Source organism: Crinia signifera, chromosome 9 (genome assembly GCF_055691185.1).
Source record: "Crinia signifera chromosome 9, ASM5569118v1, whole genome shotgun sequence".
Classification (NCBI taxonomy): Eukaryota; Metazoa; Chordata; class Amphibia; order Anura; family Myobatrachidae; genus Crinia; species Crinia signifera.
In genome coordinates this window covers 143,443,161-143,515,249 of record NC_139225.1, presented here as the reverse complement: position 1 = coordinate 143,515,249, position 72,089 = coordinate 143,443,161, and the positions used below count along the sequence as shown (strand labels likewise).

Genomic DNA, 72,089 nt, shown 5'->3' with positions numbered 1-72,089 from the left:
GGAGCCACACTAGTGGCTATTTGTTTGGGGGCGTGTACGGAGTGATCGTGCCGCTTTAGCCATGCCTCCCAATGTGCAATGCCATTTTTAATGCATTGTACACGGTGGGCGGGGCTAAAACGGCGCAATTCGCGTCATTTGACCCGCGGCTCCCCCCACCGAGGGGGGTCGCGGGTGCCGGGGGGGGGGGGGATCATGGGAGCCGGGCGGCTTTGCGGGAGGGTTGCCCCTCTTTCAGGGGGGGCCGGGAGGGGGACCCGATTTCCAGGATCATTTGGCCATTCAGGGAGGGTAGGCAACCCTGTCCTGTACCTCACTGACAAACCCAGATCTGGAATCTATGCACGCAATACATGTGACATTAAAGCTAAGACATATAACATTTCTTAGTATGCGGCTGAATTAATCAATGATCATTAAGTATAATTGTGATATAGAGAGTTTGTCTCTACTGTATGTAAAGTATTATAAAGATACAGTATCCCTTCTTTAGTGAAATACAAAAGCAGATCTAGCACTTTGTGGCATACAGAGGAAGGCTTACTGTATGCCCACATGTGTTTTATGCACAGAGGAGAATTAGGGAAGCTGCAACTTTTAGCACCTCCCAATTTGAACAAAGTGTACAGGTTTTCCCTGAAAGCAGGTCACACAGATTTTAGACCTAGGCTCATGGTTAATATTGTAGGCATGTACATTCTTTTGCTTTCTACATGTGGTGAGATCAAATTCTGTTTTACTTAAAGCATTAGTATTATCAGATATCTCTCTGCAGATCGCTCCGACTGTTCCTGCATTAGAATAAATGACGGTATTCACAGGCCTTGGACTCCTATCAGCATCAAAACGCTGGAACTTGTTCATATCTGTGGAACAGTCAAAGCTGTGCACGGCTTTGTTAGTAATGTGCTTTGTCTTGAAACCAACCCAAGAACTGTCAGACATGTGGCTGATGGAGAGGACCCCGAGTACCAGGAGAAATGCTGATGCTGGAGACATACTTGCTGTTGGTGGGACCTGGGAAAACAATTGAGAAGTTATGTCACAGCTGGAACCATTTCAGATGAGATATCATAGCAGTCAGGCAGATAAGGTTGTACAAATGATGATAAATATTTCTGTATGCAACTTTAGCTGTACAATATAATACTAGTGAAAAGCCTGTCAAAATGACCGACTCCAGAGCTGGATAGCTCGCCATTTCCAACACAGTTCCCGGCAGGGTGCTTACCCTCTCAGAATGGCAGGGAGGGTCCCAGAAATTGGATCCCCCACCTGACACCCTCCCCCCCCCCCCCCCCCAGAAAGGGGGAGAAGCCTACTGGAATGCTGGTCGTCTACCGTGACGCCCCCATCGGCAGGATATGTATCGCATGATTGTAGCCCACCCCTCATTGTGCAATGCCTGAAATACTGGCATTGAATGGTGAGGGGTGTTGCCACAAGGTCACCTCCATCTTCACCTCTGCCTCCATCCCACCCCTTACCCATCCCTCCAGCAGCCCTGCCCCCATGCCTCAAGGAAATGGATGCCCTCTCACAGAAAGGGTAAACAGAAAGTAGACAACCCTGGCTCCTGACCAGTCTGGGGGTAGAGAACACTAATAGGCACCAGCAGCTGGCTGGAGGGGGCTGGACATGACCTGTGTGGGGTATGGAGGGGCAAGCACAGGACCTCACCCTACTTTCAGTGCACAGTATATAAAGCAACTGAGCCATTGGGGTCAATTCTGAGACACTATGTCGGTACCTAATCCTTCTGTGCAGATTCCATAATAAACCCAATATGCCCCCAGATTCCAATGCCATGCACCATCCATATAAGGTTCCATTAGAACCACACAACCCAACACAACACAACCTATGGCAAGATGTAGAAATTACTAAAACCCATGCAGATTTTTTTTTTATTTAATGCATTTTATTCTTTAACATAATTATGTAACTGTTTTTGGGTGAGATATATTCATATGATGTAATCATTACATTGTTCCAAGTCACTGGAATGCTGCATCTAAATCAGCCAGCTCCCATACATGCCTTTGCTACAGCTCAGCTTTTATCTTGTAAATGATGGAACAACTATGGGGATTCTTGCCCCTAGCTATGCTTCCCTTCATATGAGTTTATGGCAGGCCAAATGGATTTTAAACAATGATCCATTTTCAGCATACATTACATTCCATGAGAGATACATAGATGACATTTTAATGCTCTGAAAGTGTTGCCCTATGCAATTTGGCAAATGCAACCATGTCAGATTGGGCTTTATTTGACATCATTGCATTTGATGCGTGCAATCTTTCAGCATCTGCCAAACTAAAGAGGGCCTTCCTACACCTCTTTATACTTGTAGCCTCCCCCAGTGTCTGCATTGAAGCTGACCACTGGTATACACAGGTGCTGTATAGCAGAGCAACTGCTGTGGAATTGTAAATTTGCCAGGCACAATGGGGCGGATGTATTAAGCCTTAACAAGAGATAAATTCAAGTATGATAAGGAGAGATAAACGTCCAGCCAATCAGCTCCATACTGACTTTTTTCAAACACAGCCTGTAACATGGCAGTTGGCAGGTGATTGGCTGGATGTTTATCTCCATCCTGGCTATGAGCATTTAACCCCCTATGGCAGCAAGCATGTATCCCCCCCTGGCAATGAGCATTTAACCCCCTATGGCAGCAAACATGTATTCCCCCCACGCAATGAGCATTTAACCACCTATGGCAGCAAGCAAGCATTTCCCCCTGACAATGAACATGGAACCTCTGGCAACAAGCTTGGAACCCCATATGCAAAGAGCATGTAATCTTCCTTGGCTGCAAGCATGTAATCCCCCTGGCAACAGGGGTTCAAACAAGCATGGAACCACCAGTGGGTGGATAGGGGACTGGAGCAAGGGGAGGCCCAGCATTTCCGAGGCGTTCCCACAACAATGGTGGGTGCGTCCAGAAAAATGATGGGCGTCCCCATACGAACACAGGCGGTTGGCTGACATCACATGACATCAGCGTCTGCCCACTGTTCGGCCATCTTTGGTCCAGATTCACTTTTATCCGTGAGTGGGTGAAAAATCCTTTGATGGTTGGCAACCATCAAAGGATTTTTCGCTCGTATGGCCACAACCGAATGGATGTGTCAGTGAATATATCCATTTGTATGCAGTTGCGGGGATTCTTTTGGCGCAGGTGGGGGGGGGTTAACTGTTCGGTAAGCAGCATATTTACACTGCTTACTAGGGTTACCACCTCATCCCTTTAATTCCGGACACATATTAATCACACAGGTTCTGTGGCTGGCTGACTTCAAGACTCCATTTCAGTTAGTTTTCAACAGCCACATCAACCTGTGTAATTAATGTGTCCGGAATTAAAGGGCTGAGGTGGTAACCTACTGCTTACCAAGCCATGTTGAATCACCCTCAATGTCTGTGAGCAATTCACACCCTTGTTGCTCAAACTTGCAGAAACCAGTGTTCCTGGTATTGAGCTTGATGAAATAGCTCTAATGGTTCTGAGATATTGGAGTCTTACCGGACTGTCCTCTGCAGATCTGATACCCGGACTGTCCTTTGCAGATCTATTTCCCAGACTGTCCTCTGCAGATCTGATTCCCAGACTGTCCTCTGCAGATCTGATTCCCAGACTGTCCTCTGCAGATCTGATACCCGGACTGTCCTCTGCTGATCTGATGCCCGGACTGTCCTCTGCTGATCTGATACCCGGACTGTCCTCTGCAGATCTGATGTATGGAAAGTGGCTGTTGTGTCAGCCTGCATACGATACTACACTTATATATAATTCTCTTATTGAGGAAGTATATTTAAGCTGTTCTCATCTATATTACACTGACACCTAACTTCTCCTTTCTTTTTGTTTAGCAAACATGTTGTTGTTACAGCTTGCTGCAGTTGCATATTGTAGTAAGAAAAACATGTTTTCTAATGCTACATGGGCCTACATGGATTCAGATGTAGTTCAGGAGTGGCTACCTTGGAAGCAGCAGTGATAGTGTGGAGCCCCACTGACATGGTACCCCACTCCTGTGAACCCCACTGAGAACTTTACAGTACCCCCTTATCCCTGCCTGTCAATGGTGACCGCAGGGAGCCAGCATATGCAGGACGCTAGGACCCAGGGCATCCAGACGAAGCCCCAAGGATTTGGGATGCCTGGTCCTGTGGGGATTGTAGTAAGAAGTGAAGGAAGGAGGCGGCTGTGTTCTAGGAGTGATGCGATGAGGAGGACAAAGGCACAGAGGAAAGGAGAAGAGACGGGACCTGCGGACAGGGCAGACGACAGGGGGGGTCAAAGGGGATACTCGTACCGGGCCCCGACCAGTTGAGGGGTCGGAAAGCATGGCTGTCTAATCACTTGTCTGGCTACCTGTACTAATGAGTTTAGTGACATCACGCAACACACTAAACCACACAACACACGACGCACAATGCTGTTCCCTCCCATCTCTGCCCTCCCGTATTATGTTGCATTGTAAATATTAATTATCTATTTACTTCTAATAATAAAAAAAAAATACATTTAACCCCTTCCTGACAGAGCCAGTTTTTGCGTTCCTGACAGAGCCCTTTTTTTCAAATCTGACATGTATCACTTAAGTGGGGATAACTTTTTTTTGCTTTTACTTATCCCAGTGATTTTGAGATTGTTTTTTCGTGACACATTGTACTTCAAATTAGTGGTAAATTTGGGTCGATACAGTCTGTGTTTTTTTGTGAAAAATACCAAAATGTCGTAAAAAAATGGAAAATTTAGCAATTTGCAAAATGTTAAATTTTCTGCTTGTGAGACAAATAATCATACCACTCAAAATAGTTAATAACTAACATAGACCATATGTCTACTTTATGTTTCCATCATTATTTCAACTTCCTTTTAATTTTTTTGGACACTAGGAGGCTTACAATATGAATAGCAAATTCTCAAATTTTCAAGAAAATTTCAAACACTGATTTTTTTAGGGACCAGTTCAGTTCTGATGTGACTTTGAGGGACTTGTATGTAAGACACCCCCATAAATGATACCATTTCAAAAACTGCACCCCTCACAGTATTCAAAACAGCATTTTGGAAGTTTGTTAACCCTTTAGGTGTTTCACAGGAATTAAAACAAAGTGTAGGTGAAATTTCAAAATTTCATTTTTTTTGCAGATTTGCAATTTTAATACATTTTTCTAAGGAACACAGTACATTTTACTAGAGAAATGTGACTAAAAATTGATTCCCCCAATTCTTTTGTTTTCATAAATATCCTATATGTGGCCCTAGTGTGCACGTTGACCAAACCACAGGCTTCATAATAGAAGGAGCACCTACTTGATTTTGGAGCCTCCTTTTTATGAGATTATTTTTTAGGCACCATGTAGGTTTCTAGGCACCATAAGATGCTAAAATTTAGGAACCCCCCACAAGTGACCCCATTTTGCAAACTACACCCCTCAGGGAATTCATCTAGGGGTATAGTGTACATTTCAAACCCCCAGGGGTTTCACCAATTGTGGTACAACTGGGCAGTGAAAATGAAAAATTAAATTTTTTACACAAAAATGCAGTTCTGGCTCAAAATTTTTCATTTTCAGAAGGTATGAAGGAGAAAAAGCACCCCAAAATCTGTGCCCCAATTTCTCCCGAGTACGGCAATGCCTCACATGTGACCAAAAAATACCATTTGGGTGCATGGCAGGACTCAGAAGGGAAGGAGTGATTTTTGGATTTTGCAGCTCAGATTCTGGTGGAATGTTGGTGGGTGCTATGTCGCATTAGCAAGACCCCCCAAGCACCAATACAGTGGAACCCCCCCACAAGTGACCCCATTTTGCAAACTACACCCCTCAGGGAATTCATCTAGGGGTATAGTGTACATTTCAAACCCCCAGGGGTTTCACCAATTTTGATACAACTGGGCAGTGAAAATGAAAAATTACATTTTTTTACACAAAAATGCAGTTCTGGCTCAAAATTTTTCATTTTCAGAAGGTATGAAGGAGAAAAAGCACCCCAAAATCTGTGCCCCAATTTCTCCCGAGTACGGCAATGCCTCACATGTGACCAAAAAATACCATTTGGGTGCATGGCAGGACTCAGAAGGGAAGGAGTGATTTTTGGATTTTGCAGCTCAGATTCTGGTGGAATTTTGGTGGGTGCTATGTCGCATTAGCAAAACCCCCAAGCACCAATACAGTGGAACCCCCCACAAGTGACCCCATTTTGCAAACCACACCCCTCAGGGAATTCATCTAGGGGTATAGTGTACATTTCAAACCCCCAGGGGTTTCACCAATTTTGATACAACTGGGCTGTGCAAATGCAAAATTACATTTTTTACACAAAAATGCAGTTCTGGCTCAAAATTTTTCATTTTCACAAGGAATGAAGGAGACAAAGCACCCCAAAATCTGTGCCCCAATTTCTCCCGAGTACGGCAATGCCTCACATGTGACCAAAAAATACCATTTGGGTGCATGGCAGGACTCAGAAGGGAAGGAGTGATTTTTGGATTTTGCAGCTCAGATTCTGGTGGAATTTTGGTGGGTGCTATGTCGCATTACCAAGACCCCCCAAGCACCAATACAGTGGAACCCCCCCACAAGTGACCCCATTTTGCAAACTACACCCCTTAGGGAATTCATCTAGGGGTATAGTGTACATTTCAAACCCCCAGGGGTTTCACCAATTTTGATACAACTGGGCAGTGAAAATGAAAAATTACATTTTTTACACAAAAATGCAGTTCTGGCTCAAAATTTTTCATTTTCAGAAGGTATGAAGGAGAAAAAGCACCCCAAAATCTGTGCCCCAATTTCTCCCGAGTACGGCAATGCCTCACATGTGACCAAAAAATACCATTTGAGTGCATGGCAGGACTCAGAAGGGAAGGAGTGATTTTTGGATTTTGCAGCTCAGATTCTGGTGGAATTTTGGTGGGTGCTATGTCGCATTAGCAAGACCCCCCAAGCACCAATACAGTGGAACCCCCCCACAAGTGACCCCATTTTGCAAACTACACCCCTCAGGGAATTCATCTAGGGGTATAGTGTACATTTCAAACCCCCAGGGGTTTCACCAATTTTGATACAACTGGGCAGTGAAAATGAAAAATTACATTTTTTTACACAAAAATGCAGTTCTGGCTCAAAATTTTTCATTTTCAGAAGGTATGAAGGAGAAAAAGCACCCCAAAATCTGTGCCCCAATTTCTCCCGATACGGCAATGCCTCACATGTGACCAAAAAATACCATTTGGGTGCATGGCAGGACTCAGAAGGGAAGGAGTGATTTTTTGGATTTTGCAGCTCAGATTCTGGTGGAATTTTGGTGGGTGCTATGTCGCATTAGCAAGACCCCCCAAGCACCAATACAGTGGAACCCCCCCACAAGTGACCCCATTTTGCAAACCACAACCCTCAGGGAATTCATCTAGGGGTATAGTGTACATTTCAAACCCCCAGGGGTTTCACCAATTTTGATACAACTGGGCTGTGCAAATGCAAAATTACATTTTTTACACAAAAATGCAGTTCTGGCTCAAAATTTTTCATTTTCACAAGGAATGAAGGAGACAAAGCACCCCAAAATCTGTGCCCCAATTTCTCCCGAGTACGGCAATGCCTCACATGTGACCAAAAAATACCATTTGGGTGCATGGCAGTACTCAGAAGGGAAGGAGTGATTTTTGGATTTTGCAGCTCAGATTCTGGTGGAATTTTGGTGGGTGCTATGTCGCATTACCAAGACCCCCCAAGCACCAATACAGTGGAACCCCCCCACAAGTGACCCCATTTTGCAAACTACACCCCTCAGGGAATTCATCTAGGGGTATAGTGTACATTTCAAACCCCCAGGGTTTTCACCAATTTTGATACAACTGGGCAGTGCAAATGAAAAATTACATTTTTTTACACAAAAATGCAGTTCTGGCTCAAAATTTTTCATTTTCAAAAGGTATGAAGGAGAAAAAGCACCCCAAAATCTGTGCCCCAATTTCTCCCGAGTACGGCAATGCCTCATGTGTGACCAAAAAGTGGCAGGACTCAGAAGGGAAGGAGTGATATTTGGATTTTGCAGCACAAATTCTGGTGGAATGTTGGTGGGTGCTATGTCGCATTAGCAAGACCCCCAAAGCACCAATACAGTGGAACCCCCCCACAAGTGACCCCATTTTGCAAACTACACCCCTCAGGGAATTCATCTAGGGGTATAGTGTACATTTCAAACCCCCAGGGGTTTCACCAATTTTGATACAACTGGGCAGTGAAAATGAAAAATTACATTTTTTTTACACAAAAATGCAGTTCTGGCTCAAAATTTTTCATTTTCAGAAGGTATGAAGGAGAAAAAGCACCCCAAAATCTGTGCCCCAATTTCTCCCGAGTACGGCAATGCCTCATGTGTGACCAAAAGGTGGCAGGACTCAGAAGGGAAGGAGTGATATTTGGATTTTGCAGCACAAATTCTGGTGGAATGTTGGTGGGTGCTATGTCGCATTAGCAAGACCCCCAAAGCACCAATACAGTGGAACCCCCCCACAAGTGACCCCATTTTGCAAACTACACCCCTCAGGGAATTCATCTAGGGGTATAGTGTACATTTCAAACCCCCAGGGGTTTCACCAATTTTGATACAACTGGGCAGTGAAAATGAAAAATTACATTTTTTTACACAAAAATGCAGTTCTGGCTCAAAATTTTTCATTTTCAGAAGGTATGAAGGAGAAAAAGCACCCCAAAATCTGTGCCTCAATTTCTCCCGAGTATGGCAATGCCTCATATGTGACCAAAAAATACCAGTTGGGTGCATGGCAGGACTCAGAAGGGAAGGAGTGATTTTTGGATTTTGCAGCTCAGATTCTGGTGGAATGTTGGTGGGTGCTATGTGGCATTAGCAAGACCCCCCAAGCACGGTGAAATGATGAACCTAATAATCCATACATGTGTGGTATATTTTAAAACACTCCTTTATACATAGGCCGGGTTTGTCGGGGCAAGTTTCACAGTGGAAAATAGTTTCCTTTCTTATTCCCTTTTTATAGCAAACTTTGCACCTTTTTTGTGTCCTGCCCTTTCTTGCAGTGGAGGGGATTTCGTTCGGAAAATGCTGCCCTGGTACAATACGGGGGCCAGTACTAGAAGTACTGGGGCCCTCTGCCTGCTGGTTCCCAAATATTAGGCCCTTTATGACTTCCTCTTGAAAGTGCATAAATGTCCCCCTCTGGCCGGTAGAACGGAATAGCACGTAAGCGTTATACAGTGCCATCTGGATGATATACACGGCCAGCTTCTTGTACCAGATTTTTGTTTTCCGCAGGGCACTGTACGGCTTCAGTACCTGATCTGAAAGATCCACTCCGCCCATGTACCTATTGTAATCCAGGATACAATTAGGTTTTGAGGTGTGGCTACTGGTACCTCGTACAGGGACGGAGGTGGTACTGTCTCCGTGAATTGTTGTCAGTATAAGGACATCCCTCTTGTCCTTATATTTGACCAACAACATATTTTCGGTGCATATTCCCCTGCTTTCACTCCTTCTCATTACTTGGGCAATGTGCGTTTTTGGGAGGCCTCTTTGGTTCTTGCGCACAGTACCGCAAGCTGCTGTACCTCTTGAACCAAGGGCCTTAAACAGGGGAATGCTAGTGTAAAAGTTATCCACATAGAGGTGATAACCTTTATCCAGGAAGGGGTGCACTAAATCCCAGACAATTTTTCCACTAACACCTACGAGGGAGGGGGGGCATTCTGGCGGTTCAATTCTTGAATCCTTCCCTTCATATACCCTAAACCTGTGAGTGTACCCTGAGGGGCTTTCACACAGTTTATACATTTTTATGCCATACCTTGCCCTCTTACTGGGAAGGTACTGGCGGAATTTAACCCTTCCTTTAAAATGTATAAGGGACTCGTCTATGCAAATGAATTTATCTGGGATGTACATCTCTTCAAATTTGGCACTGAAATGATCAATGACCGGCCTGATTTTGAATAGCCGGTCAAAGGTGGGATCATCTCTGGGTGGGCACTGTGCATTATCGTTGTAATGCAAAAATTTAAGGATCGTCTCAAATTGAGCCCGGGGCATGGCCATACGGTAAAATGGGGTGCTGTACAGAACATCTGTACTCCAATATTGCCTAATTTCTGGCTTTTTTACTATGCCCATATGAAACACCAGACCCCAAAACGTCATCATCTCTACTGCATCTACAGGGGTCCACCTAGCAAATGATGACGTGGGGTTTTGAGCAATAAACTGCTGGGCATATAAATTAGTTTGGTCCACCATTAAATTTATAAAATCATCAGAGAAAAATAATTTGAAAAAGTCAATTTCTCTGAGACCTGTGGAATCAAATTGGATTCCTGGCATGGCCAAAAACTCAGGAACCTGGGGCTCAAAATTGTCTGGTGGTGGGGTCCATACGAGATCAATTATTGGGGGGGGGGGTCTCAGCTGCTCTACGGGGGCGTCTTTGAGGGGGTCCCTCATCACCAGAGGAGGAAGAGGAGCTTAAGACGAATCCTTCAAATTCCCCGCTTGCCTCACTGGCTGTGTCAGAGTCAGAGGCAAGCATGACATATGCCTCCTCCGCTGAATACATTCTTCTGGATGACTGGGATGACATTTGGGATGACATTTGGGATGCCATTTTTATTTTTGTGTTACTGGTAGTGAAATGTTTCAACACGTGTATAGTGTAGAGGGGGGGTACAAACTTTATTTCAACCCGGGGGGTATGTAGTGTGTAGTGTGTATGTAGTGCAGAAAAAAAAAATACTTTATACAAAAAAAAAAAAAATTGAAGGGGTTAAAAAAAAAAAAATTGAAGGGGTTAAAAAAAAAAAAATTGAAGGGGTTAAAAAAAAAATTGAAGGGGTTAAAAAAAAAAAAAAAAGGTCCTGCGCCAAAAATTGAGCACAGATGTTGGTCAGTAACGTCCGTCACTGAACAGCGCTCAAAGGCAACAGGAATTTGATCAAAAAAAAAAAAATAGATCAACCCTGTGCCGAAAAAGCTGATCAGTGATGTACGTCTCTGATCAGCGCACAGTGGCCACAGGACACCCACAAAATCACAGTGTGTGTAAAAAAAAAATTAAAAAAAGACCCCACAGCACCCACAAAAAAAAAAAGGTGATCAGTGATGCGACACTGATTACCAGTGAGGGGCAGCAGGTGCACAACCTTTGGTGCAACTGACAGTGCAACTGGCAGCAACTGACAGGTATATATAAAAAAAAAAAACCTCTGCACCCCCAAAAAGTTGCTGATCACCTCAGATATAGTGATCAGCACAAAAGGCGGGGGCAGCAGACACAAAATTTAGCACTCTCTATCACTCTCTGTCACTATCTCTCTCTATCTCTCTATCTCTCACTATCTATCACTCTATGACACTGCAGCAGCAGCACTGACAGTTATAGATATGAAAAATAACCCCTGCACCCCCAAAAAGTTGCTGGGGGTGCACAAAAGGGGGCAGCAGACACAAAATATAGCAGTCTCTATCACTCTCTGTCACTATCTCTCTCTATCTCTCTATCTCTCACTATCTATCACTATCTATCACTCTATGACACTGCAGCAGCAGCACTGACAGTTATATATATAAAAAAAAAAACCTGCACCCCCAAAAAGGGGGGGTAGCAGACACAAATCTCTCTATCTCTCTATCTCTCACTATCTATCACTATCTATCACTCTATGACACTGCAGCAGCAGCACTGACAGTTATATATATATAAAAAACCCCTGCACCCCCAAAAAGGGGGGTAGCAGACACAAAATATAGCACACTCTGTCACTATCTCTCTATCTCTCTCTATCTCTCTCTATCTCTCTCTCTATCTCTCTATCTCTCTATCACACTGCAGCAGCAGCAGGAAGTCACAAGAAGTCAGATCCAGGAAGCGTCCAGCACGCTACAAGCAGTGATCAGGTGATCAGGTAAGGTATTTGCAAGGATCAGGTAAGTATTAGCAAGGATCAGGTCAGTATCACGGCAGATAGGCACACGGTGACCGCTCTGCACGCTATTCCAGACCGCAATGGCGTCTGCAGCGCAGTCACCGTTAGTTTAAATGTCGCGCCTTGGCTGTGATTGGCTGTCGGTCCGACGGACCAATCACAGCCTTGGGGGCAGGTGGGGTGAGGGTGGGGTGAGGTGTCATCGTCACCGATGACCCCCTCATGCCCCCTGACGCCCGGCGGTGATTGACACCTGTGTTACCGAGCGTCTGATTCGCTGGTAACACAGGAAAACGCTGTGAATGGCTGTTCACACTGAACAGCCAATCACAGCGATCGCCGACGGGGGGGCGGCATCGCAGCCCCCCCTGGGCATGCAGGGACATGTCTGCTGTCAGGGACAGCAGACATCGTCCCTCTGTCACTGCGTCTCTAGACGCAGTGACAGTTTGAAGTCATGACGTATATATACGTCATGTGTCGGGAAGTACTTCCCGGCCATGACGTATATATACGTCAAATGTCGGGAAGGGGTTAATATGCAATGTAATAAGAGTTTGCGTTCGGTGTTGGGGTTCCCCCGAGATATCAGTGTTCCGGGCCCCAAGATTTCTGTTGCCTGCGGACAGCGTGTGCGACCCCCCCATGACCCAACAAAGGAGAAGACCGGCATAGCAGAGGCAGAGAGAGGCCGAAGGAACAGAACAGAGGCAGGCTCCGAGAGCGCAGACAGCGCGGCTGGTTCCTTCGGCCTAGAGAGGAGAGTGGTACAGCTGCAGGGAGAAGCGGCAGGACACCAATTGAAAGGAGCCACCCAGAGGGACACCTCACCAGGCGGTCACCCCATCAGACCACTACCCATGAGAGCAGGGTCACACGGCAGGAGCCAGCCACGTGACAAGTACTTCACTGTACACAGGGTGAGATTTCACTTTCTATTAGACCTCTATTCGGTCTGTGTCTGGGTTGGTTACAGTGTTCACATTAGATTTTGACTATGTAGTACAGATCTGCTCTATATGGTCTTGTCGATTTACACTACACGAGAGCATGCATTGGGATGAAATCTGCATTAAATGTAGAAAAACCATTTGATGCCCATTTGATTTCTATTCGATTTTGCTTCTATAAGCAAAATGGAATACAAAAATAGTGCATCTCTCACCGTGTGTACCCTCTATTACTGTACCATCCCCACAGGCAGCGTACATAGCAGGATTGTTAAAGGATTAACCTCTCACCCGCAGGCCCCCTGGGAGTTACAGAAGCCCATAGCTAGAGCCCCAAATCACTGTTTCAGGGTCTGATTGGCCAGCTTTAGCTAGATTTGTGACGATCACTGTTGGATATCACACAACTGCCTTTTGCATTGTTATTACTTCTGCCACCACCCATGTTATTACTTCTGCCACCACCCGTGGCTCGTCTAGATGAGTCATCCTTTTCCAGATACATCTAAGGATTACCTAGTTGTGCCTAGCTGCTGACTTGTGCAACTTTTTTCTCATCTAAGGTCACTAGGGATGAGTGGGTTCTGATTTTGAGAATCCGCACACTGAGGGACACCCCCAATCCGAGTACAAACCCAAACACTGCCCGGGGATTCCCACCAGACTCAGAGCTCAGGCTGTGCCAAAACATCATCATTCCGCCATCTTTACTCCAGCATTGGAGAGGGTAGTGGGTGGATGTGCTCTGGGGATTTGGTGGTCTGTGGGGATCTATGGTGGTTTGTGGGGGTGATGAATTGCTATAGGAGTCCAGCCCTGTGCTGCTGATGGTGTCCTGTGCTGTCTAGTGCCTCTGGTGTCCTGTGTTGATCCATTGGTGCTGATTCTGAATGATACTTCTGCAGTTAAAGTCCGGTCCAATGAAACTGCTTCAGTAATCCAGTCCGGTGATACTGCCGCAGAGGTCCAGTCCAGTGGTACTGCCGTTAAAGGCCAGTCCAATACTGCTGCATAATTTCAGTCCAGTGTTACTGCCATTAATGTCCAATGGTACTGCCGTTAAAGTCCAGTCCAGTGATACTGCTGCATAAGTTCAGTCCAGCGGTACTGCCATTAATGTCCAGTGGTACTGCCATTAAAATCCAGTCCAGTGATACTGCTGCATAAGTTCAGTCCAGTGGTAACATAGAAACATAGAATGTGATGGCATATAAGAACCACTTGGCCCATCTACTCTGCCACTTTTTAAAAAATGTTACTTCAAACCAGGGGCGGAGCTAGGGCAGAGCCGGCGGAGCACAAGCTCCGGGCGCTGAAATGTCACCGGGCACCAGAGCTGTGCACTTTGTCAGCCCCCCTTGGCAACGAGCAATGTCATTCCCCCTTGGCAATGAGCAATTTCAGTTCCCCTTGGCAACAAGCATGAAGCCCCTTGGCATCGAGCATGAAACCCCTGGCATAGAGCATGAAGGTCCCAGCAATGAGCATGTAGGTAAGTGGCACTTATATGTCAAATGTGTAATGGACATTACAGTTTGTTATACAGAAAGTAATGGGCATTGTGTGTGGCCTTATGTGTAATTGGCATTATGGCATGTGGCTTTATGTGTAATGGATATTACAAAGTTTGCTAAAATGTACAATGGGAATTACAGTGTGTGGTATAATGTTGGGCCGTGCCCATCTTTGCCGTGCAAGAGCCCCGTCTACTACAAATCGGGAAGAGGAGGGCGAGACATGCTATTGCTCCGGGGACCGTGGCACCTAGCTACACCACTGCTTCAAACCATAGTTGACCCGGGTGTGGTACAGGGGTCTGACAGTCGGGATCCCGACAGTCATTAGCCAGACGTCGGGATACCGACTGGCTGGACCCAGACAGCATGGTGAGCGCAACTAAGCCCCTTGCGGGCACGGTGGCTAGCTACGCCAGCCGGACTGTCCTCTGCAGATCTATTTCCCAGACTGTCCTCTGCAGATCTGATTCCCAGACTGTCCTCTGCAGATCTGATTCCCAGACTGTCCTCTGCAGATCTGATACCCGAACTGTCCTCTGCTGATCTGATGCCCGGACTGTCCTCTGCTGATCTGATACCCGGACTTTCCTCTGCAGATCTGATGTATGGAAAGTGGCTGTTGTGTCAGCCTGCATACGATACTACACTTATATATAATTCTCTTATTGAGGAAGTATATTTAAGCTGTTCTCATCTATATTACACTGACACCTAACTTCTCCTTTCTTTTTGTTTAGCAAACATGTTGTTGTTACAGCTTGCTGGAGTTGCATATTGTAGTAAGAAAAACATGTTTTCTAATGCTACATGGGCCTACATGGATTCAGATGTAGTTCAGGAGTGGCTACCTTCGAAGTAGCAGTGATAGTGTGGAGCCCCACTGACATGGTACCCCACTCCTGTGAACCCCACTGAGAACTTTACAGTACCCCCTTATCCCTGCCTGTCAATGGTGACCGCAGGAAGCCAGAATATGCAGGACGCTAGGACCCAGGGCATCCAGACGAAGCCCCAAGGATTTGGGATGCCTGGTCCTGTGGGGATTGTAGTAAGAAGTGAAGGAAGGAGGCGGCTGTGTTCTAGGAGTGATGCGATGAGGAGGACAAAGGCACAGAGGAAAGGAGAAGAGACGGGACCTGCGGACAGGGCAGACGACAGGGGGGGTCAAAGGGGATACTCGTACCGGGCCCCGACCAGTTGAGGGGTCGGAAAGCATGGCTGCCTAATCACTTGTCTGGCTACCTGTACTAATGAGTTTAGTGACATCACGCAACACACTAAACCACACAACAAAGGAGAAGACCGGCATAGCAGAGGCAGAGAGAGGCCGAAGGAACAGAACAGAGGCAGGCTCCGAGAGCGCAGTCAGCGCGGCTGGTTCCTTCGGCCTAGAGAGGAGAGTGGTACAGCTGCAGGGAGAAGCGGCGGAACACCAATTGAAAGGAGCCACCCAGAGGGACACCTCACCAGGCGGTCACCCCATCAGACCACTACCCATGAGAGCAGGGTCACACGGCAGGAGCCAGCCACGTGACAAGTACTTCACTGTACACAGGGTGAGATTTCACTTTCTATTAGACCTCTATTCGGTCTGTGTCTGGGTTGGTTACAGTGTTCACATTAGATTTTGACTATGTAGTACAGATCTGCTCTATATGGTCTTGTCGATTTACACTACACGAGAGCATGCATTGGGATGAAATCTGCATCAAATGTAGAAAAACCATTTGATGCCCATTTGATTTCTATTCGATTTTGCTTCTATAAGCAAAATGGAATACAAAAATAGTGCATCTCTCACCGTGTGTACCCTCTATTACTGTACCATCCCCACAGGCAGCGTACATAGCAGGATTGTTAAAGGATTAACCTCTCACCCGCAGGCCCCCTGGGAGTTACAGGAGCCCATAGCTAGAGCCAAAAATCACTGTTTCAGAATCTGATTGGCCAGCTTTAGCTGGATTTGTGACGATCACTGTTGGATATCACACAACTGCCTGTTGCATTGTTATTACTTCTGCCACCACCCATGACCGAAGGTCCGTGGCTCGTCTAGATGAGTCATCCTTTTCCAGATACATCTAAGGATTACACAGTTGTGCCTAGCTGCTGACTTGTGCAACTTTTTCTCACTAAGGTCACTAGGGATGAGTGGGTTCTGATTTTGAGAATCCGCACACTGCCGGACACCCCCAATCCGAGTACACACCCAAACACTGCCCGGGGATTCCCACCAGACTCAGAGCTCAGGCTGTGCCAAAACATCATCATTCCGCCATCTTCACTCCGGCATTGGAGAGGGTAGTGGGTGGATGTGCTCTGGGGATGTGGTGGTCTGTGGGGATCTATGGTGGTTTGTGGGGGTGATGAATTGCTATAGGAGTCCAGCCCTGTGCTGCTGATAGTGTTCTGTGCTGTCTAGTGCCTCTGGTGTCCTGTGTTGATCCATTGGTGCTGATTCTGAATGATACTGCTGCAGTTAAAGTCCGGTCCAATGAAACTGCTTCAGTAATCCAGTCCGGTGATACTGCTGCAGAGGTCCAGTCCAGTGGTACTGCCGTTAAAGTCCAGTCCAATACTGCTGCATAATTTCAGTCTAGTGTTACTGCCATTAATGTCCAATGGTACTGCCGTTAAAGTCCAGTCCAGTGATACTGCTGCATAAGTTCAGTCCAGCGGTACTGCTGTTATATCCCAGGTATCTTCTCAATAAAGGTGCACTTGCAAGTAGTAGAGTTGATGATATGTGATTTATTCACTATCTCACCGATGGCGGTACAATAGATAGTTTAACTTGGAGGATACGTAATGATAAGTATATTGATCCTCGTATAACAATATTTACATAACCACGCTCATTGCATTGAATTTATACAGACAATCTCCACAGTAAACGAATATTAATATTAAAAATAATTAATGCAATACACAGTAAACGTTTCTATTTAGTATATATCTATGCTTTTGCACTGAACAGTAAACTATGCACTAAACTTTCCTTTCTGTCTTCTCTACAATAACTCAATTAATACTTTACGGCATCATCTATCTATTCCACTTTAGATAATAAGCAGTCTTCTTTACCATTACTATAACATTGCTACTTTTGTTACAATTGCACTATAATGAGCTTACAATGTTGCTCTTACTCAGCCAGCACAGTCTATACAGTCTTACAATTGTCCTGTGATTGGTTAAGTTCGGAATGACAGTTCAGTTAGCTGTATTATATCCACCTAATGCCAGTGTGTAATATCCTCCCTGTCTTCTATTTACAGTGGCGTGATAGGAGTATCCCGGCTAATAGAGGATTTTGCTCTAGGCTTTCGCTGGACTCTCTGCTCAGGTATGTATTCCCTGCTGCTCAACGGTTCCTTCTCCCTATGGCAATAGTATGTGATCCTCTTCCCCTAAACTGCACTTAACTGCTTTTATCGTGCCTTACACTGTCAAGTATGCTTACAGGCTCTTTGTTATTCCTCCATTAATCTCTCGCGATCGGGGTTGCTTTCCTCCTCTTAGGGGACTGCTCCCTCCTGCTAAGAGGCTATTGCAAGCGTGGGGCTGAGATGGGCGGCTGAGATGGGCGGGTGAGATGGGCGGCAGTTGCTGTTCGGGGCCCCGCCTACAATGGCCGCCCCTCCTTTCCTCCTACCTTGGCGCCGCCCCGATGCTGTACTGATCCGGCGCTGCACCTCAGACTGGCGTGGGGCTGCCGGATACTTGCTGCTGCTGACCCCGGACGGTGTTCACTGCGCTAGCTTCTGGATGCGACGTCAGCTTCTATTGTCCCGGACGGCCTGGTATCCACCATTTCTCCTTCGGCGGCGACGTCTTCAGGGTCTCGACCGCACTCCCAGGACCACCCAAGACCACCCAGGACGGGAGTCACACCTCCAGGCGGACCAGTGTACAACGCCGGCACACCGATCACCGGAAGCTGCGGGAAACCCACTCACTCCACTCGACCAGGTAAGTATCGGTGCTGCGTCACCTTCTCTGTATATATCAGCACTCGCTGCTCCCGTATCCTTACTTCTTCAACTCCGGCGTTACTGGCCATTAACTGACACCTTGGGCAGCCTTATATCACTTTGCTGGCAGACTCGTGCCCTACAACTTTATTGTTTCTGTCTCTGCCACCCCATCAGTCTGTCCTCGCATCTGACATTAACCTCTCAGTGTCCGGAGGCTATTTAATGAACCTATCTTGTTAATGTCTTTGATGTGGCTGTCAGAGCATACTCTCCAGGGCTACCATGGGTACACCTATTCATCTTACAGTGTATTGCCAGCATTTACTACTGATAGTTTCAGGATATTACAACTTTTCCCGGCTAAAATGATGCCTGTCCACAGGGATCCTATGCTGGCTTGTCCCTTTTGTTAATTTTTGACCATCGGTCACGTTACATGCGATATCGCATAGGTACCACACCTCTGGTACTCCGCACTGGTCTTGCCCGTGTGGCTTCTTGTAATCCATCTTCGTCTCCATCCGACACTCCTAGTTGATCAGTTTCCGACTGTTGACCATCTTCCTGTGTTTCAAGAGTACGGTATTCCCGTGTGTGCCCACCAACACGTGGCCCACAAATAAGCATCAGCATTTCCATGGGATCCGTTATAGACGCATCCCTCCGGTGGTCTTTTTGGTCTTGCTGCAGTTAAAGTCCGGTCCAATGAAACTGCTTCAGTAATCCAGTCCGGTGATACTGCTGCAGAGGTCCAGTCCAGTGGTACTGCCGTTAAAGTCCAGTCCAATACTGCTGCATAATTTCAGTCTAGTGTTACTGCCATTAATGTCCAATGGTACTGCCGTTAAAGTCCAGTCCAGTGATACTGCTGCATAAGTTCAGTCCAGCGGTACTGCCATTAATGTCCAGTCGTACTGCCATTAAAATCCAGTCCAGTGATACTGCTGCATAAGTTCAGTCCAGTGGTAACATAGAAACATAGAATGTGATGGCAGATAAGAACCACTTGGCCCATCTAGTCTGCCACTTTTTTTAAAATGTTACTTCAAACCAGAGGCAGAGCTAGGGCGGAGCCAGCGGAGCACGAGTGCTGAAATGTCACCGGGCACCAGAGCTGTGCACTTTGTCAGCCCCCCTTGGCAACGAGCAATGTCATTCCCCCTTGGCAATGAGCAATATCAGTTCCCCTTGGCAACAAGCAATTTCAGTCCCCCTTGGCAACGAGCATGAAGCCCCTTGGCATCGAGCATGAAACCCCTGGCATAGAGCATGAAGGTCCCAGCAATGAGCATGTAGGTAAGTGGCACTTATATGTCAAATGTGTAATGGACATTACAGTTTGTTATACAGAAAGTAATGTGCATCGTGTGTGGCCTTATGTGTAATTGGCATTATGGCATGTGGCTTTATGTGTAATGGATATTACAAAGTTTGCTAAAATGTACAATGGTAATTACAGTGTGTGGTATAATGTTGGGCCGTGCCCATTTTTGCCGCACAAGAGCCCCGCCTACTACAAATCGGGAAGAGGGGGGGGGGGGCAAAACATGCTATTGCTCCGGGCACCGTGGCACCTAGCTACACCACTGCTTCAAACCATATTTGACCCGGGTGTGGTACAGGGGTCCGACAGTCGGGATCCCAACAGTCATTAGCCCGACGTCGGGATCCCGACTGGCTGGACCCAGACAGCATGGTGAGCGCAACTAAGCCCCTTGCGGGCACGGTGGCTAGCTACGCGAGCCACCTATTCTATTCTCCCTCTATGGGGGTCGTGGACCCCCACGAGGGAAAATAGCGGGTGGCCGTCGGAACCCTGCTGTCGGTGTTTTGACGGTTGGGATCCCAATGTTGGGTAAATGCCTGTGGGGACCCCATCCGGCACCCATTTGACCCTTATTTCTTTGTAAGGATATCAATATGCCTATCCCAAGCATGTTTAAATTGCTCTACTGTATTTGCTTCTACCACCTTAGACTGGAGGCTATTCCACTTATCCACTACCTTTTCTGTTAAGTAATTTTTCCTCAAACTTCCCCTGAATTTTAGTGCATGTCCTTCTGTTGCTCCTCTTCCTGTGAGGAATGTCTCCCACCTGTACCTTGTTAAAACCCTTGATATATTTCAAAGTTTCTATCATGTCCCCCCTTTCCCTTCTCTGCTCTAAACTATACATATTAAGATCTTTCAGTTTTTCCGGGTAAGTTTTGTGATGGCCATGCACCATTTTAGTTGCCCTTCTTTATACAGTCTCTAATGTATTTATATCCTTCCAGAGATATGGCCTCCAGAACTGAACACAATACTCTAGATGAGGTCGTACCAATGACCTATACAGTGGCATTATTACTTCTTTCTTTCTACTGCTGATACCTCTCCCTATGCAACCAAGCATCTGACTTGCCTTCTTCATTGCTTTGTTACATTGCCTACCTGCCTTTAAGTCCCCTGAAATAGTGACACCTAGATCCCTCTCTTCCTCAGTAGTTTCCATTATAGTGCCATTTATACTATATTAAGTCTTTGAATTTTTGAGACCCAAGTGCATGATTTTGCATTTTTTTGGCATTAAACTGTAGTTGCCATGCTCTTGACCATTCCTCTAATCTACCTAGATCATCAAACATTTGTTTTACCCCTCCTGGTGTGTCTACCCTGTTGCATACCTTTGTGTCTTCTGCAAAGGCACATTTTACCCTCAATTCCATTTGCAATATCACCAATAAAGATATTAAAAAGCACCGGTCCAAGTACAGATCCCTGGGGTACTCCACTGGTAACCCTTCCCTCCTGTGACTGCATTCAACCATCTTAGAATCCAATCCCAAGTGTCACGGCCCAGCCACGACCATGGCACTTACCTGTCCTAGTGGTGTGGCGGGGCCTAGTCCGGGTGTGTGCTGCCTGTTGGCGGGAGGACCTTTGCTGGGGGTCTGCATGGTTGTGGTCTCTGCATACTGGCGGTGGCATGGCTCATCTGTCCAGGTGGTGTGGCGGGGCCTGGTCGCTGTCCGTGCAGCCAGCAGCCGGGTAGGGGCGGTTTTCGGGCCGGCACTGCCGCATCTCCAGTGTCCCTGTGGTAGGGCTCTAGGGTGCACCTCTGGTGAAACATGGCATGAGATGCTACACTGTCCACAGGGAGCCGCCATTTTCCCGAGGCCCACCAATAGGAGAGTGGCTTTTAAGCCACCAGCCAATCAGGGAGAGTCAGGGGGGTAAAAAGCCTCTCTCCTGCAGCAAACAGATGCCAGTGGTTTGCTTGTCACTCCCCAGGGAAGATCAGCATCCTGTGCTCCTTATAATCTAGCTGGCCATCCAGCTGCTATCTCCAGTACCTGTTCCAGTACCGCTGCTTGCACCTGTGCACCTCCTGCTGGCCATCGAGCTGATACCTCCAGTACCTGTCACAGTACTGCTGGTCATCCAGCTGCTATCTCCAGTACCTGTCCCAGTACTGCTGCCAACACCTGTGCACCTCCTGCTGATCGTCCAGCTGATACCTCCAGTACCTGTCACCATACAGCTGCCGGCACCTGTGCACCTCCTGCTGGTCATCCAGCTGGTACCTCCAGTACCTGTCCCAGTACATCTGCCAGCACCTGTGCACCACCTGCTAGTCATCCAGTTGTTACTTCCAGTGCTAATACCGGTGCCAGTACCTACCCAGCTTCTACCATCAGAACATCTTCTTCAGTGTCCGGTCCAGAACTCCTGGTGAATCCTTCTGGCATCAGTTATTCGTCTTGTCTTGGTCAGTGTCTGGTCCAGATCTCCTGGTGAATCCGTCCGGCATCAATTATTCTTCTTGTCTTCTTCAGAGATCAGTCATAAACTCTGGTAATACTCCTTAATATCTCCACGGCGCACTGTAGCATTGTATATGCAAAGAACTTATATCCGCCCAGCTACTTCCCAGTCCCAAGCTGACCCAGATTCCTTAAATCCCGACCAGCGTCCAGGCCCACAAAAATACACAGAGCCTGACACCAAGCTTTCAAGTTTATTTAACAGTCTGCGATGTGGGACAGTGTCAAAAGCCTTACTAAAGTCTAGATGAGCTACATCTACAGCCGCACCTTGATCTATTACTTTAGTCACCAGGGGCGGATTGGCCCACCGGGACACTGGGCCAGTTCCCGGTGGGCCGGTCCAACACACCCCTTGGCGGGCCAACCTGAGTGCAATCCCTTGGCCGGCTGACAGGCAGGCTTGCTGTTTCTGTAAACCGGAAGCTGCTCCGGCTAGCCGGGAGCAGCACTACAGCAGCGAGCCTGCCAGCCAGAAAAGACTCCCGAGTCCCAGGCCAGCGGCTGAGGGGGTGAGTGGATCGGCGCTGCAGCGCTGTGGCCAGACAAGCAGGGACTGAGCCTGAGGCGGCTGAGCGGATCGGAGCCGCACTGCAGGCAGGCACGCAGGGGCTGGGGCAGCTGACAGGATCGGCGCCGAGGCCAAGCAAGCAGGGGCTAAGGCATCTGAGAGGAGAGGATCGGCGGCCACAGTATTGGTAAGCAGATCGGCGGCCACATAATGGCATGTTGCGCACACATGCTCCACAGTGCTGTACGAGGGCAGAATTCTTTGTTGGAGGAATGCATATACGTGTGTGTGGGGTGTGCATATACAGTATGTGTGGATATATGGTATGCGTGTGTGTGGGGTGTGCATATACAGTATGTGTGAATATATGGTATGCGTGTGTGTGTGGGGTGTGCATATACAGTATGTGTGGATATATGGTATGCGTGTGTGTGTGGGGTGTGCATATACAGTATGTGTGGATATATGGTATGCATGTGTGTGGGGTGTGCATATACAGTATGTGTGAATATATGGTATGCGTGTGTGTGTGGGGTGTGCATATACAGTACGTGTGTGTGTGGGGGGGATATATGGTATGTGTGTGTTTGGGGTGTGCATATACAGTATGTGTGGTATATGGTATGGTAGTCCCAATTTGCCATAAAATGAGGGCATTACTGATCCCTCCAGCCAAATGTTCCCTGTACCTCTCTCTGCATCTCTGTGTCCTGCCTCTTTGGGTGAAATTTACTATGATGGGAGTTCTATTTCATAAGAGATGTTGCTATGGGCAACCAATCAGAACCTACTTCTTATTTATTCAGCACCTCCTAGAAGATAAGCGATAGCATCTGATTGGTTGCCCATAGCAATATCCCTTGGGACATAGAACTCCCATCTTAGTAAATGTCCCTCTTTGTGTCTCTATCTGTACCCTCTGCCTTTATCTTTGCCCCCTGTTTGCATGTATGTTTCTCTATCTGTGTCCCCCTTCTGACTTTCTGTAACTTTATATGTACCCCCTTTCTGCCAATATTCCCTTTATACAGACCTCCTAACTTCACTCATACTGTATCTCCACCACCATTAGCTGTCACAATCAGGGACATGCACTGTTAGGCATACACTGGGTATGCAGCTGAGTAGGACACCGCATCGAGGAAGGCGCCCTGGCTCAATTACATACCCAGCGACTAGCTATCTTGTCTGCCTCCCTGGGTAGTTCCTGCCCAGACCTGGAGACCCACACAGGTACCAAGAAGTGTTAATTTATTTGGCGTTTCTTCACTGTACTCTGCAGCGCTGTAAAATGGCAAGTACAGGTGTTTATGATACTTCCTCGTTGTTGTACATGTATGCATACCCTCCAACTGTACCGATTTAGCCGGGACAGTACCATTTTTTAACGGTCTGGACCTGCTAAATCAGAATGTACCGATTGTATGGATTTTTTAAAAATTCAGACGGCTCCTCCTTCTCTCCATTATTGTCCACGGCGCAGAAGGAAAGGGTCATAATTCTGCCAAATCTGGCCCCACTCCGGCACCCTCTCCGTTCCCAGGGGTGCATTGTGGCGGGTCCCGGCAGCGCGCGTCGGCGTCATGACGTCACGCAGCCGGCGGACCTTCCCGCACTGGAGACGGAGAGATGCACTGCATAATACTGTGGGACGTGAGGGAACATTAATCTGTATATATCTAGATAGATATATATCTAGATAGATATATATCTATCTAGATAGATATATATCTAGCTAGAAATATATCTAGAAATATATCTATCTAGATAGATATAATGCCCAGACACGCCCCTTTATCGTTGGCCATGCCCCCTTTCTGAATGTGTACCGATTTCAAACATTCATATGTTGGAGGGTATGGTGTACGTGTCTCTAGGACCATCTCCTACAACATGCGCAAAAGTACTGTGAGGGCACCAAAGTATATCACACCTCTCTCCAAACGGCAATGGTGATACTGGATAAACCAGACCTGTTTATCATTTATTTCTGTTGCAGTTTTAAAATGATGTTGAGAACTGCCAATGATTGTAAATCTACCCCATAGGCAGAGGTGTAGCTAGGTAAAAAGGTGCCCAGAACAAGGGTATGTTTCAGCACCACCACCCCCCCCCCCATTATGCCACACAAACCGTAATGCCAATTACACATTATACCACACACCGGGCTGCCCATTACAAATTATGCCACACACCGGGCTGCCTATTACATATGATGCCACACACACACACACACACACATGCCGGTTGCGGGAGAGCCGACCAGCGGTGTAGCTACGTGCCACGGTGCCCGGAGCATGGGCATGTTTCACGCCCCCCCCCCCATATTTATTTATACGTGTACCTGCGTATATTAATATATATATATATATGTGTATAGGGAGGGGGGGATCGGCACTCCAGTTCAAATGTGGTCTCAATAGAAAACAACTGCCCGGGTGCCTATGGGAGGCAAAACTTGCCAATTTGCAGAGAGGGGAGAGCAGAGGCACTCCTGGGACTTAGTGAAAGAAGAAGCAGACAACAATGTCCTTGCGACGTTTCGGTCTTTAATGACCTTTTTCAAGCTCTAAAAAGGTCATTAAAGACCGAAACGTCGCAAGGACATTGTTGTCTGCTTCTTCTTTCACTAAGTCCCAGGAGTGCCTCTGCTCTCCCCTCTCTATATATATGTGTATATATATAATATATATATTATATGCAGGTGCACGTATATATATGGGGGGGGGGGGGGGGGCGTGAAGCATGTGTTTCCAATGCCAGTATTGAATGCTGGTGTGTTTTTTTATTATGAGATATATATATATATATATATATATATATATATATATATATATATATATATATATATATATATATATCTCAGAATAAAAAAAAACACCAGCATTCAATACTGGCGTTGGAAACACAATAACTGGCTCTGGTAAACGAAGGCATACACATTTAACATGACAACATGACAATTTAGTGGCACTTACTGTTAACAGAAGGGATGCAAACAGTTAAGTGTCTGCTCCCGACACATTCCTCTCTCCGTGCAGCAGCAGCAGCATGAAGAGGGAGAAACACACTTTTGACAGCCTGTGTGGACGGACTCCTCCAGAGTTTCAGGCTGTCAGTGTGAGCAGGAATTAACTGCTGGGACGGAGGGACGGGACTGTAGCTTCATGCCGGCTTTAACACAGGCAGTGCAGGCACAGCTGTGTTGATGTCCTCTCTGCACTGAGTAGCTGCGAGCGGCGGCTGTGTAATAGCATCCCTGCCCTGGCCACTGCTGCGCTTCTGTACAGGACAGTCTCCTGTGTGACGTGCCAGCAAGTGTCCTGTGCCCGGGCCGGAAATGACAATAGAGTGTGTGTGGGGATCCCGGGACCCGGCGCACAAGGAGTGTGTCCTGTGCCCCGGGAACTCAGCGCAGCAAGAAATAAAGTGTCTGGGCGGGGGAGCCGGCGAGCAGGGCTGGGGAGCCGGTGGCAGAGTGCACGTCTCCGGCGCCAGGTGACATCTCTGCGCCCGGAGCAGGTGCTCCACCGGCTCCACCCTAGCTACGCCTCTGGAGCCGACCAACTCTTCCACCAGACCACTGCAAAATCTCCCAGTGAGGATACTCAGAAAACAAACACAAATAACAACTAACAGCAGTTAAGTATCAGCACAGATTCTGCATTTATTATATTTATTATACTGGAACATAATAATCATAGAAAGCATATAGTAATTATACATAGACGCTGAGCTCACTGCATAACACGTAACTTTACATGGCAGAGTTGCTATAGGCTATTCCCTGTTATTCATATGTCTGAAGCTAGCATGGCAGAAAGCTTATGGGTGTAGCATGCAAGGCACATAACATGCTTCTCCTCAATGTAACATTCAGCATATGAATTCATTAATAATATACCCTTTTACACCAGCAAGGCTTGTGACCCCTTCTACACTGCCCTACCTACCCAGCGTAATGCCGGTCGGTTGCCGTCCCTGGAGGCAGGGTCTTAACCGGTGCTGGGAGATGAGAGCAACTCCCAGCACTGGTTTCCATTGCAGTGAACGCATCCCGGGTCTCATTGACCATTGCACAGTGAGCCGGGTTGAACCCGTGTTCAACCTTACTCGCTACCCGGGTTGAAATGCTGGATCTCATGACCCGGGTCATTTCAAATGGAAGTGTTTACTCTGCATGCAGGTTTTTGTTCCTGTTCCTGTGCAAAAACCCAGGTTATTTAGGCGGGTGTAAAAGTGGTATTAGTTTCAAAGACTCCTGTTCTCTATAGTGACGGTGTGTCTGATTAGGATACTTGTAGCTGTATATGACAATACAGATGTGTGGTTCCCCAGTCAGTGGTATTTCTATCCATTCAGTTTGCAAATGATTACAGTACTTTGTTCTTGCTGACCTTTTTCATAACAGGGTGAAACCCTGTCCAGCATGGGAGGAGGGTAGTGCCCTGATCGTATCATGGTGGGGCTAGGATGAAGTAATTTAATGTGACCCACCCAACCTCTGGGTTGCCCACTACAGCACTAAGTTGAAGTAAAAAAAGTTGAAATGGAGTCTTGAAGTCAGCCAGCCACAGAACCTGTGTAATTAATAAGTGTCAGGAATTAAAGGGATGAGGTGGTAACCCTAGGAGCCACACTAGTGGCTATTTGTTTGGGGGCGTGTACGGAGTGATCGTGCCGCTATAGCCATGCCTCCCAATGTGCAATGTCATTTTTAATGCATTGTACACGGTGGGCGGGGCTAAAACGGCGCAATTTGCGTCATTTGACCCGCGGCTCCCCCCACCAAGGGGGGTCGCGGGTGCCGGGGGGGGGGATCGTGGGAGCCGGGCGGCTTTGCGGGAGGGTTGCCCCTCTTTCCGGGGCCATTCAGGGAGGGTAAGCAACCCTGTCCTGTACCTCACTGACAAACCCAGATCTGGAATCTATGCACGCAATACATGTGACATTAAAGCTAAGACATATAACATTTCTTAGTATGCGGCTGAATTAATCAATGATCATTAAGTATAATTGTGATATAGAGAAAGAGTTTGTCTCTACTGTATGTAAAGTATTATAAAGATACAGTATCCCTTCTTTAGTGAAATACAAAAGCAGATCTAGCACTTTCTTTGTGGCATACAGAGGAAGGCTTACTGTATGCCCACATGTGTTTTATGCACAGAGGAGAATTAGGGAAGCTGCAACTTTTCGCACCTTCCAATTTGAACAAAGTGTCCAGGTTTTCCCTGAAAGCAGGTCACACAGATTTTAGACCTACGTTCATGGTAAGTATCATAGGGATAGGCATATACATTCCTTTGCTTTCTACATGTGGTGAGATCAAATTCTGTTTTACTTAAAGCATTAGTATTATCAGGTATCGCTCTGCAGATCGCTCCGACTGGTCCTGCATTAGAATAAATGACGACATTCACAGGCCTTGGCCTCCCTTGAGCATCAAAACGCTGGGAATAGTTCATATCTGTGGAACAGTCAAAGCTGTGTACGGCTTTGTTAGTAATGTGTTTTGTCTTGAAATCATCCCAATAACTGTTTGCACACTCAGACATGCGGCTGATGGAGAGGACCACCAGTACCAGGAGAAATGCTGATGCTGGAGACATACTTGCTGTTGGTGGGACCTGGGAAAAATATTGAGAAGTTATGTCACAGCTGGAACCATTTCAGATGAGATATCATAGCAGCCAGGCAGATAAGGTTGTACAAATGATGATAAATATGTCTGTATGCAACTTTAGCTGTACAATATAATACTAGAAAGAAGCCTGTCAAAATGACCGACACCAGAGCTGGATAGCTCGCCATTTCCAACACAGCTCCCAGCAGGGTTGCTTACCCTCTCAGAATGGCAGGGAGGGTCCCAGAAATCGTATCCCCCACCAGAAACCCAGAGAAAGGGGGACAAGCAATGTTCCCTCTAATTTTACGAAGGCTGTGTCCGGCAAAGGATTTTGGCTGTGCAACTTTGGAAGGAAATTACAAATTTTGTGCGTCACTTATATATAACTGGAAAATGACATTCAGCATTTGTGTTAACTTTACTTCAAAATGATATTAAACATTTAAACATTCAAAACACAGAACACAAAGTAGTTAATGGGTGAAGCACACATTAATTGAGTCCACAACTGCAAAAAAGGACCACTGTTGCTTTGTGCGCTCTGTTGTAATGTCTGTGCGCACGCTCATCAAGTTGTGTGCGCGCGCACGTGCGCACAGCTTAGAGGGAACACTGGGGACAAGCCTCCTGGAATGCTGGCTGTCTACCGTGTGGCCCCCATCGGCAGGTGTTCTGTGGGACCAAATGATATGTATCGCATGATTGTAGCCTACCCCCCATTGTGCAATGCCTGAAATACTGGTATTGAATGGTGAGGGGTGTGGCCACAAGGTCACCTCCATCTTCACCTCTGCCTCCATCCCACCCCTTACCCATCCCTCCAGCAGCCCTACCCCCATGTCTCAAGTAAATGGATGCCCTCTCCCAGAAAGGGTAAACAGAAAGTAAGCAACCCTGGCTCCTGAAAAATACAGTAAAAATAGTAGCGCTAGTAATAATAAAATATTGAAATGTAATAGTATTGAATGGTACACAAACAAATTACAACAATGTTAAAACAACATAAGCACCAGCACCTATATTAAATTAACTGCCTACAGAGAAGGATCCATTCCTATAATGCCGCCTAATAGTATCCAGAAAATAAAGTCTCCTTGTTATTGTGGAGGTATAAATAGTTACCGCAGAGGTAGTCCAAATAAGGGTTGTTCCGTTATAGGATTGCGTATCAGCAAAGTCCATCAAATGGCAGTGGGTTTCCATAAATGCAGTGTTTTATAGGTGGAAATAGCACTCCGTGACAGCTGGTCTGGGTCCAATTCGGCAAATCGTCAGGTTAGTAGCAGGTAGGTGGCTGGCGTGAAGGTCCCTTCACGCCAGCCACCTACCTGCTACTAACCTGCTTCCTATGAGTTTATGGCAGGCCAAATGGATTTTAAACATGATCAATTTTCATCATACATTACATTCCATGAGAGATACATAGATGACATTTTAATGCTCTGAAAGTGTTGCCCTATGCAATTTGGGCTCTTCATGTTTTTAAACATAAGATCTAGTAACAATTTTCTTGGTGAGGTACCCTCAAATGCAACCATTCCAGATTGGGCTTTATTTGACCTCATTGCATTTGATGCGTGCAATCTTTCAGCATCTGCCAATCTTAGATGGCCTTCCTATCCCTCTTTATGCTTGTAGCCTCCCCCAGTGTCTGCATTGAAGCTGACCACTGGTATACACAGGCTCTGTATAGCAGAGCAGCTGCTGTGGAAATTTGCCAGCCACAATATTTCAGGGGATTAGTTAAACAATCGATTTTAATATTACTCCTGATTTTGTGCATATTTTTGATACTTTTGATTATGGAAAACTAGGGTGCCAATCTCAGGATCATCAGAATCCTGAGATTTGGCCCTAAAATTACCGGGATTTCAATCTCAGGATTGGTGTTTCCAATACCGGGAGGTTGGGCAAGCCTCCCGCATGACCTCCCCCCCCCCCCGCCCCCCCAAACATCTTTCTATCATGCCAGTTAAATACTAAATACCATCATTCACAAGTGTACACAGAGGGGGCGGGGATAAAAACATGAAACTCATGACATTTTAGCTGGGCGGGGCTTGATGACTTCATGCTCTTGCCCCGCCCCAACAAGCACTGCTGAAAGTTTCCTCTCCCGGCTTCTCCAGGATGGATTTGTCTATAAAATGTAATTGCAATAGAATTATATACATTTAAGGCACTCGTCAGAGGATCTTACCTTTTGTTCAGTGTCCTGTATCATATGACACTATGACAATGTGTGCCTGTGAACAAAACAAAAATAAGAAAGAGAAGGGACATACAGTGAGCATTCTATTTGCTGCACGTCAGTGACCAATCATGTTTAGTGGAACAGATCTTGACTGATTCTGAGCTGGGATCAAGGCAAAAGAAAAGCAACTTGCACTTGGGTAAAACCATGCTGCATACTTCCCAACATTATCATCTTGGGACCCAGTACGCCAGCCTAGCCCTGCCGCATGTGTTCCCGAAAGGGGCGTGACCTCAGGAAAAGGGGTGTGGATTTACGGGAATGATCCAAGGCCACGTCCCCGTTTTGTCAATGTTTGGTACCCACACACATTAACATTTTTTAAAACAATATTGCTCTTTCTAACCAAAACTAGCGATTGTTTAAAAACTTAGAGCCTTATTCTAGTTCACTCTTTCTGACAAAATCTTTCTTAGATGGACAAAACCATGTGCACTGCAGGTGGGGCAGATGTTACTTGTGCAGAGATAATTAGATTTGGGTGGGGTTTTACTTCAAAGTGAGATCTCTATTGCAATGTAAAACTAAAGCAGTCAGTATTTTCCCTGCACAGAAACAAAATAACTCACCCAAATCTAATTCTCTCTGCACATTTTACATGTACCCCCCTGCAGTGCACATGGTTTTGTCCATCTAAGAAGGATTTTGTCAGAAAGAGTGAACTAGAATAAGGCCCACAGTGTGTGTGGGCTTGATGTTGATCCTACGCAGATGCCCGTGGGTCATTCATTGAGCCTGCTGATCCCATCGTTCCATGTGCAGGCAGGATTAACAATGACGCCATGTCCCGGCACTGGCATCTTCCGCTGCACCTCCACTGCTGGCAGACAGAGAGAGAGGTCGGCGGTGGACAGGAGATTTCAAACTTCATATTGAAATGTATAGGGTGGCCGCTGATTGGCTGCCCTGTTCAAATGCCAGATGATGTTGCCCATAGCAACCAATTCTGTCTATAATATTCCAGGTTGCAATAGAGAAATGATAGACGGAATCTGATTGGTTGCTAGGGGCATGTTTAGAAGCTTTAATAAATGTACACCTTAGTGTATAACATGCAGCTCATGGAGCCAGGGGATCGGGACATACTGTACTGGAATGTGTAGTATGTGTTACGTCATCAGAAAGCTACCTACTTATATTGTACACAACTATATTTATAGACTGATAATATAATACATTACTCTTGATACTTTACATTATATACAAAGCATTGGTATAATGCAAAAATTCAGAGACATTACATTATTAAGGGTCATATTCTTTACCAATTGACCCCCAAAAATTAAGTAGCCAAGTGGCCATCTGAAGATACAGTAGTGTTAGTCTCCTCAAGAATAAATGGGCTCATTGTGCATTATCCGGATGGCTGACAGACAATATCTAGTTTTTCAAAAGGTCAACGTCAAAAGGTGGACATTAACAATTGGTTAACACAAGCAAAAGACCTAAATTGGTGCTGGGCACAATAACACATTAATGACGCGTTAAAGCGCCAGCACTTTAACGCAGATTACATTTTTTATCACCGTTAACGCATGGGGGGGTGCGGCTGCAGGGGGAACGGTGTCGCTGAGGCGTAGAGTCTCTGATGGCATTACAGAGACCCTGCGCCTCTACAAAAAGGCAGTCACCACAGCGAAGACACGCTAGGAGTTCTCCTGTACCTCTATCGACTGTCTCCTCTGCTGCTTTGGAGGGTCGCTGGGTCTCTAATGGTGTCATAGACTCTGCACCTCCATGACGCCGCTCCCCCTGCCTCTGTGCTCCCACAACAATGGTGGGTGCGTCCAGAAAAATGATGGGCGTCCCCACACAAATGCAGGCGGGTGGCTAACATCATATGACATCAGCGTCTGCCCACTGTTCGGCCATCTTTGGTCCAGATTCACTTTTATCCGTGAGTGGGTGAAAAATCCTTTGATGGTCAGCAACCATCAAAGGATTTTTCACTCGTATTGCCACAACCGAATGGATGTGTCAGTGAATATATCCATTTGCATGCAGTTGCCACCTCATCCCTTTAATTCCGGACACATATTAATTACACAGGTTCTGTGGCTGGCTGACTTCAAGACTCCATTTCAGTTCGTTTTCAACAGCTACATCAACCTGTGTAATTAATATGTGTCCAGAATTAAAGGGATGAGGTGGTAACCCTACGTTTACCAGGCCATGTTGAATCACCCTCAATGTCTGTGAGCAAATCCACACCCTTGTTGCTCAAACTTGCAGAAACCAGTGTTCCTGGTATTGAGCTTGATGAAATAGCTCTAATGACAATGGTGCTGAGATATTGGAGTCTTACCGGACTGTCCTCTGCTGATCTGATACCCGGACTGTCCTCTGCTGATCTGATACCCGGACTGTCCTCTGCAGATCTGATACCCGGACTGTCCTCTGCTGATCTGATACCCGGACTGTCCTCTGCAGATCTGATACCCGGACTGTCCTCTGCAGATCTGATACCCGGACTGTCCTCTGCAGATCTGATGTATGGAAAGTGGCTGTTGTGTCAGCAGGCATACAATACTACACTTATATATAATTCTCTTATTGAGGAAGTATATTTAATCTGTTCTCATCTATATTACACTGACACCTAACTTCTCCTTTCTCCAAACCACATTATAATGAGGCAATGGTTCTGTGCAATCTGCTGTTTATTTCCATCATATTTCACAAGCTTATTTATGTAGTTATTCATTTATATATTTTTGTTTAGCAAACATGTTGTTACAGCTTGCTGCAGTTGCATATTGTAGTAAGAAAAACATGTTTTATAATGCTACATGGGCCTACGTGGATTCAGGTGTAGTTCAGGAGTGGCTACCTTGGAAGCAGCAGTGATAGTGTGGAGCCCCACTGACATGGTACCTCACGCCTGTGAACCCCACTGAGAACTTTACAGTACCCCCTTATCCCTGCCTGTCAATGGTGACCGCAGGGAGCCAGCATATGCAAGACGCTAGGACCCAGGGCATCCAGACGAAGCCCCAAGGATGTGGGATTCCTGGTCCTGTGAGGATTGTTTGTAGTAAGAGGAGAAGGAAGGAGGCGCAATGCGATGAGGAGGACAAAGGCACAGGGGAAAGGAGAAGAGACTGGACCTGCGGGCAGCATGTGTGACCCCCCCCATGACCCAACAGAGGAGAAGACCAGCATCGCAGAGGCAGAGAGAGGCCGAAGGAACAGAACAGAGGCAGGCCCCGAGAGCGCAGTCAGCACGGCTGGTTCCTCCGGGCTAGAGAGGAGAGTGGTACAGCTGCAGGGAGAAGCGACAGGACACCAATTGAAAGGAGCCACCCAGAGGGACACCACACCAGGCGGTCACCCCATCAGACCACTACCCATGAGAGCAGGGTCACACGGCAGGAGCCAGCCACGTGACAAGTACTTCGCTGTACACAGGGTGAGATTTCACTTTCTATTAGATGGTGACCTCTATTCGGTCTGTGTCTGGGTTGGTTACAGTGTTCACGTTAGATTTTGATTATGTACAGATCTGTTCTATATAGTCTTGCCGATTTACACTACACGGGAGCTCGCATTGGGATGAAATCTGCATCAAGAATGTAGAAAACCCATTTGATGCCCATTCGATTTCTATTCGATTTTGCTTCTATAAGTAAAATGGAATACAAAAATAGTGCATCTCTCACCGTGTGTACCCTCTATTACTGTACCATCCCCACAGGCAGCGTACATTGTGCCCCCACTGGCCATTATCGCTTCCACATGTATATAGCAGGATTGCTACAGGATTAACCTCTCACCCGCAGGCCCCCTGGGAGTTACAGGAGCCCATAGCTAGAGACCCAAATCACTGTTTCAGGGTCTGATTGGCCAGCTTTGGCTGGATTCATAGGCTGCCAGCCTTGCTGTGGCATCTAGGCTAGTCTGAACTGCTTTGTGACGATCACTGTTGGATATCACACAACTGACTGTTGCATTGTTATTACTTCTGCCACCACCCATGACCGAAGGTCCGTGGCTCGTCTAGATGAGTCATCCTTTTCCAGATACATCTAAGGATTACCCAGGTGTGCCTAGCCGCTGACTTGTGCAACTTTTTCTCGTCTAAGGTCACTAGGGATGAGTGGGTTCTGATTTTGAGAATCCGCACACTGCCGCAGTATCATTCAGAATCCCACCAGACTCGGAGCTCAGGCAGTGCCAAAACATCATCATTCCGCCATCTTCACTCCGGCATTGGAGAGGGTAGTGGGTGGATGTGCTCTGGGTATGTGGTGATCTGTGGGGATCTATGGTGGATTGTGGGGGTGATTAATTGCTATAGGAGTCCAGCCCTTTGCTGCTGATGGTGTCATGTGCTGTCTAGTGCCTCTGGCGTCCTGTGTTTATCCATTGGTGCTGATTCTGAATGATACTGCTGCAGTTAAAGTCCGGTCCAATGAAACTGCTGCAGTAATCCAGTCCGGTGATACTGCTGCAGAGGTCCAGTCCAGTGGTACTGCCGTTAAAGTCCAGTCCAATACTGCTGCATAATTTCAGTCCAGTGCTACTGCCATTAATGTCCAATGGTACTGTCCAGTGATACTGCTGCATAAGTTCAGTCCAGCGGTACTGCCATTAATGTCCAGTGGTACTGCCATTAAAATCCAGTCCAGTGATACTGCTGCATAAGTTCAGTCCAGTGGTAACATAGAAACATAGAATGTGATGGCAGATAAAAACCACTTGGCCCATCTAGTCTGCCACTTTTAAAAAAATGTTACTTCAAACCAGGGGCGGAGCACGAGCTCCGGGCGCTGAAAGCACTTTGTCAGCCCCCCTTGGCAACGAGTAATGTCATTCCCCCTTGGCAACAAGCAATTTCAGTCCCCCTTGGCAACGAGCAATTTCAGTCCCCCTTGGCAATGAGCATGAAGCCCCTTGGCATCGAGCATGAAACCCCTGGCCTAGAGCATGAAGGTCCCAGCAATGAGCATGTAGGTAAGTGGCACTTATATGTCAAATTTGTAATGGACATTACAGTTTGCTATACAGAAAGTAATGGGCATTGTGTGTAGCCTTATGTGTAATTGGCATTATGGCATGTGGCTTTATGTGTAATGGATATTACAAAGTTTGCTAAAATGAACAATGGGAATGGGAATTACAGTGTGTGGTATAATGTTGGGCCGTGCCCATTTTTGCCGCACAAGAGCCCTGCCTACTACAAATCGGCAAGAGGGGGGGGGCGAAACATGCTATTGCTCCGGGCACCGTGGCACCTAGCTACACCACTGCTTCAAACCATATTTGACCCAGGTGTGGTACAGGGGTCCGACAGTCGGGATCCCGACAGTCATTAGCCCGACGTCGGGATCTCGACTGGCTGGACCAAGACAGCATGGTGAGCGCAACTAAGCCCCTTGCGGGCCCACTGCGCTCGCCACGCTGCGGGCACGGTGGCTAGCTACGCGAGCCACCTATTCTATTCTCCCTCTATGGGGGTCGTGGACCCCCATGAGGGAAAATAGCGGGTGGCCGTCGGAACCCCTCTGTCGGTGTTTTGACAGTCGGGATCCTGACTGTGGGGACCCCATCCGGCACCCATTTGACCCTTATTTCTTTGTAAGGATATCAATAGGCCTATCCCAAGCATGTTTAAATTGCTCTACTGTATTTGCTTCTACCACCTTAGATTGGAGGCTATTCCACTTATCCACTACCCTTTCTGTTTAGTAATTTTTCCTCAAACTTCCCCTGAATCTTAGTGCATGTCCTCGTGTTCTGCTGCTCCTCTTCCTCTGAGGAATGTCTCCCTCCTGTACCTTGTTAAAACCCTTGATATATTTGAAAGTTTCTATCATGTCCCCCCTTTCCCTTCTCTGCTCTAAACTATACATATTAAGATCTTTCAGCCTTTCCGGGTAAGTTTTGTTATGGCCATACACCATTTTAGTTGCCCTTCTTTATACAGTCTCTAATGTATTTATATCCTTCCAGAGATATGGCCTCCAGAACTGAACACAGTACTCTAGATGAGGTCGTACCAATGACCTATACAGTGGCATTTTTACTTCTTTCTTTCTACTGCTGATACCTCTCCCTATGCAACCAAGCATCTGACTTGCCTTCTTCATTGCTTTGTTACATTGCCTACCTGCCTTTAAGTCCCCTGAAATAGTGACACCTAGATCCCTCTCTTCCTCGGTAGTTTCCATTATAGTGCCATTTATACTATATTAAGTCTTTGAATTTTTGAGACCAAAGTGCATGATTTTGCATTTTTTGGCATTAAACTGTAGTTGCAATGCTCTTGACCATTCCTCTAATCTGCGTGGATCATCAAACATTTGTTTTACCCCTCCTGATGTGTCTACCCTGTTGCATACCTTTGTGTCATCTGCAAAGGCACATTTTACCCTCAATTCCATTTGCAATAAAGATATTAAAAAGCACTGGTCCAAGTACAGATCCCTGGGGTACTCCACTGGTAACTCTTCCCTCCTATGACTGCATTCAACCCTCTTAGAATCCAATCCCAAGTGTCACGGCCCAGCCACGACCATGGCACTTACCTGTCCTAGTGGTGTGGCGGAGCCTAGTCCGGGTGTGTGCTGCCTGTTGGCGGGTGGAGCTTTGCTGGGGGTCTACACCGTTGTGGTCTCTGCGTCCCTGCGGTGGCATGGCTCATCTGTCCAGGTGGTGTGGCGGGGCCTGGTCGCTGTCCGTGCAGCCAGCAGCCGGGTAGGGGCGGTTGTCGGGCCGGCACTGCCGCATCTACAGTGTCCCTGTGGTAGGGCTCTAGGGTGCACCTCTGGTGAAACAAGGCAGGAGATGCTACACTGTCCACAGGGAGCCGCCATTTTCCCGAGGCCCACCAATAGGAGAGTGGCTTTTAAGCCACCAGCCAATCAGGGAGAGTCAGGGGGGTAAAAGCCTCTCTCCTGCAGCAAACAGATGCCAGTGCTTTGCTTGTCACTCCCCATGGAAGATCAGCATCCTGTGCTCCTTATAATCTAGCTGGCCATCTAGCTGCTATCTCCAGTACCTGTTCCAGTACCGCTGCTTGCACCAGTGCACCTCCTGCTGATCGTCCAGCTGATACCTCCAGTACCTGTCACTGTACAGCTGCCAGCACCTGTGCCCTTCCTGCTGGTCATCCAGCTGATACCTCCAGTACCTGTCACAGTACTGCTGGTCATCCAACTGCTATCTCCAGTACCTGTCCCAGTACTGCTGCCGGCACCTGTGCACCTCCTGCTGATCGTCCAGCTGATACCTCCAGTACCTGTCACCATACAGCTGCCGGCACCTGTGCACCTCCTGCTGGTCATCCAGCTGGTACCTCCAGTACCAGTCCCAGTACATCTGCCAGCACCTGTGCACCACCTGCTAGTCATCCAATTGTTACTTCCAGTGCTAATACCGGTGCCAGTACCTACCCAGCTTCTAGCACCAGAAAATCTTCTTCAGTGTCCGGGCCAGAACTCCTGGTGAATCCTTCTGGCATCAGTTATTCGTCTTGTCTTGGTCAGTGTCTGGTCCAGATCTCCTGGTGAATCCGTCCGGCATCAATTATTCTTCTTGTCTTCTTCAGAGATCAGTCATGAACTCTGGTAATACTCCTTAATATCTCCACGGTGCACTGTAGCATTGTATATGCAAAGAACTTATATCCGCCCAGCTACTTCCCGGTCCCCAGCTGACCCAGATTCCTTAAATCCCGACCAGCGTCCAGGCCCACAAAAATACACAGAGCCTGACACCAAGCTTTCAAGTTTATTTAACAGTCTGCGATGTGGGACAGTGTCAAAAGCCTTACTAAAGTCTAGATGAGCTACATCTACAGCCGCACCTTGATCTATTACTTTAGTCACCCAGTCAAAACAATCAATAAGATTTGGTACGGCAGTTAAAGTCCAGTCCAGTGGTACTGCCATTGATACTTGTGTACTATCACGGCGCCCATCGCATCGCAGACCATAAGGCATGCGATGGTATGCGATGCAACGAGATTTCCCCCGATGTCATACAATGCGATGCGATTATAAATTGTATAAGCACCCTAATGGTTGCTTGCAATGTTAAATGCACCCCCACGCCACCCCCACTACGAACGTGAACCTGAAGCGTGGCGAGTGCAGCGTGCCCGCGAGGGGTGGCGGTACGCGTCCTCCGACCTTTTCATACCTCCACTATCCACGTCGGCGTGGAGTTGATTTTCCATAGTGTGGCGAGCGCAGAGAGCCACCGAGCCCAAAGCGTGGCGAGCGTAGCGAGCCCCACGACGAGACGCAAAATACATGTAACGTAATACGCGTCCCCTCGCGGGGCTCGCCACACTATATAAAATCAACTCCACGCCAACGTGGATAGTGGGGGTATGAAAAAGTCGGAGGACGCGTACCGCCGCCCCTCGCGGGCTCCCTGCACTCGCCACGCTTCGGGTTGGCGTTCGTAGTGGGGGTGGCGTGGGGGTGGCGTGGGGGTGCATTTAACATTGTAAGCACCCATTAGGGTGCTTATACAATTTAAAATCGTATAGGGGGCTTATACAATTTTTTATCGCATTGCATCGCATCGGTGTGCATCCGGTGTATGGCATGCGATGCGATGCGATTAAAAGTCGTGCGACTTAATATCGGGGGCGCCGTGATAATAAACAAGTACCCTGCCATTAAAGTGCATTGGTTCTGCCGTTAAAGTCCAGTGATATTGCCATTAAAGTCCAGTGGTACTGCCATTAAAGTCCAGTGATTCTGCCGTTAAAGTCCATTAGTTCTGCCGTTAAAGTCCAGTGGTACTGCCATTAAAGTCCAGTGATACTGCCGTTAAAGTCCATTAGTTCTGCCGTTAAAGTCCAGTGGTACTGCCATTAAAGTCCATTGGTACTGCCATTAAAGTCCAGTGGTACTGCCATTAAAGTCCAGTGGTACTGCCATTAAAGTCCAGTGATTCTGCCGTTAAGGTCCAGTGGTACTGCCATTAAAGAACAGAGATACTGCCATTAAAGTCCAGTGATACTGCCGTTAAAGTCCATTATTTCTGCCGTTAAAGTCCAGTGGTACTGCCATTTAAGTCCATTGGCTCTGCCGTTAAAGTCCAGTCCAGTGATACTTCTGCATAATTCCAGTCCAGTGATACTACTTGTGCATACAGTAATTCCAGTCCTGTGCTGCTTAGTGCTGCTGGCATCCTGTGTTGCACTTGCCATAAAATAAAATCCATTAGTGCTCCTAGGTCCAGTCCAGTGATACTTCTGCATAATTCCACTGCAGTTATACTACTGGTGCATAATTCCAGTCCAGTAATGTTACTGGTGCATAATTCCAGTCCAGAAATACTACTGGTTCATAATTCCAGTCCAGTAATACTACTGGTGCACACTTCCAGTTCAGTTCTACTACTGGTGCATAATTCCAGTCCAGTGATAATGCTGCTGCATAATTCCAGTCCAGAAAAACTACTGGTGCATAATTCCAGTCAGGGCCGGTGAGTCGGGCTGGGGGCGCCCCGGTGCCGGGGGGGGGGGGGTACCTTTCGTTCGGCGCTCTCTCTAATCAAACCTGGCGGCAGAGGCAGCGGGGGTCCCTGCAGTCTATTAAAAAGCAGCACGCTGATTGGCTGCCAGAGTTTTCACACTAGAAGCGCTTCCGCATAGCCCGGCGGATAGCGCTCGTGCTTTTTAATAGACTGCAGGGACCCCCGCTGCCTCCGCCGCCAGGTTTAAATAGACAGGTACAGGTACCCGGGCGGCATTTTCCGCCCTCCAGTGGCCGGCGCCCTAGGCAAATGCCTAGGTTTGCCTAGTGGTGGCGCCTAGTGGTGGCGCCGGCCCTGATTCCAGTCCAGAAATACTACTGGTGCATACTGTAATTCCAGTCCAGCAATGGTACTGGTGCATAATTCCAGTCCAGTTACACTACTGGTGCATAGTTCCAGTCCAGTGATACAGCTGCGTAATTCCAGTCCAGTTATACTACTGGTGCATAATTCCGGTCCAGGGATACTTTTGGTGCATAATTCCAGTCCATTTATACTACTGGTACATAATTCCGATCCAGGGATACTTTTGGTGCATAATTCCTTCTCCCCCCACCCCTGCGCACTGGCCGCAAGTCAGTTTGTTCACACACCCAGCATCTGCGCATGCACATATGGACTCCCGAACGTCCTGAATAAGGTCCTAGGTGTACAGGCTTACCTAAATTTATGTGCCAATATCATTGCGGAACCTATGACCACAGGAACTGAACCTTCTTACTTGGTGCATAGTGCCACCTTGTGGATATTCCTTAGTTTAAGCCAGTTTGAGGGAACATTAACAGTATTTGATGGTGATGAATATATTTAAATGTGATGCCTGGTTTTGTGATTTATTCCAATAACTGATACCACGTGATTGAAGGCATTACTGCAAAGATTTGTTGTGCTGATGTTTATTGCACGTGCTTGAATCTAACCACAAACTTCACAGCGGTGACCAGCTACCTCCTGCATAATAAAAGGGTTGTCACCCTCACTTTTTTGTGTTTTATTTGATCTGTGATGTGTTCTATTTCCTGTCCTATCGAAGAGGCTGTGAAGGGTCTCGAATCTGCCAAAGCCGTCACAGAAGAAAAAGGTACAACACTACACCAACACAGGGGTGCTGTTACAATAGTGATGTCATCAATTACCAGGGCCGTTTCTAGACAATATCGCTCCCAGGACAAAGAAATAAAAATGCGCCCCACCCCCCCACCCCCCACCCCCCATATACAGAAGAAATAGGGGGCGTGGTTTATTTTTAAAGGGGTATGGCTTAATATAAGGGCGTGGTCTAGCAGGAAAACAATTACCTTACATCTCACTTTTGCAACCTGCATGTCCCGACATTGGTTACCGCAGGAATTGTCATTGTCCTCCCGCACTTAAGTTGGCGGGCTGAAGGCCACACAGTGACATAAAAATAAAAAGGCCCACACAGTTACCTAGTACGCCTCACAGATCAAGGCCAAACAATGACAGGCTACTTAAATCATTATACACTATTTATCAGTGATGCCAATTACACATTACGCCGCACACAGTGATGACAATTACACATTACGCCGCACACTGTGATGACAATTACACATTACGCCGCACACTGTGATGACAATTACATATTACGCCGCACACCATGATGACAATTACACATTATGTCGCACACCGTGATGACAATTACACATTATGTCGCACACCATAATGCCCATTAGATCCCACACTGTGATGCCCTTTACACCCCACACTGTGAAGGCAATTACACAATACTCCCCACACCATAATGCCTATTACCAGTGGCGTAATTATAGAGGGTGCAGGGGATGCAGCTGCTATGGGGCCCGGCAGGTTGGGGGGCCCGAGGCAATCCCCTGCACCCTCTACATTTTTTCCCTTCATTTTTTTTTTTTTTTAAATCCTCTACAGGCCAGCAGCGGTGCCGGTCATACACAAACACAAGCAGTGCGCTTCTTGGCTTCTGCTAGCCGCGCACGGCCTGCTCTACTGCCGGTGCCTGACAGCATGAACCAGCAAGACAAAGCATACTGCTGTATGTGTGCGCGAGGGCATTGCGCTGTATATCTGCGCGAGGGTATCACGTGGAGGTTGGAGGCTGCTGCTGCGGGAGACGGTCCAGCGGGGTTGGAGGCTGCTACATGAGACGGAGATAGGAGAGGCCACAACTAGAGTTGGTGTGGGGGCTTGGAGACTTCTGCAAGTGCCGGGGGAGGACGTTTGGTGGGAGACACTCAGGAGGGCTGCTGCTGTGCTGCACACCACGCGTATCATGGCATCTGGTGCCGAGGAAGGGTACTGTACTGAAATACTGTGTCATTCAGGTGAGAGTCACAAAGGAGCAAGTGTTTGTGGAATAATATAGCGCAATCAATTAAGTGAGGTGCAGCTTTTCAAACATAAAAAGGAAGGTACACCACCTTCCAGGAAAATCTTAGAACAACGGTGTTAATGTTTGAACAATAGCGCAACCCCCTTAAAAAGATGCAGAATGCACAAATAAAAAGTTTTTACAATTTATTGTGACATAACAAATGACAAACGTGGTCATGAATAAAAATACATACATACAATTAAAAATGATGGTTTTATCCAGGCAATGAAAGGACCGTTGGTTTATGCACACAAATAATGAGTATTCTTTTTATCTCACCATAGAAGGAAGTTGCGGTGGGCTTTACTTCCGATTGAAGTTCTGCGGCTCCAGAGCAGGTGGCTTTCTATGGATAAAAGTGCTCGTGCGTCCTTAAAGTGTCCTGGTGCTTCAAAGTGCAAAGTGGAAAGTGCACTCAATCAGACAGTCTGTATCCAAATAGGTAGCTGCAACGCGTTTCGGAGATCCATAAATGTCTCCTTTTTCAAGCTGTGTGGATACTGTGTTGCCTTATTCCTCTTAAATACCCACTATCTGGGTCTATCAGCGCTAATCAGCCAATGGGATTCAGTCTCCTGTTTCGCGCGCCGGAAGTGCCGTGCGTTCCACCTGGCACTTCCGGTTTGCGTTCCATTCGGCATAGACTAACTTCCGTTTCCGCTTTAGCGGTTCTGTGTTGCTGTAGCTGATGACATAAACGGACTTTTTATATGTGCAGATCTTTGTGTAATATTCTTTTTGATCTAGTATGCTGTTGTTCACGTCTCCATATACAGCTCCCACCTTCCAATACTGCTGATTTTCTTTGCAGTATTATATCGATGTCCGTCCGCCATCTTGATTGTGGGCAGAAGTGTGGGCAGATCTGATAGTGCTTTTTTTCAATGTTCTTTTTCAATTCTCTAAGTGGGAAAGGGTTTCTCCTCATAATACCTCCTGTGTGGTACTTCGTATTCCCACATAGTCCATCCCTATTACCGGGAGAACCCAATCCCACTGAGTTTTTATCCAGTTCAATATCATCCGGAATTTACATGAAAAATAATAATTTAGAAAAAGACACAAATTAAAATCAGAATAATTACATAATTGCAAACAATTTACAAGACATTAAGAGTGCACAGATCACTTTTTTTAAAATTAAAAAGTTAAAAAAGAGATTAAAAAAGATTAGAAAAAGTTTAAAATGAATCAGTCTAAAAACCACTTTAATTCGAAGTCAGCATTATGACCATTGGGATGAAGGCTATCCAAAGTATAGATCCACCTCATCTCACTTTTTGCTAACCTTCTCTCCAGATCCCTGGTTTTCCAGTTAGTGGTCACTTGTTGTATACCCAAAAATCTTTTTATTTTGCCTTCACATTTTTGATGGATTTTTAAAAAATGTTCAGACAATGGATGGGTTATACAACCTTTCTTTATATTGTATATGTGTTCTGCTGACCTGAGTTTTAAATTTCGAGTGGTTTTACCTATGTAAATTTTGTTACACTCACATTCCAGGAGATAAATCACGTTCCTTGAATGGCAAGTAATTTATTTATTTATTATTTATTAACAGTTTCTTATATAGCGCACACAGATTACGCAGCGCTGTACAGAGATGATTTTGAACATTCACATCAGTCCCTGCCCCAGTGGAGCTTACAATCTATATTCCCTACCACATGTACACGCACACACAGACATTCTAGGGTTAATTTTGTTGGGAGCCAATTAACCTACCTGTATATTTTTGGAATGTGGGAGGAAACCGGAGTACCCGGAGGAAACCCACGCAGGCACGGGAGAATATACAAACTCTGCACAGTTAGGGCCATGGTGGGGATCGAACCCATGACCTCAGCGCTGTGAGGCAGTAATGCTAACCATTACACCATCCGTGCTAATAAATTGATTAATTTTATGGGTCACCCCATTGACTTCAAAATGGGTAGCTTTTTTGTCAAATGGTTTGGTGTTGGTTGATTTGCACATGAGGCATGACCCGCACCGATGAAATCCTTTGTTGCGGTCACTGCCTCCGCTCTTTTCTGGTAAAGCACTTTTTACCAAAAGATTTTTTAATGAAGGTGCCCGCCTGTATATAAATCTGGGTTTGGCGGGCATTGCTCTTCCCAACACAGGGTCATCTAACAAAATACGCCAGTTTCTTTTAATGACCGATTCAACCTTTTTGTGGTGGGACCCATATTGCATAAAGAATGCCCGCACACTGATGTTGTTATCTTTTTTGTCTTTTTTTGGTTTTACTTCCAGTAGTTCTTGTCTACTCAATTTATTAACTTTTTCTCTTGATTCTTGTAGTTGGTCAAATGTGTACCCCTTTTGGGTGAATCTTTGGTCCATTTCTTTGAACTGTTCCTCTCATATGTCTGGCTTAGTGCAGTTTCTCTTTAGGCGCATATATTGCCCAAAGGGAATACTGTTTAGCCATCTTTCATGATGTTCACTTGTTTTTTGAATGTATGAATTAGAGTCAGTTTCCTTTCTGTGAGTTTTAGTTTGTATGGTCCCCTGGTTTATATAGATATTTAAATCCAGGAAAACCAAATTGGACTTACTGATGTTAAAAATCAGTTTTATGTTAAAATCATTCAAATTTAAAATGTCACAAAAATTCTTTAAAAGACTCTCTTCTCCTCTCCATACAAATAAAACATCATCTATGAATCGCCACCAGGCCACCAGGTCCGCCCCTGCCGCCAACCTCTCGTCCACGGCTCCCGTCTCCCAGAATGCCATGAAGAGGTTGGCGTAACTTGGGGCGAACCTGGTGCCCATGGCAGTACCTTTTATCTGCAGAAAATAACTACCATTAAAATAAAAATAGTTATTTGATAAAATGAATAAAATGGACTCTATTATAAAATCTTGAAGGTCTTTGGGATATTCACTATTGTTTAAAAAGAATTTGATTGCTTCTTGTCCTTTGTTCCAATCGATAATGGTGTACAGTGTACTGACATCTGCACTAACAAGAAAGCAATTTTCATCCCATAAAACCGAGTCCAACTTTCGTAAAACATCTCCTGTGTCTTTTAAAAAGGAGCGTGTCTTACTTACTAGTGGCTGCAGGTAAAAGTCCACCAGGGCTGAAAGATTAGAGGTAATACTTCCAGTGCCTGTTATTATGGGCCGCCCTGGTGGTTTGGTCAGATGTTTGTGTATTTTGGGTAAAACATAGATGGTAGGAGTTGAGGGGTTAGGAATATTAATAAAATCAAATTCTTCTTTTGATAACAGACCATTCTCCATTGCTTTCGAAGTTATCTCCTTCAATTTATTTGTAATGGGGACTGTGGGGTCACTTCTTAGCTTTTTGTAAGTCGATGTGTCTCCCAACTGTCTCTCTATCTCTTTTATATAGTCTGATTTATTCATGATCACGACCCCCCCCCCCCTTTGTCTGCTGGTTTTATTATTATTGTGTCATTTTGTTGTAATTTATCAATTGCCATCCATTCTTTTTTTGTTATATTCTTTTTCTTTGAAGTTTCTACCTTTCTTAATTCTTTTGCTACGATAGAATTAAAGCAATCAATACTTCCCCCTTTTACATGTTTAGGGTAGAAATGTGATTTGCATCTCAGGGATGTATTGTTGGTAGTTTCTTCTGTGGGGATTGGCTCTATTTTCTTTTCCCCCTCTTTTGATAAGAAAAATTTTTTGACACTGACTTTCCTTACAAATTTTTGTAGGTCTACAAAAAGTTCAAATGGATTGGCTTTTGCAGTAGGGGCAAACTTTAATCCCTTTTCTAGAATTTTTTCTTCTTCTTTGGTCAATACTGTGTCACTCAGATTGAATATTTTGCCCCCTGTTGTATCAATATTATTTGAAACTATTGTGGCGGGTCGATTTCTGGGTCGAATTTTTGGTTTGGTCTTCCCCCCCCTCTTCCCTCTATGGGTTTTTTTACTTTTCATTCCCTTCTTGGTGGTATCCTGTCCCTCCCCAAAAAAGGCTTCTGTGGTCTTAATTCGAAGTTATCACTTCTCAATGGTTCAAATCTATTTCTCACATTTATTGGAAATCTAGAAAAGGGATTAAAGTTTGCCCCTACTGCAAAAGCCAATCCATTTGAACTTTTTGTAGACCTACAAAAATTTGTAAGGAAAGTCAGTGTCAAAAAAATTTTCTTATCAAAAGAGGGGGAAAAGAAAATAGAGCCAATCCCCACAGAAGAAACTACCAACAATACATCCCTGAGATGCAAATCACATTTCTACCCTAAACATGTAAAAGGGGGAAGTATTGATTGCTTTAATTCTATCGTAGCAAAAGAATTAAGAAAGGTAGAAACTTCAAAGAAAAAGAATATAACAAAAAAAGAATGGATGGCAATTGATAAATTACAACAAAATGACACAATAATAATAAAACCAGCAGACAAAGGGGGGGGGGTCGTGATCATGAATAAATCAGACTATATAAAAGAGATAGAGAGACAGTTGGGAGACACATCGACTTACAAAAAGCTAAGAAGTGACCCCACAGTCCCCATTACAAATAAATTGAAGGAGATAACTTCGAAAGCAATGGAGAATGGTCTGTTATCAAAAGAAGAATTTGATTTTATTAATATTCCTAACCCCTCAACTCCTACCATCTATGTTTTACCCAAAATACACAAACATCTGACCAAACCACCAGGGCGGCTCATAATAACAGGCACTGGAAGTATTACCTCTAATCTTTCAGCCCTGGTGGACTTTTACCTGCAGCCACTAGTAAGTAAGACACGCTCCTTTTTAAAAGACACAGGAGATGTTTTACGAAAGTTGGACTCGGTTTTATGGGATGAAAATTGCTTTCTTGTTAGTGCAGATGTCAGTACACTGTACACCATTATCGATTGGAACAAAGGACAAGAAGCAATCAAATTCTTTTTAACCCCTTCACGACATATGACGTATATATACGTCATATGTCCGTTGCGGGGGAATCAAGCCAGCTCACGGAGTGAGCTGGCTTGAAAGAGAGCAGGTAATGGCTGTATATTACAGCCAGGTCCCTGCTCTCACGGCCACGAGCGGCGAGTTCGCCGATCGTGGCCGTTTAACCCTTTAAGCACCGCGGGCAAAGCGCCCGCAGTGCTTAAATAGCTGATCGGAGGGGGGGCGCCCCCCTCCGGCGCCGATCGGGGCCCCCCGCAGCGAGATCGGAGGGTGCCGATCGGTTGCCATGGTAGCCAGGGGTCTAATGTAGACCCCTGTGCTGGCCGTGTATGCATACCTATTACATCCTGCCTCAGGCAGGATGTAATAGGAAGTGCATAAAATCACTACGTTCAGCCATAGAGCTCTATGGCTGAACCTAGTACAGGCGATCGCGCCCCCTAGTGGTCAAGTACACTAGGGGGCCTTGTAGTAAAAGTAAAAAAAAAAAAAAAAAAAATAAAAAAAAAAAAAAAAATATTAAAAGTTCAAATCACCCCCCTTTCCCCATTTCCCAAATAAAAATAAATAAAAAATAAAAAAAATAAACATATTTGGTATCGCCGCGTTCCTAAAAGTCCGATCTATTAAAATATAACATTAGTTATCCCGCACGGTTAAAGGCGTAAACGGAAAATAATCCCCAACGCCAAAACTACGTTTTTTGGTCGCATCGCGTACCCAAAAAAAAATAACTAAAAGAGATCAGAAAGTCGCCCATATCCCATAATGGTATTAATTAAAAAGTACACTTCAGCCCGCAAAAAATGAGCCCTCACCCAGGTCCGTAGGTGGAAAAATAAAAAAGTTATAAGCCGCAGAACATGGCGACGCAACGCAAATTAGAAAAACCGTAAAAGTTGCGATTTTTTTTTTTAGTGGTAAAACAAAACGAAAACTATATAAGTTTGGTATCGCCAGAATCGTAACGACCCATAGAATAAAGATAACCCATCATTTTAAACGAACTATGAACTCCAAAAAAAACGTAACCAGCGCAAAATTGTGCAATGGCGGTTTTTTTTTTTTTACCCCACATTGAATTATTTCCTGATTCCCCAGAATATTATACGGTACAGTAAATGGTACCATTACAAAGTACAACTTGTCCCGCAAAAAAAAAAGCCCTCATGTGTCTATATAGCCGGAAAATTAAAAAAGTTACGCTTATTTGAACGCAAGGAGGAAAAAAAAAAAAAATTACCTTAAAAGGCAATGTCGTGAAGGGGTTAAACAATAGTGAATATCCCAAAGACCTTCAAGATTTTATAATAGAGTCCATTTTATTCATTTTATCAAATAACTATTTTTATTTTAATGGTAGTTATTTTCTGCAGATAAAAGGTACTGCCATGGGCACCAGGTTCGCCCCAAGTTACGCCAACCTCTTCATGGCATTCTGGGAGACGGGAGCCGTGGACGAGAGGTTGGCGGCAGGGGCGGACCTGGTGGCCTGGTGGCGATTCATAGATGATGTTTTATTTGTATGGAGAGGAGAAGAGAGTCTTTTAAAGAATTTTTGTGACATTTTAAATTTGAATGATTTTAACATAAAACTGATTTTTAACATCAGTAAGTCCAATTTGGTTTTCCTGGATTTAAATATCTATATAAACCAGGGGACCATACAAACTAAAACTCACAGAAAGGAAACTGACTCTAATTCATACATTCAAAAAACAAGTGAACATCATGAAAGATGGCTAAACAGTATTCCCTTTGGGCAATATATGCGCCTAAAGAGAAACTGCACTAAGCCAGACATATGAGAGGAACAGTTCAAAGAAATGGACCAAAGATTCACCCAAAAGGGGTACACATTTGACCAACTACAAGAATCAAGAGAAAAAGTTAATAAATTGAGTAGACAAGAACTACTGGAAGTAAAACCAAAAAAAGACAAAAAAGATAACAACATCAGTGAGTGGGCATTCTTTATGCAATATGGGTCCCACCACAAAAAGGTTGAATCGGTCATTAAAAGAAACTGGCGTATTTTGTTAGATGACCCTGTGTTGGGAAGAGCAATGCCCGCCAAACCCAGATTTATATACAGGCGGGCACCTTCATTAAAAAATCTTTTGGTAAAAAGTGCTTTACCAGAAAAGAGCGGAGGCAGTGACCGCAACAAAGGATTTCATCGGTGCGGGTCATGCCTCATGTGCAAATCAACCAACACCAAACCATTTGACAAAAAAGCTACCCATTTTGAAGTCAATGGGGTGACCCATAAAATTAATCAATTTATTACTTGCCATTCAAGGAACGTGATTTATCTCCTGGAATGTGAGTGTAACAAAATTTACATAGGTAAAACCACTCGAAATTTAAAACTCAGGTCAGCAGAACACATATACAATATAAAGAAAGGTTGTATAACCCATCCATTGTCTGAACATTTTTTAAAAATCCATCAAAAATGTGAAGGCAAAATAAAAAGATTTTTGGGTATACAACAAGTGACCACTAACTGGAAAACCAGGGATCTGGAGAGAAGGTTAGCAAAAAGTGAGATGAGGTGGATCTATACTTTGGATAGCCTTCATCCCAATGGTCATAATGCTGACTTCGAATTAAAGTGGTTTTTAGACTGATTCATTTTAAACTTTTTCTAATCTTTTTTAATCTCTTTTTTAACTTTTTAATTTTAAAAAAAGTGATCTGTGCACTCTTAATGTCTTGTAAATTGTTTGCAATTATGTAATTATTCTGATTTTAATTTGTGTCTTTTTCTAAATTATTATTTTTCATGTAAATTCCGGATGATATTGAACTGGATAAAAACTCAGTGGGATTGGGTTCTCCCGGTAATAGGGATGGACTATGTGGGAATACGAAGTACCACACAGGAGGTATTATGAGGAGAAACCCTTTCCCACTTAGAGAATTGAAAAAGAACATTGAAAAAAAAGCACTATCAGATCTGCCCACACTTCTGCCCACAATCAAGATGGCGGACGGACATCGATATAATACTGCAAAGAAAATCAGCAGTATTGGAAGGTGGGAGCTGTATATGGAGACGTGAACAACAGCATACTAGATCAAAAAGAATATTACACAAAGATCTGCACATATAAAAAGTCCGTTTATGTCATCAGCTACAGCAACACAGAACCGCTAAAGCGGAAACGGAAGTTAGTCTATGCCGAATGGAACGCAAACCGGAAGTGCCAGGTGGAACGCACGGCACTTCCGGCGCGCGAAACAGGAGACTGAATCCCATTGGCTGATTAGCGCTGATAGACCCAGATAGTGGGTATTTAAGAGGAATAAGGCAACACAGTATCCACACAGCTTGAAAAAGGAGACATTTATGGATCTCCGAAACGCGTTGCAGCTACCTATTTGGATACAGACTGCCTGATTGAGTGCACTTTCCACTTTGCACTTTGAAGCACCAGGACACTTTAAGGACGCACGAGCACTTTTATCCATAGAAAGCCACCTGCGGTGGAGCCGCAGAACTTCAATCGGAAGTAAAGCCCACCGCAACTTCCTTCTATGGTGAGATAAAAAGAATACTCATTATTTGTGTGCATAAACCAACGGTCCTTTCATTGCCTGGATAAAACCATCATTTTTAATTGTATGTATGTATTTTTATTCATGACCACGTTTGTCATTAGTTATGTCACAATAAATTGTAAAAACTTTTTATTTGTGCATTCTGCATCTTTTTAAGGGGGTTGCGCTATTGTTCAAACATTAACACCGTTGTTCTAAGATTCAGGTGAGAGTGGAAGTGAGGGGCTGTGGAAACTGCAGTAACTGAATATGAAAAAGTTAAAACCCCAGGGCCTTTCTCTCACTCTCTCTCTGCCCCTTCTGTCCTTCCCTCTCTCTTTGTTGCTCCATCATTCATCCCTCTCTCTGTGCCCCCTTCTGTCCATCCCTCTGCCTTTGTGCCCATCCGTCCATCCCTCTCTGTGACACCTCCCGTCTGTCCCTATCTCTGTGCCCATCCCTCTCTTTGTTGCCCCATCTGTCCATCCCTCTTTTTGTACCCCCTTCTGTCCATCCCTCTCTCTTTGTGCCCCCATCCATTCATCCCACTCTGTGCCCCCTCCTGTCCATCCCTCTCTCTTTGTGCCAACTCCTGTCCATCCCTCTCTCTCTGTGTCACCTCCCGTCCATCCCTTTCTCTTTTCCCCATTGTGCCCATCCCTCTCTCTGTGCCCCCTCTTGTCCATCCCTTTCTCTGTGCCCCCTCCCATCCATTCCTCTCTCATGGCCCCCTCCCATCTGTCTCTCTCTTTGTTGCCTCCTGTCTGTCTGTCCATTTTAGCCCTCTCCATCTGTTTATGTCCTCTCCTGTCCGCTCTTCTCTCTCTCTTACTCCTCTATTTTTATTTTATCCCCCATTTCCTCCTTAACTACGAAAGCCCCGTTCTCTCTATCTCGCTCCCCACTCTCCTACTAAGGGACATTTTAGTCGCTTGAGGTTGGGGGGGGCCCTTTTCAAGATTTTGCTATGGGGCCCCCAAAGTTCTAGTTACGCCCCTGCCTATTACACATTATGCCCCAGGTGCCGCTGCCATACAACTGATGCCATTTACTACTATGCCCCCACAGTGCCAGATATGCCCCCACAGTGCCACAGATATACCCCCACAGTGCCACACATATGCCCCCACAGTGCCAGATATGCCCCCACAGTGCCACAGATATGCCCCCACAGTGACACATATATGCCCCCACAGTGACACATTTGCCCCCACAATGCCAAATATGCCCCCACAGTGCCACAGATATGCCTTCACAGTGCCACATATATGCCCCTAGAGTGCCAGATATGCCCCCACAGTGCCACAGATATGCCCCCACAGTGCTACAGATATACCCCCACAATGCCAAATATGCCCCCACAGTGCCACAGATATGCCCCTACAGTGCCATACATATGCCCCCACAGTGCCACACATATGCCCCCAAAGTGCCACAACTTACTGTGGCCCTGTGTCTCCCCCTCCAGTCCCCCGCCGCTGCCATCGCTGGTGTTGGTGTTGGTGCTGCTGATGCTGCTTCTTCTTCTTTCCATGGGAGGGGAGCGCATCGCGCGTCTCTCCTTCCCCTTGTCCCTGAGCCGCCAGCCATTCATGCCTCGCGGGCTGGCTTCTGATTGGCTGCCGGCCCGCGAGTGCTCTCTGATTGGCTGACAGCCAGGCCCCAGTGAGCGAGGGGAAGGAGAGACGCAAGATGCGTTCCGCTCCCCTCCCCTGGGAAATCAGTGAGTGAGCGCCTGATCTTGTCGAGGCGGCCGGGGAGAGGCTGTTAACAGAGGCGGACAAGCCGTGCAGCGCCCCGGGCTGCTGCACGGCTTGTCCGCCTCTAGAAACGGCCCTGTCAATTACATGCAGACTACTCCTGCTGCTGTAGTGATCTGAAATAGAATCAGATCAAGGGACTCACTATCAAGCACTTGTGGCACCCCTAGTAACAAGTAAGCCACACATTGCACTGAAATCTCCAGCCAAAGATGGGCATCCCTGACTTCTTTCCTCCCCCTAAACAACACACCTCCATTTTCATTAGGAATGAGTGGGTTCCGATCTCCATGATCCAAACCTGCCCAAACTTCCTGATCCAAGCCGGGATCTAAGTCCGGCTCAGGTTTTCCCACCAGACTCAGATCCCAGAGTGAGGCAAACTGTCATCATCCCGCTGTCACACTCTCATGACTCTCTCTTCTTCCTCCAGCCCTGGAGAGGGATTAGGACAGAACAGCTGAGTATACGACAAGCAGGTGCTCTCCCCCCACCTTTTCCTCTTTCTGGGTGCAACCACCTTGGGGTTCAATTCGCCCTAGGTGGATACGCTCCCTTTACTGTTCTATCCTATAACCATCTTTTCCCTTTTCATAGCGCCTCTGGCTTTGGAAGGATATCGCTCACTCCCAACCTCTGTTACCAAACAAGTGGGGAGAAGCAGCATAATCTCCAATAGTAATAACACTATACTTTACCTCTTTCTTTTCTCTGTTTTTTCTTTTTTTCCCCTTTTTTCTTTCTCCTCCTTCATCCTTTTTTCTCTCTCTGTACACCTTTATGGGTACTGTCATCCGTAGTAATCCCGCTAATGAGCTCCTGCAATTGTGACTTACTACCAGGTACTCATCTAAGTGTGATAGAAAAGGACAGCAGATACCCTCTATTTTCATCCCAAACCATGGCTTCTATTGAGACACACTCACTCCCCCACCAACACCTACCCAGTAGTTTATTTAAGCTCCGGGTAGGTGCTGGGGCAGTAGCAGCTGTCCCATCCACTGGTGGGAATTTTTGGAGCACCTACCACCCCTCTATCTCCGGATACCTTATTGTGTTTCAGAAATAACTCTAATTGGTTAACAATACGCAATTTATGGTTGATATATATTTGTAAAATCCGTATATATCTCCAGGGTATTGATGAGCTTACAGTCAGACCTAAGGATAATATCCCATGATATCATTACTCGATTATCTATATTTTCCTCTGACTGTTATAGTTAATTTGGCTTAATTTATCATACCAATTGATATTTAAATCCATAATACATACGGGTTACATGGATTTGTCTTTGTTAGATACAGTGTCTGTATTTATTGATGTTATTGTAATGTTATGTCTTACATGTCACAGTGTGTCTTAAAATATGGATTTGCTATGAATTCATTTTTTTATCATTTTTGATTAAAAGTTACATTTTATAAACAAGAGTACCCACACAAAGAGAGAGTACCTTCCTTTCTCCAAATCCATCTGAGTTCTGCCATCGATACTCACCATTGGTGATCCTCCAGCTCCCTCGATTGTTCCACCATCGATACTCACCATTGGTGATCCTCCAGCTCCATCAGTGTTCTGCCATAGGTACTCTTCATTGGTGATCATCCAGCTCCATCGATGTTTCACCATTGATAATGACCATCGGAGTTTCCCATTGCTTTCCAGCTTCATCATCTGGACCCAGTTCTCACGGCATTCTTCAAGTCTTCAATGGTCAATACCACCACATCATTCTTCTGTTATTTGCATTCCCTGAACTTGCATAATTATCTGGACTTAATCAGTGTTCCTACACTGCATCGGTTTCCTGGCATACTTAGTGTATCAATATCATATGGACTCCTTCAGTGTTCTTACACTGTACCATTACCTATTATAACTACTGTTATTTCCTGGTCTAAATGTGCCACTTCACTGCGTATCCTCCCACCGCCAGCGCTCAGGACATTTGGGAAGCAGGTAATCAGCGGATCAGTGCACAGCATTCCTTACAGACAAAAGGGCTCCCCAGGGGACGCTGGGATTTTTCGCTACCATTTTTTCCTTTTCCTGTGAAAAGGGCAGTGGCCCAATAATAACGATTTAAAAATACGGAAGATAAAAATCATACTGGTGAGGAGGACAATGGCAGACGTTAACCTTTGTCTTCGTGCGTGACATGGGCCTGTCTGAGAATAGCAGGAGCTCACCCCCGCCGGACTGTGCAGTCCAGATAAGGACAGTTTAGTGCAGAGCAAAACAGAACGTTTACCCTGGTCACCTTTCCAGGGCAGAGTGCTCAGAATCCGGTTGGGCTGCAGAAGCGACGTGCAGACTTCGGAGATCCTCAGGGGATTTGGGGATCTGTGCTGTCAGGGCAGAACTAGGCTCCCCTGTCCTTGAATAGGTGTAGGTGATCTGTCTTGCGAGTGGATGGACCCAGTCACATGAGTAGTTATGAGGGAGGCAGTGTACGGCAAGGGCCTACAGGAACCCGCGGGTGTGCCTGCCAGTCAGCGTATTGCTTGCAGGCACCATCAGGGGAAATGTTAGAAAAAATGACTTCACAGAAAGGGTAGTGGATAAGTGGAATAGCCTCCCATCAGAGGTGGTAGAGGCAAATACAGTAGAACAATTTAAACATGCTTGGGATAGGCATATGAATATCCTTACAAATAAATAAGTATTAAAAAGGGTTGAGATTACCTGAAGGATAAAAAAGGGGCAGACCAGATGGGCCAAATGGTTCTTATCTGCCGTCAAATTCTATGTTTCTATGTATCCTTCAGGGTTCTCACACTGCACCACTTACCAGTTGTTTTCCTGTTGTTATTCTGGTTGACCGAATATACCTCTATGGTGTCTTAGGTATTCAGGTGCCCTGTATGGGAAGTGGATGGGCAACTGACATCCATAGGCAAATCTAAGGGGTGGTCCGGGGTTGCACCCTTGACAACCCCCCCCCCCCCCCCCCCCCAGCATTAACGGAGAAGCTGAACTGAAGCAGGAGAGAGGAAGAGAGACCAGCAGACGGTCCTCAAGGCACACCAACAGTGCAGGTTTTGTAGATATCCAGGCTTGAGCACAGGTGACTTAATTAGTATCTGAGGGATTCTGATTAAACTATCTGTGCTGAAGCCTGGATATCACTAAAACCTGCACTGTTGGTGTGCCTTGAGGACCGTGGTTGGGAATGCCTGCTGTACACAGTAGCCAATAGCCGGCTCTGTGTACAGTCAATTGAATCAGTACGGGGATTTGTCGTCTCTGCCATGGCCGCACCCACGTTGCGACTGACTTGCCTCCGGTGCTCGGCCAGTGGGCAGCGGCAGGCAGCAGCATGTCAGTGTGTCGAGCTGGTGGCGGCGCCTACACAGACCCTGCTGTCACTTGCTCCCCCAAGCGGCAGCTGTGGCTGCCTTACAGAAGTTACGCCAAGCAAGCATAAAGCCCCCTTGGCATCAAGCATGAAGCCCCTGGCATCGAACATAAAGCCCCTAGCAATGAGCATGTAGGTAAGCGGCACTTATGTGTCAAATATGTAATTGTCATTATGGTTTGTTATATAGTATGTAATGGGAATCATGATGTGTGGCACAATGTGTAATCAGCATTATGGTGTGTGGCCTTATGTGTAATTGGCATTACTGGGTGTGGCTTTCTTTGTAATGGGTATTACGGAGTTTGCTAAAATGTGTAATGGGCATTAGGGTGTGTGGTCTAATGTGTAATACCACGCCCCTTTTTGTGATGACATACCTCCTTTCCACGAGGCAACACCCCCTTCTCGGCGCGTCCAGCCTACTTCAATATTTGGATCTGGGACCACCCATTACCATATTTCTAGATTCGCCTATGCTGACATCAAGAAATGGCTGCTCTTCTCCAATAGAGAGCAGCCAAGAATTCAGCATCTATGCTCCACAGTGGACACACAAGCAATACAGCCAGTATAGTACAGTGGAGCGGGAGGGCAGTGCAGTATCAGCAGGGAACAGTGGAGAGAGATCTAAATAGATGCCACTTCTGCACAAGCTGCCATGTAAAGACTACAGGGGCCCGTAGGGCATCTCAGGATGGCATACGCGTACACGAATACTCACAATTTCCCCAAAATGGTTTTTCTGAACTTCATCAATTAAGAGAGCGCACTGTGATGATCTATCAATTATTTAATGGATATAAAATATTAACACATAAATAAAAACCATACATAAAGGTATAAATAAATAATCATAAAAAAATCAATTGATGATGTCCAGTATTATACCACACAATTTAACACGATTTCCCCTATATATTAGTCCATCAATTTAAATAAGATCTTTCTTGCTCTTACCCACTGGGTCTCAAATTGAAGTCACAACAGGGCCGGTGCGAGGCACCGGAGCGCCCCAGGCGAGTCGGGGTGGGGGTGCCCCGGTGCCGGGGGAGGGGGGGGGTACCTGTCCTGCGGCGCTGTGTATTTAAAGCTGGCGGCGGTGGCAAAGAGGGGTCCCTGCAGTCAACGAGCGCTATCCGCCGGGCTATGCGGAAGCGCTTCTGTTGTGAAAACACTGGCCGCACGGCGCACACTGATTGGCTGAATCTCAGCCAATCAGCGTGCGGACAGGGTTTTCACAACAGAAGCGCTTCCGCATAGCCCGGCGGATAGCGCTCGTTATTTCTTATTGACTGCAGGGACCCCTCGCTGCCTCCGCCGCCAGCTTTAAATACACAGCGCCGCAGGACAGGTACCCCCGTGGCACGGGGGGCAAAATGCCACCCTCCAGTGGCCGGCGCCCTAGGCAAATGCCTAGATTTGCCTAGTGGTGGCGCCGGCCCTGAGTCACAATCTCATTAGAGGTGGGGAGCTCCTGATAAATTTGGTGTAGCAACGTTTAAGTGCCTCCAGATGTTATAATTGAAGTCACAATCTCATTTTAGGAAACCGTCAGGCTTCTGGGAGCAGCACAATACTGCGGTCATTAATTGAGTGATCAGTTAACCCCTTTTTTTCGCCTTATACAGTATACCTAGTATTTTGTTTTTCTGAACTTGATGAATGGTGTAAGTTCTACGATAGTGTAAATCAGGCATGTCCAACCTGCAGCCATCCAGCTTTTGTGAAACTACACATCCCATCATGCCTTGCCACAGTGTTGCTATTAGGGAATGCAAAAACTATGGCAAGGCATGCTGGGATGCGAAGTTTCACAAAACAGGTTGGACACGCCTGGTGTAAATGATCTGAGAAGAATTGATATGGGGAGATATCAGTTACACCAGTGGTTGCCAAACTTTTTTTAGTCCAAGGCACCCTTTGGGTCTCCATGACATTACACCCCATCAAATGATTTTCCCCCTGCCTGCAAGCACTAGCGCTGTGAAGGCCACTAACCTGATGTCTGCAGCCCTCCCTCCCAACGGCCAGGGAACCCCTGCGGTTTATGGGGAAATCCCACAAAATGCATGGTTATGGCCACAGGGTATCAATCACCCTGCAAAAAGCCAGTGGAGGCGGAAATCACAGTGGGTTAGCTTGTAGGGTGTTAGGTTAGTCACAGTGGGTTAGTTAGGTTTAGATAGTGGGGTCCAGAGTTAGTCACTATTGAGGAGGGTCAGGCTGTGGGGGGCAAGATACTGCCATCCACTACAAGCCCCAGCATGAACACTGCCAACCACTACAATCCTTAATGTGCCCAATGTCACCCACTACAAGCCCCAGCATGCCAACTGCCATCAACTACAAGCCCTACCATGCCCACTGCCAACCACTACAAGCAAAAGCATGGCCACTGCCAACCACTACAAGCCTTAATGTACCCAATGCCAACCACTGCAACCCCCAGCATGTCCCCCATGCCCAATACAAACCCAACATGCCCACCCTACCCACTTATCACCCACCTGAACAACCCACACAATCATACCTCCCCCACAACACCACCATCTGTCCCACACCCATAGCACCCCCACAACTGCCCTTCACTTAACCACTACACCCCACCAACCTACACCACCCAGACGGGGCACCCCCGCACCTGAAACTCCCATACCACACCCAATCAAACTCCCCCACACCAACACACCCGCAACTCCACCAACCCCACATCCACCTCGGTAAACACCACACCTCACGCACCCCCAGTATTTCAGCACCCGCCCCTCCTGCACATATTTACAGTTAAAGGGGGCAGAGCCCTTTGCGACGGTTTGAAGAGCGCCCGTAGGGCGCAATGAATCACCTAGTACTCACATAGATTGCCTGCCAGCCAGCGCCGATCTACCAGCTCAGGACTTCATTCATCAATGTCAGGACACTTGCTTAATGGGTGTCAGCGGTGTGCACTCTAGCACACTTGCACTCGTCACCAGCTGACTAAGAGGGTGATTCTGATTGACTTGCAGTACTGCGAGTTTGGCCAAGTCCCGATATTTTTGGGACTCCGCATGTGCCTTTGTGAATGGCTTCAGTGACTTGCATAGTTGCCGAGTCATTCGCATACATACGGCGGCGGGGGATCATCCATGGGAACACTACACGGTCATCGCAATATCTGCTGGGGACATCACAGGCCATCAGCCAACTCACACATCCCACTGAATTTCATTTGCGAAGCTAGGAGATAATATAGGGTCAGGGTCCATCGAATGATTTCTCCTGCAGCTGAACACACGTATACACATACACACGCACCGTACACATGTACAGATTTTCTGTCTGGTCTATCTGGTAGGACCAAAAACCTGGAAATGTATGGGTGCATATGACAATAAAAAATTTCCACCCAAATGCAGGAAAACAGAAAAAAAAAATTCTATGAGAATGATTTAAACAATTTGTCTGACTGATCACTGTCTGTTTTCCAGCGTTTGGGAACAATTTTTTTAATGGCATTTGCTCCCATACATTTCCAGGTTTTTGTTCCCATCAGATAGATCAAACAGAAAAATCTGTACTTCAGACATGCGAGGAGATGTGTCAGATGGGGGTTATTCAGATCTGATCTCAAAGCACATTTTTTAGCAAATGGACAAAACCATGCAGCACTGCAGGTGGGTTGATGTAACAGTGGAGCATGGTTTTGTGCAGAGAGAGTTAGATCTGGGGGAGTTATATTTTTTCTGTGCATGGTAAATATTGGCTGCTTTATTTTGACACTGTAATTTACATTTTAGTTTGAACTCACCCGACCCAAATGTAACTCTGCCCATGTGACATCTGCCCCACCTGCAGTGCAGCATGGTTTTGTCCATTTTCTAAAAAAAAAATGTTCTTTGCGATCAGGTCTGAATAACCCCTGATGAATGGACCCATGTCAATGTCAACCTTTTGCATGTGTTGACTTTCTGTCAATGTTGACCTAAGATATGTCAACCATTTATAGGTGTTGACTTGTACATTGTCGACCCAGGGAGCGGATTCCTATCACATCTTTGTCTCACTTTCTCTTCCTCCATGTGTCTCTGCTGTAGAGGGTGGTCTCTAGGCAGCTGCTGCCTAATTAATAGGCTGATTTCATTGCCTCTTGCAGGCTTTTCATCCATCCCCCTCCTCACTTTGTTCCATTAAGTGCACTTGGGTGGGGTCTCTATTTCTATATACAGAAAGCCACATCCGACCTGGACGGCAGAGAGAGGATCTGAGGAGGCAATGATGGAGCACAGTGTGATAACCTGCGTCCTGCTGCTGCTGAGCTGTCACATAGGTAAGTGTGTGTGTGTGTGTGTATATATATATATATATATATATATATATATATATATATATATATATATATATATATAATTACATACAATATGTGTGTGTGTGTGTGTGTGTGTGTGTCACTATATGGGGGTACAAGGCTATGCACGGAAGGGGGGGGGGGATAATTACTTTCATGAATCTTCCTTTTGTTGTAAATGGTATTTTCCGCTTTTGTTCTGGAGTGAGATCTGTGTAATTTCTATAGTGCTGGGATTGTATCCCGAATCTTACTGCAAGAACCGGTTACTATACCTGACCTTGGTTATTTACAATGTCCTGCTATTATCGCAATGTGGTGGGGGTTATAATGGCGCAGGCTGCTACCCTGCTGTATGGGGGCGTATGGATGGCTGCTTCCCTGCTGTATACAGACAGTATGGGGGTGTATAGGTATGGATGGCTGCTTCCATGCTGTATACAGACAGGTATGGGGGTGTATAGGTATGGATGGCTGCTTCCCTGCTGTATACAGACAGTATGGGGGTGTATAGGTATGGATGGCTGCTTCCCTGCTGTATACAGACAGTATGGGGGTGTATAGGTATGGATGGCTGCTTCCCTGCTGTATACAGACAGTATGGGGGTGTATAGGTATGGATGGCTGCTTCCCTGCTGTATACAGACAGGTATGGGGGTGTATAGGTATGGATGGCTGCTTCCCTGGTGTATAGGTATGGATGGCTGCTTCCCTGCTGTATACAGACAGGTATGGGGGTGTATAGGTATGGATGGCTGTTACCCTGCTGTATACAGACAGGTATGGGGGTGTATAGGTATGGATGGCTGTTACCCTGCTGTATACAGACAGTATGGGGGTGTATAGGTATGGATGGCTGCTTCCCTGCTGTATACAGACAGGTATGGGGGTGTATAGGTATGGATGGCTGCTTCCCTGGTGTATAGGTATGGATGGCTGCTTCCCTGCTGTATACAGACAGGTATGGGGGTGTATAGGTATGGATGGCTGTTACCCTGCTGTATACAGACAGTATGGGGGTGTATAGGTATGGATGGCTGCTTCCCTGCTGTATACAGACAGGTATGGGGGTGTATAGGTATGGATGGCTGCTTCCCTGGTGTATAGGTATGGATGGCTGCTTCCCTGCTGTATACAGACAGTATGGGGGTGTATAGGGATGTATTGCTGTTGCCCTGCTGTATACAGACAGTATGGGGGTGTATAGGTATGCATACCTCCCAACATGACCCTCTCCAGGAGGGACACCTTGCTCTGCTCCTGGACTTCCCTCTTGATGTATGATACCATCACCTGTGTTGCAGCACCTTTCTCCTCAATTAACCTGCTTAACACAGATGAGGGCAATCATACATTAAGAGGAAAGTGAAGGAGCAGAGCATTGTGTCCTTCCTAGCATGGATCATGTTGGGAGGTATGGCTGCTACCCTGCTGTATACAGACAAGTATGGATGGCTGTTATCCTACTGTATACAGACAGGTATGGGGGTGTATAGGTATGGATGGCTGCTTCCCTGCTTTATACAGACAGGTATGGATGGGTATGTTATCCTACTGTATATAGACAGGCATGGGGGTGTATAAGTATGGATGGCTGCTACCCTGTTGTATACAGACAAGTATGGATGGCTGTTATCCTACTGTATACAGACAGGTATGGGGGTGTATAGGTATGGATGGCTGCTACCCTGCTGTATACAGACCGGTATGGGGGTGTATAGGGATGTATGGCTGTTGCCCTGCAGTATAGGGGTGTATGGCTGTTGCCCTGCTGTATACAGACAGGTATGGGGGTGTATGGATGGGTATGTTATCCTACTGTATACAGACAGGCATGGGGGTGTATAAGTATGGATGGCTGCTACCCTGCTGTATACAGACCGGTATGGGGGTGTATAGGGATGTATGGCTGTTGCCCTGCAGTATAGGGATGTATAGCTGTTGCCCTGCTGTATACAGACAGGTATGGGGGTGTATAGGTATGGATGGCTGCTACCCTGCTGTATACAGACAGGTATGGGGGTGTATGGATGGGTATGTTATCCTACTGTATATAGACAGGCATGGGGGTGTATAGGTATGGATGGCTGCTACCCTGCTGTATACAGACAGGTATGGGGGTGTATGGATGGGTATGTTATCCTGCTGTATACAGACAGGTATGGGGGTGTATGGATGGCTGCTACCCTGCTGTATACAGACAGGTATGGGGGTGTATAGGGATGTATAGCTGTTTCCCTGCTGTATACAGACAGGTATGGGGGTATAGTTATGGATGGCTGTCATAGACTGCGGCATGTTATATACAGTAGAACCCTGCAGTTGGTGCCGGCCTTTCACAGCTGTTAATGTAATTGACACTGCGACATACAGGACAAGCCTGCAGCATGGCTGGGCTGCATTGCTGATGGCTTCTGCAAGCAGATACATAGAGTTAACATAAAAAGCCTCTTATCTAATTGGTATGTTTTTTGGGGGACTGTAGATGAATGAAAATATATAAATATCTATCCATCCACTATATCCTTTAAACAAAAGTACCAGTCACTAGCACAGAGTGTTGAGTGCAACGCTAATGAGGTGCGATTAGGGATGACCATCGACATTATTATTATTATATATTTTTTTTATTATTCTCCGGAAGGCTCAGTGACCCGCATGGAGCCATGCCACCATGTTCTGATTGGCCCTTGCGCCATGAAGTCAAAGAAAATGGATAACAATCGATAGGCAAAAACTTCAATGGTCATCCATTAGATATTATGCTGCCATTGATGACTGTTTGTACGATGGTGACCACAAGGATAGCCATCCCTAGGTGCCATAGACACATGGAGTCCACTTCAGTTCCTCTATCATATATCACATATTTCTAACTTCTTAAAAATCCGGTGCTGTAACTGGTCGGCGTTGTAGTAGGATCGGGTGGTGTAGATCAGGAACATGTGATGCCATGAAACTTATGCTGGATACACACCTGCCGATTTTAATAAACAATATGCACAATAATTAACAATATTGTCATTGTATGGATAGCTGTGCACACTCCTGCAGATAGTTAGCCATGTGCCTGAACATACGGTCCTATCTGATGTAGTCAGTGACTGCTGATCGGCAGGAGATGGCACTGAACGATGTTTGTTTGGCTCATTAAAGACAATACAGCGCTGTCCTGAGGTGGCATTAAAATACCACGGGACAGTAACATAAATCAGTATTTAATTAGAATAATGGTAATATAAGAAAAAATAAACCTGAAATGATATTGTACTGGAAACAAGTGAGAATCCATATACTATGGGCAGTATTTAATGAGGAAATTCTCCGTGCATGGCGAGCGTTTTATTTCGCTCTCCATGCACTCTCCGTGTTTTTGCGGAGATTCTCCATGTTTGGAGATTCTCCGTCACGGCACTTTACCCACTATTTAATGTGGCTGATGCTCGCCGCCACTCGCGGCGAGTCTTAACCCCTGCAGCAGACGAGCGTCCGCGGCAGGGAGCTTTCAGGGAGCCGGGGGACGGAAGCAGCCAGAGAGATTAAAGTCTCCCTGGCTGCTCCAGAGGAATGTGGAGGGGAGGTGGGCTCCCCGGGACCCAGGCAGCACAGGCTGCCCCCCCCCTATAGCCAGCGGGGGACCCAGTATTCACTGCACCCGATCGTGCATATTAACGATCGGGTGCAGTGAATATATGAATATCTAATGAGCGGCTCGAGGGCTCCGGCGCCCCCTGCTGGCTGCACTGTGTGTGTAAAAAAAAAAAAAAAAAATATATATATATATTTGTTTTAAAATTAAATATATATTCATGTGCTATAAGCACATGAATAAAAATAACATGCCCCTTCACAGAAAAAAAAACCTGATTTTTTTTTTTTTTTTTTTTTACACCAAAATTAAAAAAAAAACCTTTTAGTTTAAAAGTTCACATTCCAGAAAAGATGGAGAATTTCTACACGGAGTGAGAAGGCGAAAATCACTTAGAAAGACGGAGAATATTTCACATTGAATAGGGTTGCTCGCTTTTGGAGAGCAAAATGCTCCGTCCAAGGCGAACAAAGCACAAATTCTCCATAAAACACGGAGAATTTTTCTCATTGAATACTGCCCATAGTGAGTGTTTGAGAGCTGAATTTGGGTACTGCCAATAGGGTTCCCGAGGACAACCTAGGAACAGGACTTTGTTTACTAAAACGACACCAATGTGAGAGACTGCACCTCTCCAGTACGTTATTTCAGATTTTTATTAAATATTACGATTATTCTCATTAAATATTGATTTAGTTTACTATCTCATGGTATTTTAATTCCTCCTCAGAACAGCAATGTCTCATTATTGTTTTTTTGTCTTTAGTTTACCTTCATAATGGGAGCAACTCCCCCACTTCACACAGCAGCTTGGAACTTTGAACCCATTCCAGCGCCTGTATTCCCTGCTTCCATTGTTTGGCTCATTGTCTGCAATCTGGGTGGAGCACGATGGCTGTAACTGTGTCCTCTCGCATCTGTCCATTCAGTGTTCCCCGATCAGACCCTTCACATATCTCCGCTGTCTCTATTCATACTAAACCTATATAAATGCTACCAGCGCTACATTAAGCATCCAGCAAATCCATGGTTTAACAGACTTGCAGAAATCCCAAATCTACGTGCTTCCGTTTCCGGCACACCAGAATGACCCTTCCTTCAGCTTTCTGCCCTGCATTCACATCGAGGTTGCCTACTCTCCCGGAAGGGCCTGGAGGGTCCCGGAAATCAGATCATGGTCAACTCCCAGCCTACCGCGACAAACACACCCGTGGGTGCTTGGTCCTGATCACATTGGCCATGCCCCACATTGATCATCCGTTGATCAGCCACTGTGTCATTGACCTGCAGGGGCGGATTGGGAATTAAAACCAGACCGGGAAATATCTTGAAGCAGCCCTAATGGAGGGGGTGGGGGGTGTTGTTGTTGGTTTTTTTTTTTTGGGGGGGGGGGGGGCTATCAACATGGGGGTGTGGCCTATTTCAACGAGGCAACGCCCAATTTTTGCCACTGTGAGAGCATGGCTAGTGGCTCTCTGAGCTGCTGGCTATGTCCCTAGCCTCTCAGGATGCAGAATAGGCGCATGCGTACAGCGTTTATTCTGCAGCCTGTGGGGCTGGGGAGACAGAGACAGGGGGGGGGGTGACAGGGGGTCTCCCAACACAGTAGAGTGGCAGGGTGGAAGAGTATGATGGACGGAGGGTGGCATAGAATGCTGGGAGGGGAGATGCAGAGTGGCTGAGAACGAAGGGAGTGAGGACTTACACGGGGTAGCACAGGACGCAGATTGTGAGGGGGGCATGGTTGCACAGGATGCAGGGTAGGAGGGGGAATGCAGAGTGGCAGGGAATGCAGGGAGGGGTCACAAAGTGGTGGAGGATGCAGGGAGGGGAGACAGTGATGCCCATTATACGTATGCCACACACAGTGATGCCCATTATACATATGCCACGCACTGTGATGCACCATTATACGTATGGCACACAACGTGTGCCAAAAAAACCTACCATTGGCTCTGCCTAATGGAGAGTAAAGGGGTTTATTCATACTTGCCTACCTGACCCTCTCCATGGGCCGGATTTCTCACTAGGCCACTGAGGCACGGGCCTACGGGCGGCAGCTGAAATTCACCTCCTCTCGCAAATCGCCGGAGACGGCGAAGAGAATAACCATGCAAAAGAAAGCAGACTGTGATTCCCATGCTGCAGTGCCCCCTGTCCTCCCAAGGTCATTACGGCGAAGGGCAACTAGCCGCACCCGCTGCAGCATAGACCCCTGTATCGCCGAAGTACATGGCGCTACAGGGGTCCATGCTCTCCATACCGCACAGCTATGACGGTAGCCCAGGGCCTGCTCCCGCTGCATAGCCGAATGCTGGGGGAAGTGGGTGCATGGGGCGGCGGGAGCTGGAACTGAGCTGCCTTCATAGCTGTGCGCATTTTGTTATGGTGTGTGTGTGTGTGTGTGTGTGTGTGTAGCAGGGTGTGCCCGGGCGTGCTGCATGTCTCCTGCCAGTGTGGGTGGGAGCAGAAACCGGTGGCAGTGTGTGCTGTGTGCAGGAGGTATCTACCCCCGGCTTGGGGGCCCTAAGTAGTGGCACAGAGGGCTGCCAGGTAGGTGATGGGCAGGGAGTGTCCTGCTACCACACTGCCATGTATGTAGGTGTACTGCTGCCACACTCCTTATATGGGGCGGGGTTTGGGAGCGGCTAAAAATGTTGTGCCTAGGGGTGGCCTGACCCCTAAATCCGCCCCTGCTCTGTTCCTGGACGTCCATTTCTTATGAATTACCTAGCTCCCCACAGGTGATGGCAATCATACATTACCAGGGAAGTCCAGGAACAGAGCATTGTGTCCCTCATGGAGAGGGTCAGGTAGGCAAATATGGATTAATTAGGTGGCAGAGGGAAATGAGTTCCACCACCTCTACAGGTCCACTATAAGCCCTGGGATTCTAGATGATTAAATCAGCAGCCAGTGCCCTGGAAGGACCAATCGGTGGCTTTTGAATGTAACTGTGTGTGACTTTCTGGGTAAGAGCGGTTTCCTCTGCACTGTTACTGGGTCTTACCTGATCACATAACCCTGCTAGTTATCCAGGTACAATCCCAGGTCACTAGATCCAGGGTGTTTCCCCTGAGCCGATTCATGAACTCAAACAGGATTACATAGAGCACCTGGGCAGAACACCTGAGGCGAATACATCTGTGCAGTAACACACAGCGATGGCACCTCTGCCCCACGTGTGTAGGTGACCTGGTGCATTGGTTTGCTCAGGGACCTACAGTGCTCTTAACTCTTTGCAGTCCAATATTTTTTTTATTTATTTTTTTGCAATTCAAACAGTCTGGTTTCAATTAATTGTAATTTTTTTTTTCAAAAATGGCCTACATTCAATGTGGAACGATGTTAATGTTCTTATTTTAAAGTGGCTCCCCATTGGGTCTGCTAATAGGACTGTTGGACCTGAAAGGGTTAATACCATAACCCACTTCTAATGGTCACACCTTCCGCTTGCTGTCTCAAACAGTTTGTGGTCCAACCACTTATCCATTTCAGTTCTTGTAATATAAATGAGCCTTTCTGCTGTGACATACTGTGCTACAGATATTGAAAACCACATTAGAACTAGTGATGTGCACCGCCCACTTTTCGGGTTTTGGGTTCTAATGGGTTTTGGCAAAACACCTCCTAAGTGTTTTGTGTTTGGATTTTTTGGGGTTTTGGGCTCTGAATATTTGTTTTTTTTTTTTTTGTTAAAAAAAGCATAAAAACTGCTAAAATCGCAGAATTTGGGTTTTTTGTTTTGCTCCTACGCTATATTAACCTCAATAACATTAATTTCCAGTCTATTCTGAACACCTCACAATATTGTTTTTAGGCCAAAAGGTTGCACAGAGGTAGCTGGATAACTATGCTAAGCCACACAAGTGTGCGGCACAAACACGTGGCACTGCAGCGGCAGACAGGATGGCAATTTAAAAAACTAGGCCCCAAAAAGACCCCTATCTGGCTTGATCGTGCACTGTTTACCATGTGCAGCCAAGGAGCGGTGGGCATTTTGTGCAGCACAGAGTTTGTCTGTTTCGATCACTTTAACATCCACCAAGACCCCTGATCTGGCTTGATTATGATGATTATTATTAATTAATTTAATGATCTGATTGTTTAATTTAATAAGGTACTGCTTGGCACTCAAGTGGCACACGTCAGTTCACCAGCAGCATGGAATTATTTTTTACAGTCCCACACAGCACAAGTATTTTTTAAATTAAATTAGATATAGCAGCCTAGTATGTAGTTGTACTACTAGGTAGGTACACTTAGGCAGTAACACTGCCAGTGGCAACAGTGGACTGAGTAAATAATACTGGCAAACTCTATTCACAGTATTCAGTGCAGGCAGCACAAGTGGACTATATATAATTCAATTAAATAAGTATTAATAATATAGCAGCCTAGTAGCATACCTCCCAACTTCTCTGTTGAAGAAATAAGGGGCGGAGCGTATGCAAATGAGGGTGCGGCTTATGCTAATTCGCCACAACCTCATTTTCATACGAGAATAGACACTGTGCGCATGCGCACAGTGTCTATTCTATTAGATTGGGGGGTCTCCCAACTGCCACCCCCCGCAGCGGGACAATGCCTGCTGCGGGTGGGACAGGACCCGAAAATCGGGACTGTCCCGCTGTAATCGTGACAGTTGGGAGGTATGTAGTAGGTAGGGAAAATAAACTACTAGGTAGGTAGGCAGGCAGGCAGGCAGTAGCACTGCCAGTGGTCACCACAAAAGACTAGCCCACACAGAGGAGACAGTAGTACTACAAGTACACAGACTACACAGCAGCACTGAGAGACAGCCCCAGCGAATAAAAAATATTGCGGTCAAGTTTAAGCCCCAGCAGCAGCACCAACACACCCTCTCCCAACCCACTACTAGACTGGAGTGAAGATGGCGGGCGCAGCAGCCGCTATTTAAAGCCTTGCGAAATCCGGCGCCGGGAGATGACGTTCTGACCACGCGGACGGACCCGAGTCAGGCGGGAATCTCTGCTCGGAATGATGACGTCCGTGGGGGCTCGGATCTCTGGAATCCGAGTCTGCACATCTCTAATTAGAACAAGATATCAAAACAAACGATAACGTTCCCAGCAATCTAAAAGGTCAACATGATTTATTTTTTGCACATCTGTTTGGAGCCGATGTAGACATGGCACGTATAGCCTTGCATGGCTTGCTTCACTTGGCCCACTGTACCGTTCTCAATTTCAGTCCACATGGATGGTAAAATATGAAAGTCAATTTAAATTGGGGGTAAAAAAAAGTCCACTTATTGCAGGTAGACCCTTATTGACTGTTTCTGGCAGCAAAGACAGTGTAATGTAGCATTACTGCAAAACAAGGTTACCGCCACCAGTCTGGGATTACTCCGTACAGTCAGGTGGTTATTCCTGGACACTGTATAGTCTGGGAATACCACCACTCCGGACGCCGGTCTTAATTACCAGACTGTCCCGAGTAATCCTGGATGGGTGGCGCTAACCCTGCGCTGAGGTCATGGTTTCCGTTCCCACCATGGCCCTAACTGTGTGTAGTTTGTATATTCTCCCCGTGCTTGCGTGGGTTTCCTCGAGTACTCCGGTTTCCTCCCACAATCCAAAAATGGACTGTGGGGTGATTTGGATTCCAACAAAAATGAACCCTAGAATGAATGTGTGCTTATACATGTGGTGGGGAATGGGATAGTCATTTGGTCTACAGCAAGTTGGTCGACATGGCTTTAAGGTGACACAAGCATTAGATCGACATGGGGTTTTTGGACCCGACATGTGCCGACGTGGTATTTCATGCCCTACCATCCACAAGGGAGTGGTGGGAGAATAAAATAGTGTGCCGAGCGTAGCACCGTACCCGGAGTATGGCAAGCACAGCGGTGCACTTAACCAGTGTCCATGTTGACTGTGTCGACATTCGGTTAAAAAAAAGTGACAAACCACATGTCTACCTAGAACCATGTCGACCTAATGACTAGACCAAATGATCCCATTCCGTGGGGAATATAGATTGTTTTTCATAACTTTTGACTAATGCAGCTAAGAGATGGTATCTGCATGCCGGTACTTAGGATGCCGGCAGTCAGAAGATGGCTAGTGGCATCCTGATGTGCAGATTGCAGACACTTGCTAGGTAAGTAACTTGGGGGTCAATGGCAGATTTGGGGGGTAAACAATCAACAATCACTTCCTCCGCAGCACAGATCGCAATCTCCTGGTTCTGAACTTGAGCCAAAAAGCATTTTGACGGTGTGGCATTAGGTTTATAAGGTGATTCACTACTGTGTATCGTCTGGTGTATATGTGATACTAATGAAATGCTGTGATGTAAAAGGCGGTACTACAGTGTAATAAGGCATATTTTCATTCTATCTAACTTATTTTATTTTTATTTTTGCTGCAACTGCCTCATTGATATCGCTAGCTATGTTCTCTTGAATATTAGTTGACTCCATAAAATGGCTGCTTCTGTATGTAGGAGCCGTCATTTTGGGCTTTATACTATCAGGTGATACTTATGTTATTGGTAACCATTTGTGCACTCTATGCCCTAGGACATACCATGGACTGCTATTCGTGTGACTATGGAATCTGCCTATTCCCCACTCAGGAGACCTGTAGTCTTCTGCAGATTTGTGGCACTGAAACCGCAACAACTGGTGAGTAATCGGCAATGGTGGCCATTGAAGTGGGTACATCAGAGCTACATAACTTCATACAATTGCCACGCAAGTATCCTACAAGAAGCTATATTATATTTTGCCCTTCGGGGCACTGTTGGCTACACTGTAAATGTATTCTAGAGCGAACCACAGCTTGCACTCCGCAGTACCCTCATGGCCTGCACTTGTGCCTAACCAAAACCCAGTATACCCCTCTTTTTATTCTGCTGGTTATTGCAAGGTTAACTGGGTTTGCAGATCGGTGGAAAAAGGACCCAAACAATCTACCCCAGGACCCGTGACCATGGAAAGAACTAGAGATGAGCGGGTTTACAATTTGGCTATCTGCTGTCACATGTTTTGGATAGCTGAATTTACTTGGATCTCAAAGCGGGATCTTATTGGCGGTCTGAAACATGTGACAGCCGATAGCCAATCAGAAAAATTTGAAATTGCGATAACTGAGCAAATTCTAACCTCTTCATCTCTAGAAATGACCCAGTGTAGTGAGTAGGTTACACCCGGGTAGTAAGGCTGTGTAAACAGGTGACCCGGGTAATCTGACCTGGGCTATGTGAAATGCATGGGGAAAGCCAGATCACCGGTACTTAGGGAGGTCCTCTCCAAATGCTGTAAAAACTGCACATAGGTGAAGGGGCTGGCCTGGGTAAGAACAGTGTTCTGCCGGTTTTGGAGGAAAAGCAGTATAACTGAACAGTGACCTGGGTAGAATGTAACTCTTATTTCAGTCCTAACAAGAACCCCCTCAGTGATGCTGGTTATAAGGACTCGGTTATCATGGCTGTCAGCGAGAAAAGTGATAACAACCAATCCGCATCTAACTGTAATTTTTCAAAATTGGCCTGTGACATGACAGTTGGGAGCTGATTGGCTGGTACTTTATCATTCTCAATTCTATCACTTTTTCAAGCTTGGTGCCTCTGCCACTGTACCTGTTGGTAAGGGGGGTACACTTTGGCTTAGCAGAGTTATGTAGTACACCCCAGTGGAGATGTTGTTGCTCCTGGGCACAAGTCCGGTGGGCTGAACCAGCTATTGGGCTTAATTGAATAGGGGACTGTACAGCTGTAGTCACCATTACACTGAGCAAGGAGGAGCATGAGGAAGAGACTGTAGTGGAGCGAGGTCGGGCACAGAGGGGTAAATCAAAGATGGCAGTTCTATTGAAGACAGAATCTGATTGGTTACTCATAGCAACATCCTATCATCTGCTAGAAGGTGCAATAGAACTCTCATTGTGGTAAATGACCCCAGAGAGGGGTTGAGACCTCATGGGACCTGGGCAAGATATTGTGGGCGGGCGGGGGGGGGGGGGGGGTGTTTATACCTGATTCATGGGCCTTACATTATCTGTTTTTCCTCCTCTTATAGAAATGCCCCTTACACACTATGAACCACACAGTAATGCCCCTTGTACAATGGTCCCTTTA

The 72,089-nt window shown here is 46.2% G+C and overlaps 1 protein-coding gene and 2 long non-coding RNA genes across 4 annotated transcripts in view; 1 reads left to right on the top strand and 2 right to left on the bottom strand.

The window, feature by feature from the left end:
• Window positions 1-3,777, bottom strand: part of LOC146036211 (uncharacterized) — a 6,397-nt gene extending 2,620 nt beyond the window's left edge. Inside the window, exons 1-2 of the long non-coding RNA XR_014460788.1 lie at window positions 3,533-3,777; window positions 1-1,017 (exon numbers count right to left, since the gene is read on the bottom strand). The exon at window positions 1-1,017 is cut by the window's left edge and continues 2,620 nt beyond it. This is a non-coding gene — a long non-coding RNA (uncharacterized LOC146036211). The remainder of the gene's footprint in view (window positions 1,018-3,532) is intronic.
• Window positions 3,778-26,382: 22,605 nt separating this feature from the next.
• Window positions 26,383-59,115, bottom strand: LOC146036210 (uncharacterized). Of its 2 annotated transcripts, XR_014460787.1 has the most exons (4): window positions 58,921-59,115; window positions 32,929-33,109; window positions 30,570-30,615; window positions 26,383-28,370 (listed from the first exon to the last, which is right to left on the bottom strand). It is a non-coding gene; the product is annotated as an uncharacterized LOC146036210 (long non-coding RNA). The 2 variants fall into 2 exon arrangements; XR_014460786.1 differs by lacking the exon at window positions 58,921-59,115 and having other exon boundaries at window positions 32,929-33,182.
• Window positions 59,116-60,072: 957 nt separating this feature from the next.
• The window catches only part of LOC146036209 (uncharacterized), a 13,489-nt gene continuing 1,472 nt past the window's right edge, over window positions 60,073-72,089 (top strand). Inside the window, exons 1-2 of the mRNA XM_083160071.1 lie at window positions 60,073-60,373; window positions 70,531-70,635. Of these exons, the coding sequence (XP_083016197.1) occupies window positions 60,319-60,373; window positions 70,531-70,635 (160 nt within the window). The 5' untranslated portion in view covers window positions 60,073-60,318. The remainder of the gene's footprint in view (window positions 60,374-70,530; window positions 70,636-72,089) is intronic.